We start from the raw sequence: 72,089 nt of genomic DNA, 5'->3' as shown, positions 1-72,089 counted from the left end.
TTGACCTTGTGTGTGTGTATATATATATATATATATATATATATATTTATATATATATATATATACAGTATCTCACAAAAGTGAGTACACCCCTCACATTTTTATAAATATTTTATTATTTATTTTCATGTGAAAACACTAAAGAAATGACACTTTGCTACAATGTAAAGTAGTGAGTGTGCAGCCTGTATAACAGTGTTAATTTGCTGTCCCCTCAAAATAACTCAACACACAGCCATCTCTAAACTGTTGACAACAAAAGTGAGTACACCCCTAAGTGGAAATGTCCAAATTGTGCCCAAAGTGTCAATATTTTGTGTGGCCACCATTATTTTCCAGCACTGCCTTAACCCTCTTGGGCATGGAGTTCACTAGAGATTCACAGGTTGCCACTGGAGTCCTCTTCCACACCTCCATGATGACATTCCGGAGCTGGTGGATGTTAGAGACTTTGCGCTCCCCCACCTTCCGTTTGAGGATGCCCCACAGTTGCTCAATAGGGTTTAGGTCTGGAGACATGCTTGGCCAGTCCATCACCTTTACCCTTTGCTTCTTTAGCAAGGCAGTGGTCGTCTTGGAGGTATGTTTGGGGTCTTTATCATGTTGGGAGGGGATCATGCTCTGCTTCAGTATGTCACAGTACATTTTGGCATTCGTGGTTCCCTCAATGAACTGTAGCTCCCCAGTGCCGGCAGCACCCATGCAGGCCCAGACCATGACACTCCCACCACCATGCTTGACTGTAGGCAAGGCACACTTGTCTTTGTACTCCTCACCTGGTTGCCGCCACACACGTTTGACACCATCTGAACCAAATAAGTCTTGGTCTCATCGGACCACAGGACATGGTTCCAGTAATCCATGTCCTTAGTGTGATTGTCTTCAGCAAACTGTTTGCAGGCTTTCTTGTGCATTATCTTTAGAAGAGGCTTCCTTCTGGGACGACAGTAATGCAGACCAATTTGATGCAGTGTGCAGCGTATGGTCTGAGCACTAACAGGCTGACCCCCCACCCCTTCAACCTCTGCAGTAGACATGTGCAATTTGATTCGGTCCAAATCGAAATTCGGATGAATTTGTCGAATTCAGAGATTCGGAACAATTCGAATTTCCGAATTGCGGTGGTGCAGAATCTACCGAATAAATCTGAATCGATTCAAATTTATTCAGTAGATTCGGATGGCCGTGTATTACACTAGTATTGTACAGTATACTAGTGTAATACACAGCACATCCCACTTAACACTGACCGAAATTCCGAAATTCCGAATCGATTCGAACCGAATCGAACCGAATTTCCCATGAATCCGAAAGAATCTGAATGAATCCGAAACAATTCCGAATTCGAATCGATCCGAACCGAAATTCGAATCGGTCCAAATCGATCCGAACCGAACTGAATTTTTCGAAGCTGCACATATCTACTCTGCAGTAATGCTGGCAGCACTCATACGTCTATTTCCCAAAGACAACCTCTGGATATGACGCTGAGCATGTGCACTTAACTTCTTTGGTCGACCATGGAGAGGCCTGTTCTGAGTGGAACCTGTCCTGTGAAACCACTGTATGGTCTTGCCCACCGTGCTGCAGCTCAGTTTCAGGGTCTTGGCAATCTTCTTATAGCATAGGCCATCTTTATGTAGAGCAACAATTCTTTTTTTCAGATCCTCAGAGTTCTTTGCCATAAGGTGCCATATTGAACTTCCAGTGACCAGTATGAGAGAGTGTGACAGCGATAACACCAAATTTAACACACCTGCTCCCCATTCACAGCTGAGACCTTGTAACACTAATGAGTCACATGACACCGGGGAGGGAAAATGGCTAATTGGGCCCAATTTGGACATTTACACTTAGGGGTGTACTCACTTTTGTTGTCAACGGTTTAGACATTAATGGCTGTGTGTTGAGTTATTTTGAGGGGACAGCAAATTTACACTGTTATACAGACTATACACGCGCTACTTTACATTGTAGCAAAGTGTAATTTCTTCAGTGTTGTCAAATGAAAAGATATAATAAAATATTTACAAAAATGTAAGGGGTGTACGCACTTTTGTGAGATACTGTATAAAAGTATTTTTAAATAGCTATATATATATATATATATATATATATATATATGTATATACTGTGTATGTAATGTGTGTATATATATATATAGATATATATATATATATATATATATATATATAGGTATAGATATATATTTTATTAAAACACCATCAGATATATCTAGGAAAATGTATTTATGAATAAATCGAACATATTCTGTTATATGAAAAAGATTGGAATGTGAAATATTTATATTTTTTTGTTGGGGTAGCGCACATGTAAAAATGCAATGGGGATTACGCAGGGTGTTAGTTTTTTTCCTACTTTTATTGCTCCATTAACTTGTATGAGGGAATAGGTTAACGCAGTCGCAATATGCTAACTTCAGCTTTTTTGCGTGCGTCAGGTTAGTGCTCGTGCATAAACGTTTTATTTTCAACTTGTAAGACGCATACAAAAACCTTACTTCTAGCACAGTTAATGTATGAGCGGGAGCGATAAACTAGCTCTAAAGAAATCATAATAAGCAGGTCTCTTGAAGTAATATCGCACTACTATAGCACATATTAATATTGCACTACTATAGCACATAGTACACATAGTAATATCGCACTACTATAGCACATAGTACACATAGTAATATCTCACTACTATAGCACATAATACATGTAGTAATATCGCACTACTATAGCACATAGTACACATAGTAATATCTCACTACTATAGCACATAATACACATAGTAATATCGCACTACTATAGCCCATAGTACACATAGTAATATTGCACTACTATAGCACATAGTAATATCGCACTACTATAGCACATAGTACACATAGTAATATCGCACTACCATAGCACATAGTACACATAGTAATATCGCACTACTATAGCACATAATACGCATAGTAATATTGCAGTACTATAGCACATAGTACACATAGTAATATCGCACTACTATAGCACATAGTACACATAGTAATATCTCACTACTATAGCACATAATACACATAGTAATATCTAATTACTATAGCAAATAATACACATAGTAATATCTCACTACTATAGCACATAATACACATAGTAATATCACACTACTATAGCACATAGTAATATCGCACTACTATAGCACATAGTACACATAGTAATATCGCACTACTATAGCACGTAGTACACATAGTAATATTGCACTACTATAGCACATAGTAATATCACACTTCTGTAGCACATACTAGTACACGTAGTAATATCGCACTACTATAGTTCATAGAACACATAGTATTATCGCACTACTATAGCACATAGTAATATCGCACTACTATAGCAAATAATACACATAGTAATATCTCACTACTATATCACAAAATACACATAGTAATACTATAGCACATAATAGACATAGTAATATTGCACTACTATAGCACATAGTACACATAGTAATATCGCAGTACTATAGCACATAGTAATATATTGTTTTTCGTGTGTTAAAGGGACAGTAGTTTACTCAAAAAATTTCTCCCCTTTAATTTATTTCCAATGATCCACTTTACCTGCTGGAGTGTATTATTATTATTAGTGTTTAAAAGTATTTTCATTACCCTTATATTAGCATATGAAATAGTTTATTTAGCCTGTGGTATCCCCACCCATCCTGAAAGTTTTTGATCTTGAGGCCAAGCTGTGTTATCACAGCCATTTGAAGAAATTACACTCCCAGTGGGTTATAGAAGAGATAAGGTAATACAATGTTAATGTTCCTTTGTTTTCTCCAAGTATTGGTGATTGTTTTATGGACAGATATAAGATAAAGAAGCATGTATATTTACACATTGTGATAAAGTAATGAGATCTGATTATACCTACAATCTTAACCCATTTTATTAGGTTGTGGCTTCAAGACGCAAATTCAGCTAATTCATTTACATAAATAAGCAAATCTCATACATTTTATGCTCTGCAGCTGGTAAAAAAAGTAATTGGAAACACGGCCTAGATTACGAGTTGTGCGTTAGGGTTAAAAAGCAGCATTAAGAGGTCCTAACGCTGCTTTTTAACGCCCGCTGGTATTACGAGTCTTGCAGGTACAGGTGTACCGCTCACTTTATTGGCCAGACTCGGAAATACCGCAAATCCACTTACGTCAATTGCGTATCCTATATTGTCAATGGGACTTGCATAGCGCTGGTATTACGAGTCTGACCAAAAGTGAGCTGTAAATCCTCTCCTGTCAAGACTGGTACCGCATTTAAAAGTCAGTAGTTAAGAGTTTTACACCGTAGCATAAAACTCTTAACTAAAGTGCTAAAATGTACACTAACACCCATAAACTACCTATTAACCCCTAAACTGAGGCCCCCCCCACATTGCAAACACTAAAATAAATATTTTAACCCCTAATCTGCCGAACTGGATATCGCTGCCACTATAATAAATATATTAATCCCTAAACCGCTGCACTCCCGCATCGCAAACACTATTTAAATATTATTAACCCCTAATCTGCCGGCCCTAACATCGCCGACACCTACCTACATTTATTAACCCCTAATCTGCCGCCCCCAACGTCGCCACCACTATAATAAAGTTATTAACTCCTAAACCTAAGTCTAACCCTAACCCTAACACCCCCTAACTTAAATATAATTTAAATAAATCTAAATAAAATTACTACAATTCACTAAATTATTCCTATTTAAAACTAAATACTTACCTATAAAATAAACCCTAAGCTAGCTAAAATATAACTAATAGTTACATTGTAGCTAGCTTAGGGTTTATTTTTATTTTACAGGCAACTTTGTATTTACTAGGTACAATAATTATTAAATAGTTATTAACTATTTAATAACTACTTAGTTAAAATAAAGACAAATTTACCTGTAAAATAAAACCTAACCTAAGTTACAATTACACCTAACACTACACTACAATTAAATTAATTACCTAAATTAAATACAATTAATTACAAATAATTTTTTTTTATCTAAAGTACGAAAAAAACAAACACTAAATTATAGAAAATAATAAAGAAATTACAAGATTTTTAAACTAATTACACCTAATCTAATCCCTCTAACAAAATAAAAAAGCCCCCCCAAAATAAAAAAGCCCTACCCTACACTAAATTACAAATAGCCCAAAGTAATCAGCTCTTTTACTTGTAAAAAAAATTACAATCCCCCCCCCCCAACATTAAAGCCCACCACCCACACAACCAATCCTACTCTAAAACCCACCCAATCGCCCCTTAAAAAAACCTAACACTAACCCCCCTGAAGATCCCCCTACCGGGCGACGTCTTTAACCAACCAGGCAGAAGTGGTCCTTCAGACGGGCAGAAGTCTTCATCCAACCGGGCAGAAGTGGTCCTCCAGATGGGCAGAAATCTTCATCCAGACGGCATCTTCTATCTTCATCCAGCGCGGAGCGGGTCCATCTTCAAGACATCAGACGTGGAGCATCCTCTTCTGACGATGGCTGGCGACTGAATGAAGGTTCCTTTAAATGACGTCATACAAGATGGCGTCCCTTCAATTCCGATTGGCTGATAGAATTATATCAGCCAATCGGAATTAAGGTAGAAAGAATCCTACTGGCTGATGCAATCAGCCAATAGGATTGAAGTTCAATCTTATTGGCTGATCCAATCAGCCAATATGATTGAGCTGGTATTCTATTGGCTGCTCCAATCAGCCAATAGAATGCCAGTTCAATCCTATTTTAACCTTTTTAACCTTTTAAGGGTTATTTGTAATTTAGTGTAGGATAATCTTGTAATTTCTTTATTATTTTCTGTAATTTAGTGGGTTTTTGTTTTGTACTTTAGATAAAAAATTTTATTTGTAATTAATTGTATTTAATTTAGGTAATTAATTTAATTGCAGTGTTGTGTTAGGTGTAATTGTAACTTAGGTTAGGTTTTATTTTACAGGTAAATTTGTCTTTATTTTAATAGGTAGTTATTAAATAGTTAATAACTATTTAATAACTATTGTACCTAGTTAAAATAAATACAAAGTTGCCTGTAAAATAAAAATAAACCCTAAGCTAGCTACAATGTAACTATTAGTTATATTGTAGCTAGTTTAGGGATTATTTTATAGGTAAGTATTTAGTTTTAAATAGGAATAATTTAGTGAATTTTAGTAATTTTATTTAGATTTATTTAAATGATATTTAAGTTAGGGGGTGTTAGGGTTAGGGTTAGACTTAGGTTTAGGAGTTAATAACTTTATTATAGTGGCGGCGACATTGGGGGCAGCAGATTAGGGGTTAATAAATGTAGGTAGGTTGCGGCGACATTGGTGTCGGCGATGTTGGGGGTGGCAGATTAGGGGTTCATAAGTATAATGTAGGTGCCGGCGGTGTCCAGAGCAGCAGATTAGGGGTTAATAATATAATGCAGGTGTTGGCGATGTCGGGGGCGGCAGATTAGGGGTTAATAAGTGTAATATTAGGGGTGTTTAGACTCGGGGTTCATGTTAGGGTGTTGGGTGTAGACATAAAAAATATTTCCCCATAGGAATCAATGGGGCTGCGGTAGGAGCTTTACGCTGCTTTTTTGCAGGTTAGGTTTTTTTTCAGCCGGCTCTCCCCCATTGATTCCTATGGGGAAATCGTGCACGAGCACGTTTTACCAGCTCACCGCTAACGTAAGCAGCGCTGGTATTGAGGTGAAATGTGGAGCTAAATTTTGCTCTATGCTCACTATTTTGCGGCTAATGCCGGGTTTGTAAAAACCTGTAATACCAGCGCTGTCTGTAAGTGAGTGGTGAGCATAAACTGCTCGTTAGCACCGCACAGCCTCTAACACAAAACTCGTAATCTAGGCGACATTAAGGGAAAAACAATGTTATAGTATACTGTCCCTTTAAGAGGCAAAGCTTTTTTATTGCTTTTCAGTGATCATATGTTTTTATGCATCAAAAAAAGAGTTTTTGTAAAAATGTTTATGTATTGTGAAAAGGGAGTTAATACACTCTGAATATACACATTAATTTTAAATGGGAAACGTCCCGATTTTATTAATTATACTATAACAGTTTAGAAATCTGATAGTTTTGGTCACAATAAATATTGTTTATATTATACATATTTTGTGTGGCAATTTTTCATATATTTTGGTAACATTTTTTACACATTTTTGGGATCTTAAGCTTATTCTAGCGCCCTCCTAATATCTCTATAGCACATAGTACACATAGTAATATTGCACTATTATAGCACATAGTACACATAGTAATATCGCACTACTATAGCACATAGTACACATAGTAATATTGCACTACAATAGCACATAGTACACATAGTAATATCTCACTACTATAGCACATAGTACACATAGTAATATTGCACTACTATAGCACATAGTAACATAGTAATATCGCACTACAATAGCACATAGTACACATAGTAATATTGCACTACTATAGCACATAGTACACATAGTAATATTGTACTACTAGTCTAAATGTAGCCACCAATCAGCAAGCGCTGAACCAAAAACGGGCCGGCTTCCAAGCTTACATTCAATTTTAGATACCAAGAGAATGAAGAAAAAATGATAATAGGAGTAAATTAGAAAATGTCATGCTCTATCTGAATCGTGAAAGTTTAAGTTTGACTAGACTATTCCTTTAATTCTTTGTGGATGAATCACAGAATCTGTGTGGGATTTATGGTTGACAACCTTCCCGTATGTCATGGGTTCTCCTGTAACTTTAGGCATTTTTTCTGCTCTCCCCCAGCTCCCGTTTTTATCCACTTCAATTATAAGTTTCTCCTAGGCCTGGCTATGAAGATGCAAAAAAAAAAAATTACCATTAAAAAAAATAATAATAAAAAAAATTAGTAATATATATATTTTAGGTGGAGTTTTCTTTTATTTTCCAAGGCCTCCTCCCTTCTGAGCATACCAGAGAGCAGGAACTCTGGAGGGTGGTGGTAACCTCAGGGGTGAACTGAGACCAATCAGGGCCCCTGGCAAAAATTGGGAAAGGGCCACCTCTGTCTCACTTGGACCCACATTTATTCACATTTATGCAAATGAACATGGTAGCCTCTCTGCCCCCACCAGGACCCCCAACCTCCAGGGCCAGGGCCCCCAATATCCAGGGCCAGACCCCACACTCCATGGCCCTCACAGCAACAGACCCCTGACTGGACCTCCCACACTCTAGGGCCCCCCAAGCAACAAACCCCACATGCAGACACAAGGCCCCCACTCTGGGGCCAGGGCCCCCACTAAACCCACACTTAACTGCTTAGTTACTGATGGGGCAGCTGTAAACCCCAGCTTAAGTAGCACACCAGGAGCCATTGAGATGCCATTTGTGGGCACCCTACATGCTGGGCCCTCAGTCCAGATCCTATTTGCCCGGCTGATCAGTCCACCCCTGGGTAACCTGCAGGTTGTGATCTGACAGGATAAGAGGACTGAGGCAGAGTGAAGGCGGTATGTTTCAAGTACACTCGCATGACGGTTTTGCAAATAAACTTTACTGGCATTATGGCATTGGGCATTTGCAAACTACTTTATAACATGCATTCTATGCAATCTATCATCAAAACTAATAAATGGCTATAACTTATGCAATCTGCAAAACTAACTACTTAATATGTTTAATAATTTATGTAAACTGCAAAACTTCTTAATGCTATTATAACTTTTTATGCATGCAATCTGCAAAACAACTTTAATTTCTATACATTTTGCAGATTGTCTATAAAGTTATAGCCATTACAAGTAGCAATGGAAGGCAGCTTAAAGGGACAGTTTACCCTAAAATGTTCTCCCCTTTAATTTGTTCCCAATGATCCATTCTATCTGAGGACTAGATTACTAGTGGATTGGTAGTTTGTGCTCCTGCTTGCGTGTTAACCCTGCTAGACTTTGTTATATATGAATATTGCATAAATATGATTTTTCATGTTTTCAGCTTCTTGACTGCAAAGGGCTCCAATGCATTTATATATATGTGTATATATGTATTAATAGGTTGTTATGTGTGTATATATGTCTGTAAATATATATATACACATTTAAATACATAAATACATCTGTACTCACATATAAACATATATATATATATATATATCTACATACATATACATATATATCTACATACATATACATATATATCTACATACATATGCATATATATATATATATATATATATATACATACATATACATATATATCTACATACATATACAGATATATCTACATACATATACATATATATCTACATACATATACATATATATCTACATACATATACATATATATCTACATACATATACATATATATCTACATACATATACATATATATCTACATACATATATATATATATATATATACATACATACATATACATATATATCTACATACATATACATATATATCTACATACATATACATATATATCTACATACATATACATATATATATATACATATACATATATATATATATATACATATACATATATATCTACATACATATACATATATATCTACATACATATACATATATATATCTACATACATATACATATATATATCTACATACATATACATATATATATATATCTACATACATATACATATATATATATATCTACATACATATACATATATATATCTACATACATATACATATATATATATATCTACATACATATACATATATATATATCTACATACATATACATATATATATCTACATACATATACATATATATATCTACATACATATACATATATATATCTACATACATATACATATATATATCTACATACATATACATATATATCTACATACATATACATATATATCTACATACATATACATATATATCTACATACATATACATATATATCTACATACATATACATATATATATCTACATACATATACATATATATATCTACATACATATACATATATATATCTACATACATATACATATATATATCTACATACATATACATATATATATATATATATATATACATACATATACATATATATATATATATATATACATATACATATTTAGAAATATGTATGTATCTCTATGTTAAAGCCCTTGCAGTCCTTTTTTCTATCACTTGAGACCTAGGGGCCGATTTATCAAGCAGTTCTGGTGTCCGCCAGACATCGCTGAATGTTGACAGCATACGCTGTCGGCATTTTACATTGCACAAGCAGGAGGTGTCAATCAACCCGATCCTATGCGATCGGGCAGATTGATGTCCGCAGCCTCAGAGGCGGCAGACGAGTTAAGGAGCTGCGGTCTTAACTCTCTTAGTCTCGCACGGAAACAGAGGTATTTGGCCCCATCCGGGTCATGATAAATCAACCCCTTAATATCTTTGAGCCCTTATAAAAAATTGAATGGATTTTTTTTAAAAATTATTTTTATCAGACAGTGTTATTATGAGTGTAACTTTACTTTTAAATGTAATTTTAATGTGTTTTGTGCAACTTTTTTTGTCTCGCTTAACAGTTAACCAGAGCTCTGAGGTCGTGCTATCCCGACTCACGTTAAATTCAGCTTTCAACTATTAATACTGTGCTACTTCCAATGCGTGGAAAGAGCCGTGATAAATCCCTTTTCTCTTGTAAGATGTATCGAGTCCACAGATTCATCCTTACTTGTGGGATATTCTTCTCCCCTACAGGAAGTGGCAAAGAGAGCACCCACAGAAGAGCTGCCTATATAGCTCCCCCCTTAGCTCCACCCCCCAGTCACACCCAAAGGCTCTTATACTTTTTGCATGATCATGGCTGGAGAATAAAAATTCCAAAGAGCTTTCTTCTACAAGATACGACGAGTCCACGGATTTCATCCTTACTTTTGGGATATTAACCTCCTGCTAACAGGAAGTGGCAAAGAGCACCACAGCAGAGTTGTATATATAGCTCCTCCCTTCCCTCCACCCCCAGTCATTCTCTTTGCCTGTGTTAGTAATAGGAAGAGGTAAAGTGAGGTGTTAGTTTTAGATTCTTTAATCAAGAAGTGTTTTATTTTAAATGGTACCGGAGAGTACTATTTTCCTCAGGGAGATTTGAAATGAAGAAGATTTCTGCCCTGAGGTTGATGATCTTAGCAGATGTAACTAAGATCCATGTTGGTTCCCACAGAGCTTCTGAAGGTAGTGCAAGAGAAATCTTCAGTGTGGAGAACGGTGTCATGCTATAAGCAGCATTGAGGTATGTTTAGTCTTTTTATTCTGAGGAGACTTGTTATATCAGAACTGGCTGACATTTTTTCCCTGCAAGGGAAGGGGTAAGCAGTAGACCTAAGCACTGAGGGTGTTACTGAAAATCCTATGTTTATTCATATTGCTGGGACTTATGGAAGCAATATTAGCACTGTATGGGGCTTGACACTGGGAGAGGCAGCTGGACATTTTAGATGTTATTTACATGAGAAAATCAGTAGGGCTGCAAGTTTTATTTAAAGTTTATAAGGGGACCACATGGCTTGTTTTCTAAACGGCTTCCTATGTGGTTAATCAGACTCTTAGGACGACGTCCATGATGGACGGGGCCTATTTCTCGCACTCAGACGCGCAGTTTACTCCGACTGAGAAGGCAGCAGGCATTAGCTCCGGTGGGGCCTAAACTTGTGTTCTGTTCACCGGATCGTTGTCGAGTCATTTTGCAGTACCCTGGGAGCATAAGATGAGGGGTAAACAAAATAATTTTCGTTCTTTTCAAAATTTTAAAGGACTACCCTCTGCTTCCTCTTCCTCCACAAAGCAGGAAGGGAATTTTGGTCAGTCCAAGTCTGTCTGGAGACCCAACCAGGCTTGGAATAAAGGTAAACAATCCAAGAAGCCTGCTGCTACTACAAAGACAGCATGAAGGGGCGGCCCCTTATCCGGGACTGGATGTAGTAGGGGGCAGACTTTCTTTCTTTTCCCAGGCTTGGGCAAGAGATGCTCAGGATCCCTGGACATTGGAAATCGTGACCCACGTGTATCAGCTGGAATTCAAGGATTTTTTCCCAAGAGGGAGATTTCTTCTTTCACGATTGTCTGTAGACCAGATAAAAAGAGAGGCGTTCTTACGCTGTATAAAAGAGGAAACTTTCAGACCCATTTTAGATTTCAAGTGTCTAAACAAGTTTCTCAGAGTCCCATTGTTCAAGATGGAGACTATCCGAACAATTTTACCGATGATACAAGAGGGTCAATATATGACTACCGTGGATTTGAAGGATGCATTCCTTCATATCCCTATTCACAAGGATCATCATCAGTTCCTAAGGTTTGCCTTCCTAGACAAACATTTTCAGTTCGTGGCTCTTCCCTTCGGGTTGGCCACAACACCCAGGATCTTCACAAAGGTTCTAGGGTCCCTTCTGGCAGTTCTCAGGCCGCGGGGCATAGCAGTGGCGCCTTATCTGGACGATATTTTGATTCAGGCGTCAACTTATCAGCTGACGAAATGTCATACAGAAACAGTGTTGTCCTTTCTGAGAACTCATGGTTGGAAGGTGAACCTAGAAAAGAGTTCACTAGTTCCAAGGACAAGGGTTCCCTTCTTGGGAACTCTGATAGACTCGGTAGACATGAAAATATTTCTGACAATAGACAATAAAAAATAAGAGTGGCGCACTGGGCTGAGTTAAAAATAAGGAATTATAAATAAATAATTTCAAATACAAAAGTACAATACACTATAAAATAAATGCTAGATGCTAGATGGGGTGAGTAAATATAAATAAATAAGGTGGATATTAATATGGATACTAGAGGTTAAAATGTAGCATAATACCATAAAAAGGAAAAGATAAATATATCTAAAGAATTATTTAATATAACAGTGCATAAAAATTAGGTAATCCCTAAAGTATTAAATCAGACAACAATATAAGCAAATACATTCAAATGATAAAAGATGTGGCCACATCTAATAGAACTAATAGAGCTATTATAATCGATCACTAAAATAGTTACTCCTACAACTGATAAATGTAGTAACAATAATTAAAAATAATTCATACAAATAATGATCTATGAAAAAGGCAACTGCACGTTAGTGAAAAAACAATGATAAATACATATCAGCCAGGAACATCCGTATCCTGTAAAATGGTCTGTGAGACTTTGCTAGCAAACAGTTTAGGCAGATATAGATAAAAAGTTGTCGTAAGGAAGCAAACTGTCACTTTGAAAGTATCCTATGTATCTTCAATTAATCCTTAGCCAGATTTTAGAGTCAAATTTCAGAATCAAAAGTTCCTAAAGTGTAACAAGCACTGACCGGTCAGTTTAGAAAATGCCCCAATGTTTATCAAGATCAAGATCAAGGCACGATGTGCTGAAACGCGTAGAATGATTTACAAACTGTGATTTACATATTACCCACTTTATTACCCTCACTCGGATAATTTGAGAATATCATTAGCTTTTTAAATTTGGTACGCTTTTCCAGTGTCCAGATTGCTCGATCCAGTCAGGTGACGAAGACACGTACACGCTAACAGTGAAGACGCTTAAGCCACGCTTGGAAGTGAAATAATACTCAGCATGTAGTGCCCGCAGAGGATTGATTTGCAAGAGCGTCCACACAGCACCGGAGCCGCATACAGCCATCAAGTCTGTCAGGTACGTTCAAGCTTTCTCATTTCAACATTGGGTCATTTTCTAAACTGACCGGTCAGCGCTTGTTACATTTTAGGAACTTTTGATTCTGAAATTTGACTCTAAAATCTGGCTAAGGATTAATTGAAGATGCATAGGATACTTGCAAAGTGACAGTTTGCTTCCTTATATATATGTGGGCCGCAGACGACAACTTTTTATCTATATCTGCCTAAACTGTTTGCTAGCAAAGTCTCACAGACCATTTTACAGGATACGGATGTTCCTGGCTGATATGTATTTATCATTGTTTTTTCACTAACGTGCAGTTGCCTTTTTTATAGATCATTATTTGTATGAATTGTTTTTAATTATTGTTACTACATTTATCAGTTGTAGGAGTAACAGTTTTAGTGATAATAGCTCTATTAGTTCTATTAGATGTGGCCACATCTTTTATCATTTGAATGTATTTGCATATATTGTTGTCTGATTTAATACTTTAGGGATTACCTAATTTTTATGCACTGTTATATTAAATAATTCTTTAGATATATTTATATTTTCCTTTTTATGGTATTATTCTACATTTTAACCTCTAGTGATTAATATCCACCTTATTTATTTATATTTACTCACCCCATCTAGCATCTAGCATTTATTTTATAGTGTATTGTACTTTTGTATTTGAAATTATTTATTTATAATTCCTTATTTTTAACTCAGCCCAGTGCGCCACTCTTATTTTTTATTGTCTATTACTAGTTTTTAACTGTGTTTGAGGGATCACAGTCTATACTAGAGTTGGCTTTGAGTTATTGAGGTAGAAATCCGGATCCACCATCCATTGTTTTAAAATATTTCTGACAGAGGTCAGAAAATCAAAAATTCTAAATACTTGCCGAGCCCTTGAGTCCATTCCTCGGCCATCAGTGGCTCAGTGTATGGAGGTAATTGGATTAATGGTAGCGGCAATGGACATCATTCCATTTGCTCGCTTTCATCTCAGACCACTGCAGCTGTGCATGCTCGGACAGTGGAATGGGGACTATGCAAATTTATCTTCTCAGATAAATCTGGATCAAGAGACCAGAGACTCTCTTCTTTGGTGGTTGTCGCTGGATCATCTGTCCCAGGGGACGTGTTTCTGCAGACCCTCGTGGGTGATAGTGACAACGGATGCCAGTCTACTGGGCTGGGGTGCAGTCTGGAATTCCCTGAAGGATCACGGTGTTTGGACTCAGGGGGAGTCTCTACTTCCAATCAATATTCTGGAACTGAGAGCAATATTCAATGCGCTTCAGGCGTGGCCTCAGTTGACTTTGACCAAATTCATCAGATTCCAGTCGGACAATATCACGACTGTGGCTTATATCAATCATCAGGGGGGAACAAGGAGTTCCTTAGCGATGATAGAAGTATCCAAGATAATCCGATGGGCGGAGGCCCACTCTTGTTATCTATCGGCAATCTACATCCCAGGAGTAGAGTACTGGGAAGTGGATTTTCTAAGTCGTGAGACTTTTCATCCGGGGGAGTGGGAACTCCACCCGGAGGTGTTTGCCTCACTGATTCTCCAATGGGGCAGACCGGAATTGGATCTGATGGCATCTCGACAGAATGCCAAGCTTCCACGATACAGATCCAGGTTGAGGGATCCCAAGGCCGAACTGATAGATGCCTTGGTCGTTCAGCCTAGCTTATGTGTTTCTACCGTTTCCTCTCCTTTCATGCGTGATTGCTCGGATCAAACAGGAGAGAGCTTCGGTAATCCTGATCGCACATGCGTGGCCACGCAGGACTTGGTATGCGGATCTAGTGGACATATCCTCTCGGCCTCCATGGACACTTCCTTTGAGACAGGACCTTCTCATCCAAGGGCCTTTCCAACATCCAAATCTAAATTCTCTGCAGCTGATTGCTTGGAGATTGAACGCTTGATTTTATCTAAGCGGGGATTCTCAGATCCGGTCAGCGATACTTTGATACAGGCACGTAAGCCTGTCACTAGAAAAATCTATCATAAGATATGGCGTAAATATCTTTATTGGTGTGAATCCAAGGGCTACTCATGGAGTAAAGTTAGGATTCCTAGGATTCTGTCTTTTCTCCAAGAAGGATTGGAGAAAGGGTTATCAGCGAGTTCCTTAAAGGGACAGATTTCTGCTTTGTCAATTTTGCTTCACAAACGTTTGGCAGATGTTCCAGATGTTCAGTCTTTTTGTCAGGCTCTAACCAGATATTAAATTATGATCTTGGAAAGTTTTGTTTTTGGTTGCTATTTCTTCTGCTCGTAGAGTTTCTGAGCTTTCAGCTTTACAATGTGATTTGCCTTATCTTATATTTCATTCTGATAAGGTGGTTTTGCATACCAAACCTGGATTTCTTCCTAAGGTTGTTTCAAATAAGAATATTAATCAGGAAATTGTTGTTCCTTCCTTGTGTCCTAATCCTTCTTCTAAGATGGAGTTTTACTTACAGGCGACTAAAGATTTCCGTCAATCACCTTCATTATTCATTGTTTATTCTGGAAAGCGTAGGGGTCAGAAAGCTACGGCTACTTCTCTTTCTTTTTGGCTGAGGAGTATCATCCTTCTGGCATATGAGACTGCTGGACAGTAGCCTCCTGAAAGAATTACGGCTCATTCTATTAGGCCTGTGGCTTCCACATGGGCCTTTAAAAACGATGCTTCTGTTGAACAGATTTGCAAGGCTGCGACTTGGTCGTCTCTTCATACTTTTTCCAAATTTTCCAAATTTGATACTTTTGCTTCTTCTGAGGCTGTTTTTGGGAGAAAGGTTCTTTAAGCAGTGGTGCCTTCCGTTTAGGTCTCTGTCTTGTCCCTCCCGTTTCATCCGTGTCCTGTAGCTTTGGTATTGTATCCCACAAGTAAGGATGAAATCCGTGGACTCATCGTATCTTGTAGAAGAAAAGGAAATAATGCTTACCTGATAAATTGATTTCTTCTACGATACGACAAGTCCACGGCCCTCCCTGTCATTTTTCAGACAGATTATATTTTATTTTTTACAACTTCAGTCACCTCTGCACCTTTAGCTTTTCCTTTCTCTTCCTAAACCTTTGGTCAAATGAATGGGGGTGGAGGGAAGGGAGGAGCTATATATACAGCTCTGCTGTGGTGCTCTTTGCCATTTCCTGTTAGCAGGAGGTTAATATGCCACAAAATAAGGATGAAATCCATGGACTCGTCGTATCGTAGAAGAAATCAATTTATCAGTTAAGCATAAATTGTTGTCATTTTAGAAATAGCTTTGTTATTGCCAAAAACATGCACCATGAAGTACTCTCTGCAAGTTGAAAGTGCGACCAGTGTTAAGCTGTAATTTTACTTTTAAATGGAGAATATGTGGCTCAGTATATACAACCCATAGCCCTTGTTAAATAACGATTGTATGTTAGGTCACAACAGATAGTTGTGCATTAGCATTAAGAAATATTAATCCAAACAATTAACCTATGAAGATAGCTAAAAATAAGAATACATTTATGCTCAAGGAAATTTGTTTATCCCTAATATTGTATTCAAAGCAATATGAAATGTAATTTTTATTATATTTAAACAATAAAAAGCAACAAAATATCTTGTTCCCTGCTCACATTTGAAACATATATTTGCCACTATAACCAATATCAAATATAAAGAACAATTTGTTACTTTTTAGATCCATAGCAACACTGTATCATTCAAAGAGGGCATGAGGAAATTTTGCCTACTTTTTATTTGTTGTCAGATTTCACAATTGTGAATGCCTACAAATATACTATCATTAAAGGGATATGAAACCCAATTTTTGTATTTCATGCGTCAGATACAGTATGCAGTTTTAAGCAACTTTCTAATTTGCACCTATTATCAATCCATTAGAAAGTTGCTTAAAATTGCATGCTGTATCTGACGCATGAAAGAAAAAAAATTGGGTTTCGTATCCCTTAAATGGGAAATGTTATTTTCTAATATGATTTTAAACATTAACTATTGCAGGTTAATTACAGTAATCTGCATGTTCGGTCTGAATATAGTTAACAAAAAGTATAATCCCTAGCTCCACCACCAATGGATACCCCTTTCGGTTTGAGTATAGTATTGATTAATTCTAAGGGGTATATTTATTATGGGTTGAGCGGACATGATTCGCTGTAGCGAATCATGTCTGCTCGACCTCGCTAAATGCCAACAGCATACGCTGTCTGCATTTAACATTGCACAGACAGTTCTGGTGAAATGCTTGTGCAATGCCACCCCCAGTACATTTGTGGCCAATTGGTCCCTAGCAGGGGTGTCAATCATCCTGATCGTATCGGGAAGATTGCAGTCCGCCACCTAAAAGGTGGTGGACAAGTTAAGGTACAGCGGTCTTATGACCGCTGCTTCTTAACTTAAAGGGACAGTCAGGTTTTATTACATTTTCATGATTCAGATACAGCATGTAATTTTAGACAACTTTCCAATTTACTTCCATTAACAAAAATTAGCACAGTCTTTTATATTTCCACTTTTTTGAGTCACCAGCTCCTACTGAGCATGTGCAAGAACTCAGACTATACGTATATGCATTTGTGATTGGCTGATGGTTTATCACATGGTACAGGGGGAGTGGAAATATACATAACTGTGAAATGTGTTAGAAAAGAATCTACTACTCATTTAAAATTCAGAGTAAATGCTATTGTATTGTCTTGTTATATTGCATTTGTTGATTATGCAAATCTGCTGTGTTTACTGGTCCTTTAAGTTTCCGGAAACTTCGGGTGGAGACAGCAGCATCCGCTGCTTGTTAAATCTGGACCATAATGTTCAGTTTTTGGTAACCTAACCTTGTTTCTTTAATCTGGTGATTTATCACTTACTTCTGTAATGTTTCAGATTATGCACTGGACAAGACAACACGGTTTTGCAAAAGATAGGTCAATGTAACATTTATTTGGTCAATCACAGATCAATATCATTGTGCTTCTTCTAAAGAGTGCCAAAGAGGAACAGCTCTAAGACCAAGCTGTTATAACATCCACCAACATCACTGCACACTCATGTCATGTTACAAACACTTGAGCTTGATTTATTTTTATTTATTTAATGCACAGATTGTATTTAAATATGATATTTAAGCAAAGTGTAAGTTACACAAAGCAACACAAAATCATAGGACTCAGTAGGTTAGACAATAATGGTGCTAAATACAGTATGAAAATAGATATGTGCTGCTGATAAAATTAGTATATAAAAAATATAAGTAGAAGATTTGCTGGTTTTATATTCTGTACCACAGTGTCGAACCTAGAATGTCATTGTCCTTGATGAATATGGTTTTTAATACTTAAACAACCCTTACAACAGCTGTCTGGACTTCATTTCATTCTCCTCTTGAGCTCACGAGCCATCTGACAGAGTGCACATGGAGCAAGGAATGTGAGGTACACACAGTCGTTACAGATACTGCCCTGTAATACAAAGAACGATTAATCAACTGCCCAGAAAACAACAGAAAAAAAGATAGGGATAAATGATACAATTAACTATGTACTCAAAAAGATTCTGTTTTAAAGAGCAGCAAATAAACATGTAGGTATTTTTTTGTTTTTTAAAAAAATATGCATTAATTGCTGTTTAAACGGCTGTACCAGTGTCAGATGTGTACTTCCTCATAATTCTGTTGGTTTATGGGTATTAGCAGAAAACTCTTATCAACCAATGAGCATTAACAGGAAGTACATAAACAATAGTGCTTTAGAAAAATGTATCTGCCAATGAGCATTAGTAGGAACTAAACAGTTAAAACAGCTATATTATTTCCTATTTAAAATATATTTATTTATTTTTAAAAAAGTTTTTATTTCACATTTCACAAACAACAAATTTAATGTGTCTAGCTACAGTGTCCCTTTAAGATGGTTTTGAAATAGAGGCTACCCACAGGGAAAGAGAGAGTAAGAATAGAGAGAAGGGAGGGGTGGTGGCAGGAATACTATCGCCTAGATTTAGAGTTCTGCGTTAGCCATCAAAACCAGCGTTAGGGGGTCCTAACGCTGGTTTTTACCGCCCGCTGGTATTTAGAGTCAGTCAGGAAAGGGTCTAACGCTCACTTTCCAGCCGCAACTTTTCCATACCGCAGATCCCCCTACGCCAATTGTGTATCCTATCTTTTCAATGGGATCTTCCTAACGCCGGTATTTGAGTCTTGGCTGAAGTGAGCGTTAGAAATCTACCAACAGGACTCCAGCCGCAGAGAAAAGCCAGGAGTTAAGAGCTTTATGGGCTAACGCCGGTTCATAAAGCTCTTAACTACTGTGCTCTAAAGTACACTAACGCCCATAAACTACCTATGTACCCCTAAACCGAGGTCCCCCCACATCGCCGCCACTCTATTAATTTTTTTTAACCTATGTACCCCTAATCTGCTGTCCCTAACATCGCCGACCCCTACATAATATTTATTAACCCCTAATTTAATTAATTTATTGATAGTGTAGTGTTAGGTTTAATTGCAACTTAGGTTAGGATTTATTTTACAGGTAATTTTGTCATTATTTTAACTAGGTAGCTATTAAATAGTTATTAACTATTTAATAGCTATTGTACCTGGTTAAAATAAATCCAAAGTTGCCTGTAAAATAAATATTAATCCTAAAATAGCTACAATATAATTATTCGTTATATTGTAGCTATATTAGGGTTTATTTTACAGGTAAGTATTTAGCTTTAAATAGGAATAATTTATTTAATAAGATTTATTTTATTTAGTTAGATAAAAATTATATTTAACTTAGGGGGGTGTTAGGGTTAGGGTTAGACTTAGCTTTAGGGGTTAATACATTTATTAGTGTAGCGGTGAGGTCCGGTCGGCAGATTAGGGGTTAATAATTGTAGGTAGGTAGCGGCGACGTTGGGGGGGGGCAGATTAGGGGTTAATAAATATAATATAGGGGTCGGCGGGGGTTAGGGGCAGCAGATTAGGGGTTCATAGGGATAACGTAGGTTGCAGCGGTGTACGGAGCGGCAGATTAGGGGTTAAAATTAATATGCAGGGGTCAGCGATAGCGGGGGCTGCAGATTAGAGGTTAATAAGTGTAAGGTTAGGGGAGTTTAGACTCGGGGTTCATGTTAGGGTGTTAGGTGCAGACATAGGAAGTTCCCCATAGGAAACAATGGGGCTGCGTTAGGAGCTGAACGCTGCTTTTTTGTAGGTGTTAGGTTTTTTTTCAGCTCAAACTGTCCCATTGTTTCCTATGGGGAAATCATGCACGAGCACGTTTTTGATGCTGGCTGCGTCCGTAAGCACCGCTGGTATTGAGAGTTGAAAGGGCAGTAAATTATGCTCTACGCTCCCTTTTTGGAGCCGAACGCAGCCCTTCTGTGAACTCTAAATACCAGCGGTATTTAAAAGGTGCGGGGGAAAAAAGACACGCGTAGCTAACGCACCCCTTTGGCCGCAGAACTCTAAATGTAACCGTATGTTCTTAAAGGATGCATAAGTATGCTAGTTAGACACAGTATTGAAAACGGATCATCTGTGTTACAGTTGATCTTTTTTTGGTCATATACCCTGATATGAAATGTGATACATGGTGTGGATTCAGGATTATGGTCTGGTAATCAGAATTTATATGTGTATGTCATGTTTACAAATTGTGAACTTTTTAAAATATTTTTTTTTTCTTCTTAAAGGGACATGATACCCATATGTTGAAGCACTTGAAAGTGATGCAGCATAGCTGTAAAAAGCTGACTAGGAAATATCACCTGGACATCTCTATGTAAAAAATATATTTAGCTCAAAATCTCACACCCAACTGTAAAGAGACTTTAAGCAGCCAATCAGAATGCTAGTCCCAGGACTTGTAAGGGAGTGTGCATCTGGCATGTGCATTCACAGTCATGTTATTTTCCTATTTAGCTTAAGGAAGATTATTATAAAATCTCACACAATTTCCGTGAAGAGATGTTCAGGTGATATTTTCATGTCAGCTTTTTACAGTTATGCTGCATCACTTTCAAATGTTTTAGCATATGAGTATTATTATGTCACTTTAATATGTTGTCATATTCTCTGGTTGAAAAGTATGAATGTTTTTTAAATTGATGGCTCATACAAAGGTACATGAAATTGAGAGTTTGTTACAAGTTGAAAAATGAGGAAGACAGCATTTCAGTGAAATCACTAAATCAATCTGAAATTAATATTGCAGCTGCAATATAACTCCTGTCAGGATTAGTTCACTTGCATATGCACAAAACCTGAGAGGAGTAAAAAAATTCTTCATGTGCGCTTAACCCGAAGGTAGTTTTTAATACTTTAAATTCTTCACATAGAAAGAAAATGTTCATTTTATTTTTAAAATAAACAAATAAAAAATATTATATATATATACACACACATATGCTGTGTATGTGTGTATACATATACAGTATATATATATATATATATATATATACTGTATATATATATATATACACATCTATATGTGTATACATTCATATAGATATAGAAGTAAAAATATATATATATACTGTATTTAAATTAATCTTTTAATATAATATATATATATACAGTATCTCACAAAAGTGAGTACATCCCTCACATTTTTGTAAATATTTTATTATATCTTTTCATGTGACAACACTGAAGAAATGACACTTTGCTACAATGTAATGTAGTGATACATTCCTCATAGGGGTATCCTTTACGAGTCTAAGAGTTCTTGCAGGTTATAGAAAGTTTATGAGGCCTATCTATCAAAGTGTCAACCGCAAATACGCCGGAATTCTGCATCGTAATTGTTGCGAGATTGATCTGACCTAGTAATCAAAGCCTCAAGACCGGCAAAAGTTGAAATTTGTGACGTAACATACAATCTGCCGGTCTCAATCTGACGCAGATCGATGCTTACGTCATTACAGATGTTCCAAATACACATTTGGCTCTATTTGACACTTTTTCCCATTTATCAAACTTCTAACAGGTACGCTCGCGGCTATTCGGACGCAGTGTACCTGGTTTTCAATCTGCCACCCTTGAGGCTGCAGTTGCCATAGAAATCAATGGGAGTATGAAAGCACCGAAAGCTTATGTTCGATGCTGCAAGAAAGTGAAGCATACCCAATTCATTTCTATGGTAGAAAAATAGTTACATTTACACCTAACACCCTAACATAAACCCAGAGTCTAAACACCCCTAATCTGCCGCCCCCGACATCGCCGCCACCTACATAATGTTATTAACCCCTATTCCGACACTCCCTGCCCCCGCCGCAACATAAATTAAATTATTAACCCCTATTCCGCCGCTCCCCGACCCCGCCAAAACCTAAATAAACTTATTAACCCCTAAACCTCTGACCTCCCACATCACCACCACTAACTAAACCTATTAACCCCTAAACCGTCAGCCCCCCACATCGCCAAAAACTAAATTAAGCTATTACCCCCTAAACCTAACAACCCCGTAACTTTAAATTAAAATTTACAATATCCCAAATATATGCCTTAATATAAATTAAAACTTACCTGTAGAATTTAAATAACTAAATTAAGCTATTACCCCCTAAACCTAACAACCCCGTAACTTTAAATTAAAATTACAACATCCCAAATATATGCCTTAATATAAATTAAAACTTACCTGTAGAATTAAAATAAACTAATTTTAAACTATTAATTAACCTACGCTAACTATTATACTAAAATTAAATTAAACTAGCAATTAAATAAACTAAATAACGTATTAAAAAACCTAACACTAGTAAAATTATTTACACAATTAAACATTATTACAAAGTACTAAATTACAAAAACCAACCCCAAGTTACAAAAAATAACAAACACTAAATTAAACATTATTACAAAGTCCTAAAGTACAAAAAACATAAACAGTTATCGATGACGCTGTTATACAAACAATTTATTATTTCTAGCACACTGTACACGATCGCACACAGTGGAGCCTTTACGATTTATTTCTCTATTGATTAATTTTTAAATTTTTTTGATTTTGCACCTTCTGTTGATTTGTGTATAATTTTTTGTTTAATAAGTTTCTCAAGCACGTGCTCTTGCCTATAATTGAATATAACTGATATCATTTGCGCATCCTGTAACTGCACATGGACAGATATATTGCCAGGTACTGTATGCATGTTCTATTTAAAGTTACACTTGCATATATAATATATTTCTATGCCACACTTTAGCCACTCTTCTTATGAAAACGGCGCTCCTACTTTGCTCTTTGTATATTTAAATTACATCTCTCTCAGCCAAGGAGGTAAGCACTTACAGCTAGCATAATAGCTAGTACTCCCCTCCCCCCATAGATTAAGTATATGTATACTTACTTTTGTGTCACACTGAGATCCCGCTCGCCATGACTAGATATTTGATTATAGTATGTGAACTAAACAATGTAGAATGTACCCTGGTGAATGTATATGCCCCGAATGAGAAACAATGATCCTTCTTCCGACACCTACTCCAACGCATTACACAGATCAAATCACCTGAGACCCTTTAGTAATCAATAAAACACCCTAGAAATTTAAAGCCAGACCCAAAGATAGTAACCTAATCCAAGAGGTTCCAAAACATAATAACACAACATAATTTATTTGACTCCTGGAAGTGTCTCCATCCTAATGACCGGGACTATATGTTTTACTCCACAGCCCACAACTCCTACTCTGGAATAGATAAAAAATAACCTGAGCATATATCGCAGTGTGCCCATAGTCAGATCATGAAATGGTTACAATTAGTCTATCCCTTTCTCATCAGAGCGGAGGTTCTACATTGTGGCGACTAGCAGACTATTTAATAAAAAACCCATTGACAACATAGACTGCCACAGATCTACAGGAATACTTTACAATTAATGATAATGGACAGAGAGCCGGCGACATACTGTGAGCCTCAATGAAAGCTTATATGAGAGGGACTCTATTAAAAAGGGCAGCCCAATTAAGACGGGACGAGGGGGGGGGGGCAACTTTGGCACAACTATTTGGGGAACTGAGGACTTTAGAGAGGAAAAACAAGGACAATCCAGACAGTACCTTAGCTACCTGTATAGGCGAACTACGAACAGAAATAACTGAAAAAGAGACACAGAGAATTCAAGACAATGTACTCAGACTAAAAAAATTATATTATTACCAAGGCTCATAGACTACTAGCAAACAAATTAAGAGTCAGACTCAAATCATCCCGAATCCAAAAACTATAAGTAGCAGATAAGGTAGTATACTCCCCGAAAGAGATTGGAGAGGCATACTATAATACCCTATACAATATTGGAGCTCAAGAGGATACAGAGATGGTAGATCGGCCGGTAATTTCTGGATTTCTGGAACCCCTAATACTCCCCAAACTAGATAGCGATAAAATGACTCACCTATCTGAACCTATTACCACCAAAGAAATCAAAACAGCGATTAAACAGCTAAACCTCAACAAGGCCCCAGGCCCGGATGGGTATACGCCCCTTTTTTACAAAATTTACCAAAGAAAGGAAAAGATCCCCAGCTATGCCCAAGCTACTGCCTCATATCGCTCATAATAGTTAAACTATTTGCCAAAATCCTAGCCTTTAGGCTTAGTAAATTATTGCCGGATATCATCCACAGAGACCAAGTAGGGTTTATTATAAATAGGCAAGGTACAGATAGTACAAGACGATTTCCGAACATATTCACAGAGGCACATAAACTAGGACTCCCACTTGTGACCCTGTTGTTTGATGCTGATAAAGCATTTGACAGGGTATGGTGAGAATATATAAATGTTGTTATGGGAAAAATGGGCATACCTAAAGCATTCCAAACAGCGATTGGATCATTATACTCTAACCCAACGGCCAGAGTAAGAGGTCATGTCTTTTGCTCAGACTCATTCCCGCTTAGCAATGGTACACACCAGGGATGCCCCTTATCCCCCCTCTTGTTCACCATTGCTATTGAGCCCCTGGTGATAGCGATCAGACAGAACCCAGACATTAAGGGTCTGCATATCCATTGGATGGTGAGACTTCCGGCTGGAGGCAGAGCAGTCAAGTAGCTGCAGGTAGTTGCTGCTGCTCTGAGTCTCTGTGAGAGGCACTATTACAACGCCAGCCTATGCTGTTTCCCTTGGCTGGATTGCTGGATCTGGCTTGGGTATTTGGATCACGGATCCTGCATAGGAAGTCTGCCTAAACAGCCTATATGTGCATGGTGGCTGCTGCACGCCATTTCTTCAGACGCTCTGATACCTACCTATCTGGCCATTATCTAGGGTACCTGGCTACCCGGCAGTTCGTGGAACTGTCTGTGCTGGAGCTTACTTAGCAAGTTACTTGCAACAATTGAACATCTCCACCGTGGATCGTTGGCCAACCATAGGTATAATTAAAAACTGCAGTGGTCCACCAATTCATCTGGTTTTTGCTGGACGGAATATCGTGGGGTGTCACTGGCCGTGAACATGGAGCCCAGTCAGTTTGTTGGACGCCGAAGAGACCCGCATTGTGGCAGGCGGCCTCGCAGGGGTGCCGGGTCACACCTGTAACTCTTTGACTGAGCACGCTTTCTCCCTGGCCCTGTACGGTTGGGGTTTGTATGTCCCTTTACGGAGCTTCATGTGGAGTCGGGTGCACATCGGACTGTCTCTGAAGGCTCACAACAGTAAGTAGTGTGTACCCGCCTGTGTTGAAACCCCATTGTACTGAAGTACTTGTCAGGATTGTTGCGGGTTGACAACCGACCTTGCAAGTTTGTCCCGCAGGATATTAAATTGAATTCTTTCAAGAGTCACCGCAAGCTTACTTGGGAGGAATTGCACGTTTGTGGACTCAGATGTTATGTGACAAGAGGTAGTGAGCCAAGTGGGTCGGGAGCGAAGTTATCTACTAACAGGGTACTTGGTGAATTATCTGTACTTTGAAGCCCTGGTTACTACTATGCCCTGTGGGGTTTATTAAATATCTGCATATAACCCCTTGTGGGCTAGGCGAAGACGGCACTAAAGTTAAATTGTGTTCTGAAGAGAATAAGTGCAGATTAAGTATTTGAATTACATATACGCCTAGTTTGTGTATAAACTTTGCTCTGTGGGACCGACTATTTACTTGACATGGGAGCAGGCTGGAATTTATGCTTGCTGGTCTCTTGATTTCTTCTCATGGGAGCTTGAACAGCAGCTGGGTTATAAAGCATTATCTATAAAATATAACTGTGCACTGATATACATAGGACTTACATAAGGCGTTTTACATTTGGGCTGTTTAAATGACCATGTAATATGGCTATGATGGTTCCATGAGAAGGCTTGGATTATAAGTTTTGTGGTTACCTATTTAATCACATAACATCAGGAGTAATATCTTTTGTATCTTCATATATACCAACATTTCTGGGACTCTTGCCAACTGCTAAGATACAAAGTTTGCCCGTGCTCTGGCTTTGGGACTCATGTTTCAATAATGTTGCAATAATTTTGTTTAAAGTTTATATCATTGTGTCGGTCTTTATGACTGCCTCATGTGAAGGTTTATATTTCAGGCTTCTAACTTCAGTGTGGGTGTGTGGCTAATTGCAAGTATAGAATCTAAGTATAGAATCTAAGTATTCCACTATATATTGAATTGCAAAAAAAGAGAAAGGAAGGGGAAAGAGGAGAAAGAAAAAAAAAGAAGAAAAAAAGGGCATATAAGGTACTGCTCTGAGACCGATAACACTAAGCCTGATATATATTTTTTAGTGTTTAAATATTAACTATAAGTGCATCATCAGGTATATTTAACTATTATACACTGTGAATTTATATTGAGTGGTGCTGTTTATCTTTTCTACTACAAGTTTTGTAGTTAACCTATGTACATACACAGCTGAGGTGTATTGGTATTTGCTGGTGTATAATAGCTACAGTCCTAAGGACAGCATAGTTGAGGGCACATATTGTCTGTGGTTAGTAGATTTTAAGTGTAAGTATTAGCTAGAGGGAAAGTTTGCACAAAAGTTTTTTAAACTTCAAGAAACATTTTTGATATAGTGTGTTTTTTTTTTTATACAGTTTATAATCAAAACCACTTAGTGGTAGATGATTTCATCTCTCTGATTCCACTTCTCTGTGGCAGAGTTGAATGAGGTTTGCACAAACACCAGAAATTTATATATTAGAACACTAACAAAACTCATGAAGAGTATGTATTAAAGGCCTCACTGTGGTCAAAGATTTTTTGTGATAATCACGTACAAATATTAGGAATAGTTTACTGTGGTTAAGATGCACAAATATTAGGAATACAAATAGTAGAGGAAGTACAGTGTTGCAGTTTGGATTTTCTGGTTTTCTGAATAGAATTTGCCCAATAGCAATTTTGCACAAACATTAGAAATATAAGCATCATAGTTGTCCCAACACTAGAAGCATAAGCATTCTGATATAGTTTTGGTTCTCTGCGCATATGATAGGGATGTAGCAAAGACTATGCAGAGTATATATTGCAGTTCACATTTGAATTAAAAGACGTTAAATTAGACCTTGAGACTTGCAGAGCCCTGGTTTATTTTAGGGTCGTTGTCTAGCACTCCTCCTTGTTTCTCTCTGTACCATTAATAGGTCCCGGGGATCTTTTTGGTCCATGGACAGATACATGCTCAATAAGAGCTCACCATACAATATGCCTCCTAAGCCAAAAGACAAAACGGGGGTAGCAGGAATCTGGATTCCAGTATCGATACATCCCAAGAAAAAGGTATTACTAATCCCATGTGTAATAATATGGTAGAATTTGCAGCAGAGGTTGCTAAAATTCTGACCCCTCAATTTGATTTGATTAAACTTGAGATCAGGAAAGAGATATCTAACCTTACGGTAGGGGTCAGGCAGTTTTCCACAAGACTAGATGAAATTGAAAATAGAGTCTCTGACCTGGAAGACAGATATAATGTACAGGATCCGATAATAGATGCACATAGTAAAATGATCGCAAATTTACAAGCTAAGATTGAAGATCTTGAGGATCGCTCAAGACGTAATAATCTGAAAGTGATTGGCCTTCCCGAATCGCCAGAATTCCAAGATTTGATGGCCTTTGTCTCAGTTACTTTACCACAAGCATTGCAAATTCCAGTTCCTGCTACCCCCTTCCAGATAGAGAGGGTGCATAGGATAGGGTATCGTAGAGACAATAGTGAGGGCAACAGACCAAGGCCGGTGATATTTAAATTTATTAACTTTCAGGACAAATTATTGTACCTTAAACACTATAGGAAATGTAATCCCTTTGCACTAGGCAGGTTACTAATCTTTCAAGATTTTTCATCTGAAACCTTATCCAAAAGAAGAGACATGTCTTCTATGGCAGGCTACAGAAGGAAAACTATAATATCAAACTGATCTATCCCGCAAAATTAGTTGTGATGAGAGAGGGAATCTCTCACATACTAAATAATGTTATGGAAGCCGAGACATTTTGTAGAGAAGCTGGAGTACCTTAGGAAAATGTTGGTTGATAAATGGTACAATGGCTGATATTAGACTGCAGAAATAGGAGATATTTTAGCTTTATGTTTATTAATGGTCTTTGTCTTTCCTCTTTTTTTTCTTTCTCTCTTTTCTTCCCCTTCTCCTCCTTTCTTCTTTTCCCCTCGCCCGCCCACCCGCCTCCACCTTGCTCTCCTTGCCTTGGGTTCGGAGTTGACTATCTCACTCGCATTTAAAGGGATTCAATGGAATCTAAGTTGAATTGTGTTTCTTGGAATGTGGGCGGGATAACCTCCCCAATCAAAAGGAAATCTATATTAAAATACCTGGGGAAATTTAATCCTGACATAGTCTTACTTCAAGAACTTCACTTAAAACCACCAGAGATTCCTAAACTTAAAACTAAATGGGTTGGGGAGGTTGTCGCTTCCCTTACGACTCTAGGAAAAGAGGAGTTGCTATACTCTTGAATAAAAACTTGGAGTATCAGATACTAAATACCAAGATAGACTCAGAGGGTCGTTTTTTAATTCTGGAAATATGTGTAAATAAGGTCAAATATATATTTTGTAACATTTATGGGCCTATTTCAAGTCGATCAAGAGTTTTGGACGTCTTTAACAGTTAAATTACATAGATACATAGGTCAAAATCTAATTATTGCTATTTAATTTATTAGCAAACTCCACCTTGGATAGCTTTAAAAGGAAGAAATCTATAAATGCCAGGGATAGGAAAGTGCGGATTCTACAAAAATTCTGCTCATATCTAGGTCTCATTGATATATGGCGAGTTCAGAATCCGGATGGTCGTGCGTATACATGTATGTCTCAAGTACATCAAACATTGTCCAGAATTGATGATTTTTTAATTTCAGAATCATTACTTAAATGGAGGTGGGAGGCTAAAATCGAGGATATTATAATTTCGGATCATGCGGCCATATCATTGATTTGCAACTCTGACATAAGAAGTTCGGGTAATAATAATTATATTTACTTCCCCAAGCACCTGAGCAACAATATTACCTTTCAGGGTTGGTTGTGCCAAAAGTGGGCAGATTTTTCCAAAGATAATGTAAACTATCTTGGGAAAATTGAAGTGTATTGGGAGGCGGCCAAAGCTGTATTACATGGGGAGATTAAAAATTACATGTCACACTGGAAGAAAAAATTTTGTCATATTGGTAGACAACTTGCCAATCAGGTCAAAAATGCTTATTGCACCTATATAGACAACCCGATAAAACGTCAATGGGATTTATATGTGAGAGCGAAGGCACTTTGAGATATTCACATTAAACAGAATAGCGCTAAAGAAGATCTTAGATTAAAAGCATTATATGGTGGTTACACTGGAAGATCTGCAACATTTTTAGCTAGGATTGCTAAAACTACTGCTAGGCAGGCTATCCCGGCGATCAAACAGGGTCATAACAGATACACTAATTATTCAGATATCGAGAAAGTGTTCTATAATTTTTTTCAAGAGCTATATAAAGCAGAATCCTATAATATTTTAGAAAAAATTGAATTTTGGAATAAGATCAAGGTGCCGAAACTATCACTAGAAGCTTTGACTACTATTAATGCCTCTATCTCAGAGGATGAAATTTTATGTGCCATTAAGAAGGCCAAGTTAAATAAAGCTCCTGGACCAGACGTGCTGCCTATAGAATTCTATAGAATCCTACAAACTCAAACCTTACCCATTTTGAATGAACTATTCAATTTTTATTTTTTAGAAAATACTACTTGTTCACCATATTTTGCTGCAGCGAACATTTCTTTAATCTTGAAGAAGGATAAAGACCCTGAACTACCAAGCTCATATAGGCCTATCTCAGTTCTCAACACTGATTACAAGCTGTTAGCTGCTATTCTAGCTAATCGATTGAAGCCACATATCTGGGACTTAATCCATGGAAACCAATCTGGATTTATGCCAGGGCGGAACCCTGTAAGGAATATGAGGAAGTCGTAGTACTTATAGAATCTCTCTGGAACAAACATAGGACTGCGGGATCTCACGTGATGCAGGATAAAGCTATACTAACGGTCGATGCTGAGAAAGATTTTGACCGGATTGGTTGGGACCATCTGTTTTTTTCTTTAGGTCAATTCGGGCTTTCTGGACATTTTAGTAACTATATTAGATTAATTTATAGCTCTCCCACATTGGCAATCATTATTAATAACATGATCTCGCAAAGTTTCACCTTACAGAGAGGGACTAGACAGGGTTGTCCACTCTCCCCTTTGCTTTTTAATATCTGTTTAGAACCTTTAGCTATACTACTCCGTCAGGAGTTAGAAGGTATTTCATTGGCGGGTGACAAATTGGTCCTCCTGTTATATGCTGACGACCTATTACTATTTTTGTCTAACTTTAGGAAGACACTTCCAATACTGCAGAACATCATCCAGCAGTTTGGAGCAATTTCAGGTTATAAGGTCAACATTCTGAAATCGGAATTGCTATGGCTGCATAGGAATCCGGCACTTAGAATTATCCATCCTTTCTCGGAGGTATCCCAAATTACATATTTTGGTCTTAGACTTTCCAAAAACCCATATGAGTGGTACAAGGTTGAATCACATACCATGTTTGGAACATTGTTTGAGGAAGCTAGAGGAGTGGACTTCCCTGCCTATTTCATTATCATCCTGTGTGGTTATGATTAAAACGATAATTTTTCCTAAACTTTTATATATTTTTCAAAATTATTATGCTTAAGAAGGATGTTCTCAAGTATAAAAAGTCATGCTCTAGATTCCTATGTAAGAATGCTAAACCACAAATTGCCTCCCATTGACTTATGAATTCAAAATTGGCTGCTGGATTAGTGCTACCTAATATCCAAGCATATAATCTAGTCACCTCGGCTAGATTTGCTATAGATTGGATAACCGAAAAAGATCAAATCTCTACATTCAGATGGGAGTCCCAATTAGTGGCACCTTTCCAATTAAAGGCGCTACTTCATTGTCCTTTGACTGCACTTCCTTCAAACGTATTCTATTTATCTATGTTTAAAAATGTTATAGTAGCTTGGCAAAAATTGTGTGTTGAACTGGATTGCACTCCGTACATATCTCATTATTTACCTATATGTGGCAATCCTAATTTTAGTCCCGGATTGTCAAATAAGATTTTCAAAGCTTGGGAGATAAAAGGGCTTAAATTAATAAGTCAAATTGTGGGAACAGATGGTTATCCAATAATGTTCACAGAATTACTCAGTAAGTTTGATCTTGCACCACGTGAATTCTATGCGTACCTTCAAGTACGTCATTTTCTGTTAGAAGTACTCCAAAATTATGGCACAAATTGGTCACTGGGTGAATTGCAGAATAGGATATCTAGTTATTCAACTGGACTTTATTCAATCTCCCCAATATACTTATTGTTAATCCAGAAATCATCTACGTTGCAAATTAATGATATGGTAGCAAGATGGCATAAGAGGTTTTCGAATATAAATGATCAGATTATTATTAAGTTATCTCACTCCAGGAATTTTGTCCAAGTGGTACAAAACTAAGGTGTTCTGCTCTAGATGTAGGGCTGCAGAAGCGGATTTATTCCACTGCTTTTGGCAAAGCCCCAAAATTTTGCAGTTTTGGCAAAAAATTAATTATTGGATGAATGCAGTTCTACATCTGGATCATCAATTGGAACCTTTAGAGATTTTTTTCTTGGTTAAGTTTCTAGGTGTTTCTAAAAATTACAATCTTATAAATACAGGTAGATTCAATGTTGTCTTACAGCGCTGAAAGCGTGGACCTATAGCTCCTGTCTGTAGTGGGTCCCCAGATACCCACTTGTAGAAAGATGTGTCAAATAGTGGTTAGAAAGGAGCACCAAATAGTGGCGAGGTCTGATGCGATATAGGTGTAAAAATATAGTATTTCGTCTGAAAAAAATGTGGTATTTCGTCTGAAAAAATGTATAGCACTATGGCTCAGCTACAATTATGGTGGTTGTGCTGTATAGATGTATAGGTTTTAAAATCTAGATTTGAAATCTAAGAGTGGCACAGTTGGTACATAAAAGTATTTAATACATATTAAACATTTAAAACAAGGGTATCGTTTAAAATATACTTTAGCAGAACGGCAGGAAATAATGTATAAAAACACATAAACATATAAACATCTATAGAAACACGCGTGTTTGGCTTATTAGCTGTATGTATAATGTCTCATGGAGATCGTCTCATATGTAATTGTAATAGCATAGATCAGAAAATAATAATAATAAAAAACAAATAATGTCCAATAATCCCTTCTCAAAGTTAAGAGATATATAAAAAAGGTTTTCCCATGTGTATCCAAAAAATGAATAAACTGTCCAATTTAAGTGTTGTCCAAAACCGTGATATAAATGAGTAGTGCAAGTCCAGCAAATTCAAAAGTTCTATTAAAAAAGGTCTTCAAAAAACATTTAAAAAAAACATTTAGTGGAGGTAGATAATCTGAAAGTTCAAAAAATGGTGACCAAAAATGAATCCGTGAATTCAATCCAAAATAATGATAAGGGTAAGTCCATACAAAATGTAAAATATCCAAAAGGTAAAAAACCAAAAAATAATTACTTAGGTTGTGCACAAACTAGTGAGAGTGATCCCTAAAAGGGGTCTTTTGTGGAGGGGTTATACTTCCATGTAAAGAAAAATTATTTGTTGTATGAGAAGCAGAAAAAATATAATGAATGAATATAAAAATAAGAATAAAATAAAAATAGGCAAAATACAAAAATGGAAATAAAAATAATCCTAGGAAATCTTCAAAACCTGAAAATAAAGGATAATAACAATCGTGTGATACTGTATTATAATTCAATAATCAAGGAATAAATAGCTCACCATAGCTCTGTCAACGCGTTTCGGCCCACAAGAGAGGCCTTTATCAAGGCCTTTACCTTGATTATTGAATTATAATACAGTATCACACTATTGTTATTATCCTTTATTTTCAGGTTTTGAAGATTTCCTAGGATTATTTTTATTTCCATTTTTGTATTTTGCCTATTTTTATTTTTATTCTTATTTTTATATTCATTCATTATATTTTTTCTGCTTCTCATACAACAAATAATTTTTCTTTACATGGAAGTATAACCCCTCCACCAAAGACCCCTTTTAGGGATCACTCTCACTAGTTTGTGCACAACCTAAGTAATTATTTTTTGGTTTTTTACCTTTTGGATATTTTACATTTTGTATGGACTTACCCTTATCATTATTTTGGATTGAATTCACGGATTCATTTTTGGTCACCATTTTTTGAACTTTCAGATTATCTACCTCCACTAAATGTTTTTTTGAAATGTTTTTTGAAGACCTTTTTTAATAGAACTTTTGAATTTGCTGGACTTGCACTACTCATTTATATCACGGTTTTGGACAACACTTAAATTGGACAGTTTATTCATTTTTTGGATACACATGGGAAAACCTTTTTTATATATCTCTTAACTTTGAGAAGGGATTATTGGACATTATTTGTTTTTTATTATTATTATTTTCTGATCTATGCTATTACAATTACATATGAGACGATCTCCATGAGACATTATACATACAGCTAATAAGCCAAACACGCGTGTTTCTATAGATGTTTATATGTTTATGTGTTTTTATACATTATTTCCTGCCGTTCTGCTAAAGTATATTTTAAACGATACCCTTGTTTTAAATGTTTAATATGTATTAAATACTTTTATGTACCAACTGTGCCACTCTTAGATTTCAAATCTAGATTTTAAAACCTATACATCTATACAGCACAACCACCATAATTGTAGCTGAGCCATAGTGCTATACATTTTTTCAGACGAAATACCACATTTTTTTCAGACGAAATACTATATTTTTACACCTATATCGCATCAGACCTCGCCACTATTTGGCGCTCCTTTCTAACCACTATTTGACAAATCTTATAAATACAATTATATTAATTGGGTGTAATCTCATTCTAAAACAGTGGAAGTCATGTTCAGCACCTAAAATTTCACACTTCAAAAATGCGTTAACCGTACAATACACGATAGAGCAATTCAATCTGCCATATCCATACGAAGAACATTTGGCCCCGTTTTTTAGGAAATGGGAGAGATTCATTTTGTTATTACCAATATCTTGTCAAAAGAAACTGATCAAACCTTTTTGTAACTCAGTATTTGTTCAAGTAAACATATATGCCGGTCGTTTCCCTGAATATTGGCTGGAAGGGTGAGGGGAGGGCGGGGTTGAGGCGCAGGGGTACCCTCTTTCCTTTTTTTTTTTTTTTCTTCTTCTTCTTCTCTTTGTGTTGTTTTGTTTCATTTTGATTTGTTTTGTTTTGTTTGGTTTGGTGTTGTTTGGTTTTGTTTGTACGCAGTTGATTTGAATTATCGCTTTGCATATGCAGATGTGTTGGTGTATTATAAAACCTATTAGATTATATATAGATAGATAATATACGCAGGTTGATTATTAACATCGATGATAGATTGTAGAGGAGTGTTCTGTAAATGTGATATTTTTCTTCTGTTACTCAGGCATGTGTAAATGAGTTGAATTTATGTCATTGTTTAATAAGTGACAATCTGTGTCTAATACATGTTTTTATTCTTTGTTATAAATAAAGATTTAAAAAAAAAAAAAAAAAAAAAAAAGGGTCTGCATATCCATGGTACATAACAAAAATGTAGTCTCTTTGCTGATAACTTGACGGTATTCCTCACAGACCCAAACACCTTTCTGCCCCCTCTCTTAGACCTATTCAGGTTTTTTGGTACTCTTTCGTTTTACAAGTTTAATGTAGAGAAGACAGTGGCTTACCCCCTGAATCTCCCTGAAGCTCAAATTAAATCCCTTCGGAATCAATACTCATTTAAATGGAACAGGGAAGGAATCAAACATTTGGGAGTTCAACTCTTGCATGATCCGAAAAAAATAATTGAGCGAAATCATAATCACATATTACAAACCTTAAAACATGACCTTGCACTCCCCAGATATAAAGAGATATCATGGATGGGGAGAATCTCTGCTTTTTCAGATAATGTTGCTTCCGAAGCTTACCTATCTATTTAGATGCCTACCCTAAAGAGTACCGAAGGTACTAATTGATAAATAACAATCCCTCCTGAACACCTATGTCTGGGTTAAAATTCACCCTCATATCTCCCGCACTATCCTTCAGTCACCAATTGATAGAGGATGCCTAGGGCTACCCAACTTGAAGTACTATTATGAGGCAGCCATGTTGACACACATATCCAATTGGTGAGGTTCTGGTGAACGACCCAGATGGTGTGAGATAGAACAGGTATCATTAACATATAATATTTACCTCTCGGACCTCATTTGGGTCCCTCAGCACTGTTTGTCAACACTTCCTCTTACCAATGTAGTGATAAAAGAATGCTTAAATTTATGGTATAAACTTAGACACTCTCCACAGGTTGCTCCTCACTCCTTCCCAATCGAGGGAATCAGAGGCCTAGTCTTAGGACTGCAAGAGTCAAACATAATGGATCCAGTTGGCTTACGCATTCTGAAATGAAATCAAAATTTACTATTCCTCCTAAACTAGACTTTGAGACTATAGGTTTCTGATCTCTGATACGTAGTTGGGGATATGATACTACAGCGCCTATGGACTTAACTATATGGGAAAATAGATGGAAGGCAGGACTGCAAGGACAGAGATCTCTGACAGTACACTATCTATCAATGCCTCTTAGACTGTTCAACACTACGTAGAACCCATAATATCTTAGCATGAGAAAGAGACCTCGAACATGATATAGATCCTAACCAATGGTCCATAGCTATCAGAGTAACTAAGTCTGCTATACACTGCATCACACTGTTTGAACTCTACTACAAACTACTGACTAGATGGCATTGGGTCCCTAGTAGACTAAATAGGGTTTCCAACACTAATTCATTCCTGTGCTGGAGAGGCTGTGGGAACAAGGGAGATGATATCCATATATGGTGGGATTGCCCACGTATACAACACCTTTTGGAGGGAGATACATTGTGTATGTGCACGGATTGGACTCCCATCATTACGTAGCCCAGCAATGTGTTTACTACATCTAGAACTCCCCAAAATTACCAAGGCGAAACAGCATCTATACATACATATCATGATGGCAGCCAAATTGTCATTAGCGAGGCACAGGTAGTCCCCACGATACATAAAGTATCTGAAATAGTTGCATATATTAGGAAAATGGAGGAAGCAGTATCTATAAACAGAGGAACATTAAACCTCTATTCAAATATTTGGGGACCTTGGAATTCCATCTTCACTCACCCAAAAAACCCACGTTAAGATCCCTCGCCCAGACAGCACCTACTTTGAGAGTTGTTTATAATTTTTTTCTTTCTTTCTACACTTTCATCCCCCCTCCCACCCCCTTCCAAAATATATATACCAATATTGTCGATGCAAATGTTTCTGTTGTGAAATGTTTTTTTCTTTCTTATTATTGTTACTGATAACACTACACTAATTTAAATGTGTAGCTTCAGCTTAAAGAGAATCTCAGGTAATAACAACTTTATCCCACAACGGGATTATGGACTCTCTTTTCTTTATTCTTCAACAATTCATACTCAGTTACTGAAACTGACTATGAATTGTATGAAATATGCTTCTATAAGGAAAATCAGGCATATATCTAAACAGGCTTTCCCAGCTAGACAACTGCATCTTATAAAAACCTGTTTACTATGTAATGTGGAAAATGTAACCTAACTTGTCTAGCTTTACAGTTTTTGTCGATTGTAATATGTAATATAGTGCCTCAAATAAAAAAAATAGTGTAGAGAGAATAGAGGATTAGAGTGTTAGAAGAGTAGAGGAGATTGCATGGAGAAAATGAGGAGGAGAATGCTGGGCGAGTAAGGGGGTGCTGAAAGTTTCAGTGGAATAGAGTGTGGAAACATAAGAGCAATAGAGTGTAGGGAAAGTAGTAAAGTAACAGGGTTCTGGAGGAGTGAGAGGAGGAGAGTGCATGGGCAGATAGGGCAAGATGAGGAGGGCACTGTGAAAGTAAGAGGAGGAAAGTACAGGGGGCGAATTAGATGAAGAGGGTACTAGGTGGGTGTAAGTGAAATAGAGTGTAGGAAGATAAAGAGCATTAGTGATTGGAGAGTAAGTGGAGGAGAGTGAATAGGCTTTAAGAAGAGGAGGCTACTTGAGTAAGAGGAAGAGAGTGCAAGGGCAGTAATATGAGGAAAGTGCTGGGGGAGTAAGAGGAGGAGAGTGTAGGAAGAGTAAGAGGAGGAGAGTGGCACACAACAAAGCTAGAGGCAGAAATTATATGGGGATTTAGTAGTGTAGTAAGGAAGACAAATAAAAATTACTGGAATGTGGTAACGTTCTCTTATCCCTGTTCTTAAAGCAAGTGTTGATCCAAACAGCACTGGTAGGCAGCAGCATTCCCCATAAGCTGAGGCAACTTTACAAGCCAAAATAGGTGGGCAAAATGCTCCTAACAGACCTGAAAAGAGATAAGAAAATTCAGTTGACTATGTAGACAAAAAATGCAGTTAGTGTTTCCACATGTATTAATGTACATAGAGGTCACTGGCCAAGATACTAAAACTTCTCAAAGATTTTCAAGAAATTATTTTTGGGCAAGTTTCCAGAGAGGCAATCTTCTGCTCTTTCCCAGAACCTTCACCTGGGCGCTAACTACGGTTTCCATATAGCTACATATCAAGGGTGGTAGCTGGTATTGGTGGGGGGATATTATTTTCTACTAGTTAGACCTGTTTTTTTTATTTAAAATGTTTAACTTTCTTGTTCACCCTTACAAATGTTTAACTTGTAATGCAATATTTAGGAATCTAGAAATTGTTGGAACAAAATCTCTTAAAGGACCACTCAATGCAGTAGAATTGCATAATTACCAAGTGCATAATAAAAAGACAATGATTTAACACTTAAAAATTCAAATAAGCAGTAGATTTTTTTTCTGACAAATTTATTTTTTCTCCCATTTTCCGCCCTCTGCATCATGCGTCAGACCAGCCAATCACAAACTAGTATATGTATACCCTGTAGGCTTGTGCACATGCTCAGTAGGATCTTGTTCCCCAGAAAGTGTGTATATATAAAGACTGCAAAATGTGATAATGGAAGTAAAGTGTCTTAAAGCTGCATGCTCGATCTGATTCATAAAAGTTTATTTTGACTTGAGAGTCCCTTTAAGGGATATGAAACCCAAAAAAGTTTATTTTGTGATTCAGGCAGTGCATACAATTTAAAAAAAAAAGTTTTCAATTTACTTCTAATTACCAAGTTTGCGTTGTTCATATGCTATTGTTTGTTGAAGAGATACCACGGTAGGAGTCTACAACACTAAGTGGCAGGAAATAGCGCGGTCATCTAGTGCTCTTGCTAATGTATAACATTCTTACATATAGTGCTCCAGACACGTGCACACTCCTGAGCTAAAGTCAACAAAGAATACCAAAAGAACAAAGACAATTTGATAATCGAAGTGTAAAATTGCATGCTCTATCTGAATCATGAAAGAAAAAAATAATTTGTGTCTCATGTATAATTTCACTTGTTGCAGAGTCTTCGTAAGTATTATTTTAGTGTTACAAAGTTGACTTCCCGACCCCAATGAAAACCGTTATCACAATAAACTCAAACAGGGGATTACTGCTTGGCAAAACTAAATATATACCATGTTGGTTCTACTTAAAGGGATACAAAAACTGCTTGATCAGGTTTATAAAAAATATTTGGGTGAAAAAATGTACTTTAATGTCGCTGGAATTAGGATTGTTGGCCTTTAAGTCAGCACATCTGTTTTATTTCTGGTCAAGAAATGTAACTGAATCTGAAGCAAAGTAATTATGATAAGTTAACCATAAAACTCTTAAAGGGACACTGTACCCAAAAATTTTCTTTCGTGATTCCGATTGAGCTTGAAACTTTAAGCAACTTTCTAATTTACTCCTATTATCAAATTTTCTTCATTCTCTTGGTATCTTTATTTGAAATGCAAGAATGTAAGTTTAGATGCCGGCCCATTTTTGGTGAACAACCTGGGTTGTCCTTGCTGATTGGTGGATAAATTCATCCACCAATAAAAAAGTGCTGTCCAGAGTACTGAAACCAAAAAAAAGCTTAGATGCCTTCTTTTTCAAATAATGATAGCAAGAGAACGAAGAAAAATTGATACTAGGAGTAAATTAGAAAGTTGCTTAAAATTGCATGCTCTATCTGAATCATGAAAGAAAAAATTTGGGTTCAGTGTCCCTTTAAGTTCTTTTGTAAGGGGGACTATATTAAATGTGGCATAGGTCTGTCTATTATTATGCAATCTGGGCATATATTTGGTAAAATGGTTAAAGATGAGTTCTCTGACAAAAAATAAGGGAGGGCATTTAACTGGTGTGGATTATTTGTGGGTTCATAACTGGCAAATAAGTGAAAGGGGAATGAACTGGTCTGTCTACTGTAATAATCTATTATAAACAATTGGGCTCTATGTAAAGGGGTAGTTAGGTGGTTTGGATCTGGTCTGAAGTCTGCTCTGTGGAATCATAATAAGTATACTCACACTCCATAAAAACATTTCTGGCTCATTTTGTGTGTGTGTGTGTGTGTGTGTGGGGGGGGGGGTTGACTTCAGATTCTGAACACATTTCTGTTACATTTTTTTATATTTTTGTGCACAGAGAAAAAATGTTTTTGTTCTTTATCAAGCATCATATTTTTAATTTAACCTGGGGCATCACTAATACTAGATTCACCTTTGCTTTAATTGTTATATTTTTATAACGTTAGATAGGGAGACCTGATATCTATTCAGAGAACTGATCATACCTTATTTCTCACCTCCCTTTAATGGGACACTAAACCCAAATTTTCTTTCATGATTCAGATAGAGCATGCATTTTTAAGCAACTTTCTAACTGACTCCTAATTATCAATTTTTCTTTGTTCTCTTGCTATCTTTATTTGAAAAAGAAGTCATCTATGCTTTTTTTGGGTTCAGTACTCTGGAGAGCAATTTTTTATTGGTGGATGAATTTATCCACCAATCAGCAAGGACAACCCAGGTTGTTCACCAAAAATGGGCCGGCATCTAAACTTACATTCTTGCATTTTAAATAAAGATACCAACGGCTAGATTTGGAGTTTTGTCGGTAACGACCCGAAAAACTAACGCCGGCTTTTTTCTGGCCGCACCATAAAAATAACTCTGGTATTGAGAGTCCACAAAAAGGCTGCGTTAGGCTCCAAAAAAGGAGCGTAGAGGATTTTTAACGCAGCTTCAACTCTCGATACCAGAGTTGCTTACGCAAGCGGCCAGCCTCAAAAACGTGCTCGTGCACGATTCCCCCATAGGAAACAATGGAGCTGTTTGAGCTGAAAAAAAACCTAACACCTGCAAAAAAGCCGCGTTCAGCTCCTAACGCAGCCCCATTGTTTGCTATGCGGAAACACTTCCTACGTCTGCACCTAACACTTTAACATGTACCCCGAGTCTAAACACCCCTAACCTTACACTTATTAACCCCTAATCTGCCGCCCCCGCTATCGCTGACCCCTGCATATTATTATTAACCCCTAATCTGCCGACCGGACCTGAGCGCTACTATAATAAAGTTATTAACCCCTAATCCGCCTCACTAACCCTATAATAAATAGTATTAACCCCTAATCTGCCCTCCCTAACATCGCCGACACCTAACTTCAATTATTAACCCCTAATTTGCCGACTGGAGCTCACCGCTATTCTAATAAATGTATTAACCCCTAAAGCTAAGTCTAACCCTAACACTAACACCCCCCTAAGTTAAATATAATTTTAATCTAACGAAATTAATTAACTCTTATTAAATAAATTATTCCTATTTAAAGCTAAATACTTACCTGTAAAATAAATCCTAATATAGCTACAATATAAATTATAATTATATTATAGCTATTTTAGGATTAATATTTATTTTACAGGTAACTTTGTATTTATTTTAACCAGGTACAATAGCTATTAAATAGTTAAGAACTATTTAATAGCTAAAATAGTTAAAATAATTACAAATTTACCTGTAAAAGAAATCCTAACCTAAGTTACAATTAAACCTAACACTACACTATCAATAAATTAATTAAATAAACTACCTACAATTACCCTAACACTACACTATCAATAAATTAATTAAATACAATTCCTACAAATAAATACAATTAAATAAACTAGCTAAAGTACAAAAAATAAAAAAGAACTAAGTTACAAAAAATAAAAAAATATTTACAAACATAAGAAAAATATTACAACAATGTTAAACTAATTACACCTACTCTAAGCCCCCTAATAAAATAACAAAGCCCCCCAAAATAAAAAAATGCCCTACCCTATTTTAAATTACTAAAGTTCAAAGCTCTTTTACCTTACCAGCCCTGAACAGGGCCCTTTGCGGGGCATGCCCCAAGAAGTTCAGCTCTTTTGCCTGTAAAAAAAAACATACAATACCCAAGCCCCCCAACATTACAACCCACCACCCACATACCCCTAATCTAACCCAAACCCCCCTTAAATAAACCTAACACTAAGCCCCTGAAGATCTTCCTACCTTGTCTTCACCTCACCGGGTTCAACGATCTGTCCAGAAGAGCTCCTCCGATGTCCTGATCCAAGCCCAAGCGGGGGGCTGAAGAGGTCCATGATCCGGCTGAAGTCTTCATCCAAGCGGGGCAGAAGAGGTCTTCCATCCGATTGAAGTCTTCATCCAAGCGGGATCTTCTATGGTCATCCATCCGGAGCGGAGCGGCAGGATCCTGAAGACCTCCGACGCGGAACATCCATCCTGGCCGACGACTGAACGACGAATGACGGTTCCTTTAAATGACGTCATCCAAGATGGCGTCCCTCGAATTCCGATTGGCTGATAGGATTCTATCAGCCAATCGGAATTAAGGTAGGAATATTCTGATTGGCTGATGGAATCAGCCAATCAGAATCAAGTTCAATCCGATTGGCTGATCCAATCAGCCAGTCAGATTGAGCTCGCATTCTATTGGCTGTTCCGATCAGCCAATCGGAATTCGAGGGACGCCATCTTGGATGACGTCATTTAAAGGAACCGTCATTCGTCGTTCAGTCGTCGGCCAGGATGGATGTTCCGCGTCGGAGGTCTTCAGGATCCTGCCGCTCCGCTCCGGATGGATGACCATAGAAGATCCCGCTTGGATGAAGACTTCAATTGGATGGAAGACCTCTTCTGCCCCGCTTGGATGAAGACTTCAGCCGGATCATGGACCTCTTCAGCCCCCCGCTTGGGCTTGGATCAGGACATCGGAGGAGCTCTTCTGGACAGATCGTTGAACCCGGTGAGGTGAAGACAAGGTAGGAAGATCTTCAGGGGCTTAGGGTTTGGGTTAGATTAGGGGTATGTGGGTGGTGGGTTGTAATGTTGGGGGGCTTGGGTATTGTATGTTTTTTTTTACAGGCAAAAGAGCTGAACTTCTTGGGGCATGCCCCGCAAAGGGCCCTGTTCAGGGCTGGTAAGGTAAAAGAGCTTTGAACTTTAGTTATTTAGAATAGGGTAGGGCATTTTTTTATTTTGGGGGGCTTTGTTATTTTATTAGGGGGCTTAGAGTAGGTGTAATTAGTTTAAAATTGTTGTAATATTTTTCTTATGCTTGTAAATATTTTTTTTATTTTTTGTAACTTAGTTCTTTTTTATTTTTTGTACTTTAGCTAGTTTATTTAATTGTATTTATTTGTAGGAATTGTATTTAATTAATTTATTGATAGTGTAGTGTTAGGTTAATTGTAGGTAATTGTAGGTAGTTTATTTAATTAATTTATTGATAGTGTAGTGTTAGGTTTAATTGTAACTTAGGTTAGGATTTCTTTTACAGGTAAATTTGTAATTATTTTAACTATTTTAGCTATTAAATAGTTCTTAACTATTTAATAGCTATTGTACCTGGTTAAAATAAATACAAAGTTACCTGTAAAATAAATATTAATCCTAAAATAGCTATAATATAATTATAATTTATACTGTAGCTATATTAGGATTTATTTTACAGGTAAGTATTTAGCTTTAAATAGGAATAATTTATTTAATAAGAGTTAATTAATTTCGTTAGATTAAAATTATATTTAATTTAGGGGGGTGTTAGTGTTAGGGTTAGACTTAGCTTTAGGGGTTAATAAATTTATTAGAATAGCGGTGAGCTCCAGTCGGTAGATTAGGGGTTAATGTTTGAAGTTAGGTGTTGGCGATGTTAGGGAGGGCAGATTAGGGGTTAATACTATTTATTATAGGGTTAGTGAGGCGGATTAGGGGTTAATAACTTTATTATAGTAGTGGTGCGGTCCGCTCGGCAGATTAGGGGTTAATAAGTGTAGGCAGGTGGAGGCGACGTTGAGGGGGGCAGATTAGGGGTTAATAAATATAATATAGGGGTCGGCGGTGTTAGGGGCAGCAGATTAGGGGTACATAAGGATAACGTAGGTGGCGGCGCTTTGCGGTCGGCAGATTAGGGGTTAATAAGTGTAGGTAGCTGGCGGCGACGTTGAGGGGGGCGGATTAAGGGTTAATAAATATAATATAGGGGTCGGCGGTGTTAGGGGCAGCAGATTAGGGGTACATAAGGATAACGTAGGTGGCAGCGCTTTGCGGTCGGCAGATTAGAGGTTAATAAGTGTAGGTAGCTGGCGGCGACGTTGTGGGGGGCAGATTAGGGGTTAATAAATATAATATAGGGGTCGGCGGTGTTAGGGGCAGCAGATTAGGGGTACATAAGTATAACGTAGGTGGCGGTCGGCAGATTAGGGGTTAATAAAAATTAATCGAGTTGCGGCGATGTGGGGGGACCTCGGTTTAGGGGTACATAGGTAGTTTATGGGTGTTAGTGTACTTTAGAGTACAGTAGTTAAGAGCTTTATAAACCGGCGTTAGCCCAGAAAGCTCTTAACTACTAACTTTTTTCCTGCGGCTGGAGTTTTGTCGTTAGATGTCTAACGCTCACTTCAGACACGACTCTAAATACCGGAGTTAGAAAAATCCCATTGAAAAGATAGGATACGCAATTGACGTAAGGGGATCTGCGGTATGGAAAAGTCGAGGCTGAAAAGTGAGCGTTAGACCCTATTTTGAGTGACTCCAAATACCGGCGGTAGCCTAAAACCAGCGTTAGGAGCCTCTAACGCTGGTTTTCACGGCTAACGCCAAACTCCAAATCTAGGCCCAAGAGAATGAAGAAAATTTGATAATAGGAGTAAATTAGAAAGTTGCTTAAAATTTCATGCTCAATCTGAATCATGAAAGAAAAATTTTGGGTACAGTGTCCCTTTAACTTGTCTTTGACTGTTAATTACTACAAACATTTTAAATTTGTAGCAAATTTGTAGCAGTTTTTCTTTCCTTATGGTTCTGTGAAAAGGTTTTGCTAGAACTACAGCAAAACTTATGATTGATTTGTCTTTAGCAGAAAGATTACACCTGGTTACTTCTGGTGCCCTTTGGAAAAATCAAATATATCTGTAAGATAAGGGAGATATTTAGCTCAAAAGTCAAATTATAGCATTGTTTCCTAATAATAATAATGGGCTTATTGTGCTTGTATTACCCCTAAAAATAAAACTATAGAATTTAAGTAGAGTTTTCTGACTATTAATTCCAGGATCAAAGGTACAAATAATTTAAAAAAATGTGAGTGGAAAATACTAAACCTCACAAAGCCTATACAGGATAAGGTAGCAAAATGGTTTATTTGACTACAAATTATCATAAAAATTATATGTATTAAATAAAGCAATTTCTCACTCAGATGTACTCATACTAGTACATTTCTGGTAATAACAGTGGGCCTGTAATAGTTGGCCTCTACGTACTTGTGTTTCAAATTTCTTCTCACAACACTATAAAATATATATAAAAAAGAACTATAAAGTATTTGCTGTTTGAATATTTTTAATACGAAGCATTTAAAGGAAAAAAGAGCACCTCTAGTCTTGCAAATTTGAAATGCTATAAACACAATCATTTCTTGTTTGATGCTTTTATTTTTCAATGGCCAAATTCCCCCACCATTTGTCTTATCTGGAGGAGTCAATGCGGACTTGTTACCGAACTTGTTACTGGAGAAAACCTGGATTGCCACTGCCATATTTGCTAAAAAAAACTTGCTATGTTTTGTATGTCGAAGGTTGCAAAATCTGCAGTGTGCACTTCCAGTTCTCACAATTGGAAAACTCCCATTTTTCAAAGGAAATTCAAGGAAAATATGTCAAAATAAATTATGCAAAGTTTTTCTTACAAAATAAAGTATTTTGTGGCCCTTTAATCACAAAAGTATAATATGTAGGGCTAGATTACAAGTGGAGTACTAAGAGCTTTCATGTGAACACTGACACCACCAGAAGTAACGTTTTTTGCACAAGCAGGTTAGTGCTCATATTACAAGTTAAAATATTTTTTTTTGCACATGTCTAGTGCCACTTACAGGTGCCCTTGTCATCACAGCAGTCCATAAGTTCAGTACTCCACTGGCTGACAATATGCCCCTGCAACACCTGAGGTTGTGTAACAACTGGAGAAGCCATTTTGTGATCTGAAAATAAAGAGGACAAAGCAAATACATCAGGATGAACCATAGACATTCAGCAGGACTTCCACACATTAGAAGTCTTGTAGATTACAGGGTAGGACCTTTGTTTTATGAACAATGTTCACAACCATTTTTATTGTAAATGTCACTTTATTTAAAGGGATATACATAGTAGATAAGGTTGAATGAAGACAGAAGTACATTGTGTTCAACCTATAAAGATACTACCCGATTTACAATAAAGAAGCTGCCAATTAAACTTACATTAATACAATTAGAAGCTGACCCATTTAGCACAAGCAATCATATCCCTGAATAATGTTTTTATCCAGAAATGTACCTGAGCCATTTTAAAATTTATCTTAGGTATTGACAGTCACTACCTTGTGTGAGTTCCACAATTTAATTGCAGGAGATGATTTTTTATTTTTTTTATCTTAATGTCTTGCCTCCTGCTCCCCTCTCTATATCATGCAGCAGGAATGGTAAAAAAAAAATAATTTAAAATTAATATTGATTCTGGCCACTTTGAAATGGCTTCCAAGATCCGCCCACTGATGACATCACAATCTGGGTTGCATCTAGGCACTCTGCTGAAAAGCATTGACAGTCTGTTGAATCCAGCTAGTGAGGTTTTTGTGATTGGACGCTATATGCAGCCCAGATCATGATATCATCAGTGGGCAAAGCTTGGCAGCCATTTCAAAGTGGCCTGAAACAATATTAATTCAATAAAATAACCTTTTTACCGTTCCTGCTGCATGATATAGAAAGGGGGCGCTGGAGGAGATTTGCAGTTTAATCTAAGGTAAGACTTTAAGATGTCTAAGGTGTAGACATTCCATTTAAATAAGGTAAGGTACCCTGCATTTTTTTAACTTTCAAAATGTAGAATCTTACATTTAATACAATAAACATTAAAATAAAGGTTAAAAAATAAAAATGCGGTAATATGTTAGAGTATTGTATTATTGCACTATTGCTTGCATATAACAATGTGTTTAACCCCTGCAAAGGCCTTAAACACATAGTTAAGTTAGCTTCAGAGCAGCAATGCACTACTGGGAGCTAGCTGTAAACATGTGGTGAGCCAATGACAAAAGATAAATGTATGTAGCCCCCAATCACCAGCATGCTCCCAATAGTGAAGGATATGTACATATTCTTCTTGAACAAAGGATACCAAGAGAACAAAGTGAATTTGATAAAAGAAGTAAATTTAAAAGTGTCTTTAAATGACATGCTCTTTCGGAATCGTACAAGTTTAATTTTGACTTTCCGATCCCTTTAAATAAGTACTTATCATTTCACAATCTTCTGTAGTGTGATAGTTTGGACATTTTTAATTGACCGCCCCCTACCAAATTTTTTTTGAAACATTGTTGCAGTGCACATCATCTCACAAAGGTATTACAGAAGATGTAGAAGATGCACATAGGTGACACCAGCAAAGAGTTGCCAATCCATTCCTCTAAAATATCAATATTGTTGTGTCTGAATTGGACGGGTATCAGAACTTTTGGTTTTCAAAAACAATTAATAGTTACAAAAGTAACAGTGATTCATGGACATGGAAGCCAAAATGAAACTTTCATGATTCCACAAAATTATTGTATAGCCAATTAGCACAACTAGGGTAAATATCCCCACTTGCTTTTCTCCAGAAGAATTCTGTATACATTGTTACCAATGCACCAGCGAATTCTGGGTAATATATGCAAATGAGATACAACAGCTCATGCTTTTTGCTCATTAGTTCACATCAGCAGAAGATAGGTTTGATTTGCTTAAACAAAAAGATGATTAAAACCAATGGGATAATGAAAGCAATATAATAAAAACGTATCAACTTTGGTGTGAATTTTTACAGCAGACAGAAAACTGGAACCCTTGATTAGCCATGTGTTTTTGACTGAATAGGTTTTAATGTTAGTTTCATAGGTATTCAAACAGACAATGGCAACAGGACGGTGCAGGACTGAACAGCAAAGATCTGAGAGATAGACTTGATGAAAGTGGAGAGTGGCAAAAAGATCCTGACTAACGGTCTTTATTGTATTTGGTCTTAAAGGGACAGTCTACACCAAAATTTTTCTTATTTAAAAAGATAGATAATCCCTTTATTACCCATTCCCCATTTTTGCATAACCAACACAGTTATATTAATATACTTTTTACCTCTGTGATTACCTTGTATCTAAGTCTTTGCAGACAGCCTCCTTATCTAAGTGCCTTTGACAGACATGCAGTGTAGTCAATCAGTGAAGACTCCTAAATAACTTCACGGGAGTGAGCCACAATGTTATCTATATGACACATGTGAACTAGCACAGTCTAACTGTGAAAAACTTTCAAAATGCTCTGAGCTAGGAGGCGGTTTTCAACGGTTTAGAAATCAGTTTGAGCCTAGCTAGGTTTAGCTTTTCAAAAATACCACCAAGGGAACCAAGCAAATTTGATGATAAAAGTAAATTGAAAAGTTGTTTAACATTGCATGCTCTATCTGAATCATGAAAGTTTAGTTTTGACTTTACTGTCCCTTTAAGTGGTTCATTAAAAAAACTGGAGCCAGTTTTCAGAACGTTAAGTCTATTTAAAATTATATTTTCATTGTTGTCCTAATTGGGTATTTATTATCTATTCATCTCTCTATGCCTCTATCTATCTATCTATCTATCTATCTATCTATCTATCTATCTATCTATCTATCTATCGTACAGTATATCTATCTATCTATTATATATCTATCTCTATCTATCTCTATCTATCCATCATCTATCTATCTATATATCTATCTATTTATTTTATGTTTCCTTTAAAAATATTATTATTTCCCTATTGTAGCTGCAGAGAGAAGCTGACACTTACTTTTTGCAGTCTCAGGATGCAATGTGTATGGTCACTATGGACAGGAGATATTTATGCGAGAACTTTGAAACGTAACTGCTATTGTTTAATATAGGTATAACAATAAGTCATTTACTTTAAAGTGAATATTCTAGTACATAATGTTGGAAAACATACCCCTGTTACTTATCTCTATTTGTCTAAAGGGTAGGGCCCAACCACTCCTCACCCCTTACAGAGTTTGTACCTGCTTAATAAAGGCTTGCCCTGCCCTCTTTGGTATCATCTTTTCATCGATACTTTGTTGCCTTGGTTAGTTTCCTGCAGTTTATTGACAAACACTTGTTGCTAACTTACTTGTAAATCAATCACAGACAAAACCTTTACAAATGACACAGGGAAATCATTATAAGTGTAACAGTCACAACTATTTCTTTATTTCTTCTTAAACAACCTCCCATTTTCTCCTTTTTCTCCCCAAACCACTGAAAACATATATTTTTTTTCCTGTCACAACAATGTAAGTGGCCGCATTATTATCTGTCTTTTAATTTGTGAATTAAGTCTGTTGAATGAAAAGATTTGTGACAGCGAGTAGACTGTGGTTGGATGATTTAACTACTTAACTGCTGAGCCATTTCTGACCCTGTGCTGAGCTATTTTTGAGTTTTTATATGCTGGTCATATTTAATCCCCACTGTAGGCCATTCTAAAAGGGCCATGATACCCAAATGTTGAAACACTTGAAAGTGATGCAGTATAGCTGTAAAAAGCTCACTAGAAAATATCACTTGAACATCTCTATGTACAAAAAGAAAGATATTTTACCTCAAAATGTCCTAAGTATTCACACCCCATTGTAAAGGACTTTAAGCAGCATGTCAGTATGCCTGTCCTGGGACAGACAAGGGACTGAGCTTCATGCACACTCATCTTATTTCCCTATTCAGTTTAAGGAAGTTTACTATGAAATCTCATGAAAGTTAAGTGAAATCTCATGAGATCACAGTAAAAGAGTTCATGACCTCAGCACTGTTGATGCTGATTGGCTGCTGTTCATTTATTCCCTTTTTTTACCTGCAGCTGGACAGCATCTGAAGTATAACTTTTTACACAGCAGTTACTCTGCTGAGCTGAGGAAATTGTGAGGGAAAATATATTCCTTTTTTACATAGAGATGTTCAGGTGATATTTTCCTGTGAGCTTTTTACAGTTATACTGCATCAGTTTCAAGTGATTTAGCATAATAGTATTATGTCCCTTTAAGTGAGTAAATATTCCATGACATGTGAGAACCATGCAACAAAATGTGTTAAAAAAAGAATATTTTTTATTAAAATATTAAAAAATTTGCAAGCAATGCCTTTGGTATAGTTATGTAACTGTGATCTGCACATAGCGGCTCCTAATACCACAGTGACCACCTGGCTATTAAAACTTATATGAGGCTTTATTTTAAAAAGGGATTTCTGGATATTAAAATAAGGGACATGGGGTCTCTAGTCCTTTTTGATGGCCTGTTATAATGTGATATGTAGAGTTTAAACACAGTTTGAAAGAGGGTCCCTAGGACTTAAAGAGACAGAAAACCCCAACATTTTCTTTCATAATACAAAAAGAACGTACCATTTTAAACAACTTTCCAATTTACTGCTATTTTTCAATTTGCTTCATTCTCTTGTTATCCTTTGCTGAAGGAACCTCATTGCACTACTTGCAGCTAGCTGAACACATCTAGGTAGCCAATCACAAGAGACAAATGTATGCAGGCACCAATTAGCAGCTTGCTCCCACTAGTGTAGGATATGTGCGTATTCTTTTTCAACAAGGGATACCAAGAGAATGAAGCAAATTTTAACATAGCAGTGAATTTAAAAGTGTCTTAAAATTAAATGCTCTATCTAAATCATGCAAGTTTAATTTTGACTTTCCTATCCATTTAAGGGAGCTGAGATTGAGTGGTTTAAATACGTACCCTTTATCCAGCCCCCTTAAATCATGTGCAGCTACTCATATCTGATGGCATCACCGGCATCGCTGGATTATTATAGTCTTTAATATGTCTATTTTAAATTGTAAATATATTTTTAATTATTTTTTTGTGCAAATCAAATAATTATGTTTTGTTAAAAGCATTTATTTTTTCCTCAAGAGGCTATTTTTTTTTTTTTTTAGAATCAAAGTTTTGGATCTTTTCCAGATAAGCCCCGCCACTAATGCAAACAGTGCACGCGCCAAAAGTTAAGCCCCGCCACTTTTGCCAGCTCCAATGTAATGCACGCACGCACGCAACAGTGACGTATTACAATTTGCAATAAAACAATGAACTTTCTTACGCTTTCGACTGTCGTTCATGACAAGGAGACGGCAATACTTTTTTTGCAAACACACGGAGTGATCCATCAGCAACGTTTATGCAACAATGGGCACCAAATGACACTTTCCACTGTTTCTGACAGGTGGAGGTGTAATGCACGACAGTGTCGTCATTACACCTCTTAGAAAGGGAACTTGGCTGGAGCGGTCTAGGATGGAGTTCAGGACAGTAATTCTATTTATTTATTGCTGGTCTAAAAATCTGACAAGTATGAAATTCTGCTCTGAGGAATTATCTATTGGCCACACGACCGCTATTGACTGGAAGAACTTTCTTCACGAAATTTGTGCCTGGCATCTTTTGCAGAATCCAACTATTGTCGGCGGGCCAGGTCTACACGTCGAGATCGATGAAACGCTAATATCTCGAGTAAAAACAACGCAGGGCGAGTCCTTCCCCAGCAGTGGATTTTCGGAGGGATCTGCAGGGAGAGTAAAGAAGTGTTCATGCATGCAGTTCCAGGTCGAACTGCGGACACTCTGCTGCACACAATACAGGCCTGCATAGCTCTCGGTTCAATCATCATTTCCGATATGTGGCCATCATACAAAGAAATTGAAACGATTATTTCAATGAATTATACTCATCAAACGGTTAATCATACCGAAAACTTTGTGGATCCAACGACTGGAGCTCACACACAAACCATCAAATCTTCCTGGCACGTCTACAAGATGCAGAATAAGTGCCAATGCGGCACACACAGATCTTTAGTGGACAGCTACTTGTGTGAGTTCGTTTGGAGGCAAAGGTACCGAAATACGGACCTTTTCATGCGAATTATCAATGACCTGTCCCAATTTCACCCTCTTAAATAAAAAATAAAGACCTGTCCAAATTTCACCCTCTTAAATAAAAAATAAAGACCTGTCCCAATTTCCCCCTCTTAAATAAAAAACAAGTTTCAATGCACCCAATTCATTAAAATAAAAGTACAAAGTTTCAATGCACCGATAAAAAATAAAAGTACAAAGTTTCAATACAGCGTCTTCAATAAAAAATAAAACTACATAAACTACAAGTTTCATCACCCTCTTCAATACAAAATAACATAACAAGTTACAGTTTATTACAAGTTTAATTTAATTTCACAAGTACAAGTTTAATTTCACACTGTTCCTGTTCAATAAACAATAAATGTACAAGTTTCATATCTTATTTTTTTAAATGTTTTTGTTGCGGCGGGGCTTAACTTTTTGGCGGGGCTTATCTGGAAAAGATCCAAAGTTTTTTATTGAGGAGCACCAGATATACAAGGGTAACATACAATAAACATTATACACAGAATTAAAACACATCACCTCTGAGGCTTTGTCTAGCCATTAACCTCTAGCATAACATGAAGTAATCACATTCTGGCATTACCTCTTTTTCGTTTTGTTTCCTATGTTATAACGCAGAAAGAAGAAAAAAAGCCGTTCACATTTTAAATATCCATAACAACTTGTACATCCTATAGTATGGTAGATTAAATATAACATAAAGATGTATTTGGAATCTATATAGATAAAAAGGGATATAAGAAAACTTATAACAATATATTAACAATTGCGGATAAACACCGCTTATTTGTTCACTTAATAAGTTATATTGGAGCTATCGAGTTTCCCAGGTTGTTATCATGATGGCTGATCTTTATAAGTATACTTAAGTGGGAACCTGATAAAAGTCCCTGAGCTTTTGTGTAGAGAATGAATAAGATTACATTCTGGAGCAGTTATTCTCAAAGAGGGGTATTAGGATGTATGCACTATGAGATATAAGACAAATGGTAGCATACATGGTATAAGATGAGATATAGAGGGCTTCTAGATGAGCTCCTCTCCTGGGGAGATGCCACCTACAGGCGATGAGGGAAAAGGGAGTAGGGGTATGACCCGCAGGCAACAAGTACCGGCGGGAAAGGAAGGAGAGGAGCCTAACAAGAATAAATGATGTGCTCTAGTAATGAGGTGGAGCTGTGTCTGAAACCACATACCTACAATATCATGGTTTGTAGGGTATGGCCACTATATACATGCTAAGACTTCTAGCGGGTACAGGCTATGTGATACCCTAACAGGAAACAGGACATCAAAGGTTATCCCAGCTATAAGTCTACGTTTTAGTAAAGTGCAACTAGTTCAGAATATATAGCATGACATTAACAGTTGTTATTAGTAAACAATAAATTGAGTCTACCTCTGTGTCTGGTGATGACCTACCCATAACAGTTATAAGGAAATTTCTCTTCATATATGGGGGGGGGAGAGGGAGTCAACATGATAGATATCCCTTAGTAACCATGTAAACATATCAATAGATGCTAAATGTACATCCTCTCCCCTCCTTAATAAATAGGTGCTGGGTAGTAGGAGGATATGTCACAGTATATAAATACCATATTAACTTATATAACTATATAACTTGATGTAAAATTAAAAGCAATCCATAGCATGCGTCTGAGAACATAACTTTTAGAAAACAGAATGTTGTGAATGACGCTATCATATCCAGTTAAGCGGTATACCATAGAGGGATTATATATCTTCTATACCACAATGAATAAGCATATAACATTACAACAGGATAAACCTTACCGATGTCTATATCACCAGCTAACTGCCATGGGAGTATTGTAATAACTAAAGCTGCCTAAAAGGAGTTCAGACCAACAGGCTTGACAGACTGGAGCTCACCTTAGGGATACTCAGGCCCTAATTAAAGATGCTATTACAACTTTTGGAGATAGTTGATGCTAAGCAGCAGTGTGATATCCCCGACATTCAAACTCAAACATAAGCTATAAGTTACCATAGGGAAATCCCTATCTACATAAAGACCTTAGATTAATTATACCTGTAATTCCTACTAATCGGCCAGGGATATAGGGGAGCTGATATATCTGAAATCTATACTAATAGAGGGAGAGCAAGCTTGCTAAAGATATTATTTGTACTCCACTATTTCCTATCAATGAGCAGGGATTGTAGGAAAAGATAAACCTCCCCTTTGCACTAGCATAAACAAATATAATTATAATATCCTTCTCTGTTACCCTCCCCTTGTGTGGCATGGCTAACACCAACTTATATATTAGGCTGCAAAAGATTTCTCGTAACAATAGCCCCAGCAGGAAATACAGTGCCATAACCAGGAGTATAAGGGAAAGGCTATATATAGCATATTAAGACATGGCAGAAAATATAAACCTCACCTCAGCAATCCCAGAGCACACATTTAACCATGACGGTATTGTAAGGAATAGAGATCATATATAAACATAGAACAACGACATTCCTAACCATAGTCTAACATTGAGATTACACCCTGTTTGCCTGATATGTAGAAAACCATAGCTTCATAAAGAAAGAGCTCTTGCAACAACATTTGGAGAGAAGTTAGTCCCCTTGTATCTGGTCCGTAGTCCATCATTAAAAGGTTCATATTAAACTTAATCAGAGTCTTTGAAGGATATCAACATCACCAGAATGCAAAAACTCATTTATCCTATCCCAGTTCTTATTGTTGCGGTATATGCACATTGGGAAACCCAAGGTAGAAGGTCAGACTTAACCCACATGTGTAGCAGTGGAACAACCATTTGTGTACAGTATACGCTATTGACCACGGTAGATTCAAATAGCCCAACCTGGGTATTAGGCTGCTGCTCATCTTCCCATACCTCGTCTGCTTCTTCTTTCACCAGCGGTTCTGCAATATTATTCACAAGTGGTAACTCAGCTAACACCACTGTTTCCTCTATGAGGGCTACATCGTGATCACTTTTTTTCTCCTGTATGGGCTGAGTATTCCGTGCATCCGCCGGCCGGCTACTACACTGGGGCCCAACAGTGCCTCCCCGACCCGCGTGGATATCCTTAGATATGTCAACACCCCCATACAGGGTATCAATGCAAGCTGCGTGATGTTGGTCCAGTCTGTTAGATATCTCCCTCAGAAGACGTGCGGCAAGCTCCATTTGTGATGGGGTCTGATGTGTGTACTTGCACTCTGATCTCGATCTCCTTCTCTCTCAGGAGCAATGGCGACAGCTCTCCATGTGACTGCCCTTACTCTGTGTATGTCGTAGCCTCCAAATCCAATATTGAGCTAACCTGGATCTATCACTGTATGTCGCTCCCCTATAGATCCACAGTCTGTAGGTCCGCAAAGCTCCAAGAGCACATGGGATTCAATGCTAAACAGCGGTGCGCAGCTATCACCACCTTAGGTCTGTCTCCCAAGTCTAGTAAGATCTAGCATTTAACAAGTTGGTTACGGCTCATAGTAGGCTAGTTTCTTACTGATTATGAGTTAGTAAGCATTCCTGCCACTTTTGTGGGGCAAACTTCCTCCATTGCAAGCATATAATAGCTATGAAGTAAAATTATAAATAGAAGCTCTGCAAGCACGCGTCCATTCTCCTAGCCAGCTGGCTCCGCCCCCCAAGAGGCTATTTTTAATAAACTTTATTTAACTCTACAGACTCACAGTTTTTGTTTTTTCAAATTCCATCAAAAACAAAATAAAGATGTTTATCATAATATAGAGCAAAACATTATTTAAGATTTTAGTTAACATATATTTCCCATTAAAAATAATTTAAAAATACTGTCCATTATAATAAATAGGGCCCCAGCTACAAAAGAGCAGACACACAAAGTTCCCAAATTCCCTGTGCAATGATTTTCTGTGGAGGCTATTTATACTATTATAGTATTTCAGACCAATGTTTGTGCTGCTGTTTTTCCAACAAAAATCATTCTGTGCTCAGCAGTGTGTCCTCCCACCAAAGTCTGCGTTTTGCAAGTACCCAGTCTGCTTATATTTTTATTGAATTCCTCTTGCCATCCCCCGGATGCCCATAATGACAGGTGCTGGACTAGAAGAGCTTAAAGGGACATACAATCTAACGGCTAGATTACGAGTTTTGCGGTAACAGGGGTGCGGTGCTAACTTGCAAGTTATTCTCACCAAACGCTTCCCAGCAGCGCTGGTATTACGAGTTTTTACAAACCCGGCGTTAAAAGACAAAAAGTGAGCGTAGAGCAAAATTTTGCTCCACACTTCACTTCAATACCAGCGCTGCTTAAGTGAGCGGTGAGCTGGTGTAAAGTGCTCGTGCACTATTTCCCCTTAGGAATCAACGGGGAGAGCCGGCTGAGAAAAAGTCTAACACCTGCAAGAAAAGCAGCGTATAACTCAGTAAAGCAGCCCCATTGATTCCTATAGGGAAATAAAATTAACGTTTACACCTAACACCCTAACATGAACCCCGAGTCTAAACACCCCTAATCTTACAATTATTAACCCCTAATCTGCCGCCCCCGACATTGCCGACACCTACATTATACTTATTAACCCCTAATCTGCCGCTCTGGACATCGTCGGCAACTACCTACACTTATTAACCCCTAATCTACCGCCCCCAACGTCGCCCCACTATTCTAAATTTATTAACCCCTAAACCTAAGTCTAACCGTAACCCTAACACCCCCTAACTTAAATATAATTTAAATAAATCTAAATAAAATTCCTATCATTAACTAAATAATTCCTATTTAAAACTAAATACTTACCTGTAAAATAAACCCTAAGCTAGCTACAATATAACTAATAGTTACATTGTAGCTAGCTTAGGTTTTATTTTTATTTTACAAGCAAGTTTGTATTTATTTTACCTAGGTAGAATAGTTACTAAATAGTTATTCACTATTTACTAACTACCTAGCTAAAATAAATACAAATTTACCTGTAAAATAAAACATAACCTAAGTTACAATAACACCTAACACTACACTACAATTAAATCAATTCCCTAAATTAAATACAATTAAATAAATTAAATTAAATTAGCTAAATCACAAAAAAACAACACTAAATTACAGAAAATAAAAAACAAATTACAAGATATTTAAACTAATTACACCTAATCTAAGAGCCCTATCAAAATAAAAAAAGCCCCCCCAAAATAAAAAAAAAAACCCTAGCCTAAACTAAACTATCAATAGCCCTTAAAAGGGCCTTTTGCGGGGCATTACCCCAAAGTAATCAACTCTTTTACCTTTTAAAAAAAAATGCAAACACCCCCCCAACAGTAAAACCCACCACCCACACACCCAACCCCCCAAATAAAATTCTATCTAAAAAAAACTAAGCTCCCCATTGCCCTGAAAAGGGTATTTGGATGGGTATTGTCCTTAAAAGGGCAGTTAGCTCTTTTGCTGCCCAAACCCTAATCCAAAAAATAAAACCCCCCCAATACACCCTTAAAAAAACCTAACACTAACCCCCTGAAGATCGACTTACTGTTCTGAAGACCGGACATTCATCCTCAAGGAAGCGGCAGAAGTCTTCATCTAACCGGGCCGAAGTCCTCAACGAAGCCAGGAGAAGTCTTCATCCAAGCCGGGAGAAGTGGTCCTCCAGACGGGCAGAAGTCTTCACCCAGACGGCATCTTCTATCTTCATCCATCCGACAGGGAGCGGCTCCATCTTCAAGACATCCAACGCGGAGCATCCTCTTCATCCAGAGTCTTCTTACTGAATGACGGTTCCTTTAAGTGACGTCATCCAAGATGGCGTCCCTTAGATTCTGATTGGCTGATAGAATTCTGTCAGCCAATCAGAATTAAGGTAGAAAAAATCCTATTGGCTGATGCAATCAGCCAATAGTACTGAAGTTCAATCCTATTGGCTGATCCGATCAGCCAATAGGATTGAGCTCGCTTTCTATTGGCTGATTGGAACAGCCAATAGAATGCCAGCTCAATCCTATTGGCTGATTGCATCAGCCAATAGGATTTTTTCTACCTTAATTCCGATTGGCTGAATTCTATCAGCCAATCGGAATCTAAGGGACGCTATCTTGGATGAAGTCACTTAAAGGAACCGTCATTCAGTAAGAAGACTCCGGATGAAGAGAATGCTCCGTGTCGGATGTCTTGAAGATGGAGCCGCTCCGCGTCGGATGGATGAAGATAGAAGATGCCGTCTGGGTGAAGACTTCTCCTGGCTTCCTTGAAGACTTCGGCCTGGTTAGATGAAGACTTCTGCCGCTTCCTTGAGGATGGATGTCCGGTCTTCAGAAGAGTAAGTCAATCTTCAGGGGGTTAGTGTTAGTTTTTTTTAAGGGTGTATTTGGTGGGTTTTATTTTTTAGATTAGGGTTTGGGCCGCAAAAGAGCTAACAGCCCTTTTAAGGGCAATGCCCATCCAAATGCCCTTTTCAGTGCAATGGGGAGCTTAGGTTTTTTTAGATAGTATTTTATTTGGGGGGTTGGTTGTGGGGGTGGTGGGTTTTACTGTTGGGGGGGTGTTTGCATTTTTTTTTACAGGTAAAAGAGCTGATTACTTTGGGGCAATGCCCCGCAAAAAGCCCTTTTAAGGGCTATTGAAAGTTTAGTTTAGGCTAGGGTTTTTTATTTTTGGGGGGCGTTTTTTTATTTTGATAGGGCTCTTAGATTAGGTGTAATTAGTTTAAATATCTTGTAATTTGTTTTTTACTTTCTGTAATTTAGTGTTGTTTTTTTGTGATTTAGCTAATTTAATTTATTTAATTGTTTTTAATTTAGTTAATTTATTTAATTGTAGGGTAGTGTTAGGTGTTAGTGTAACTTAGGTTGGGTTTTATTTTACAGGTAAATTTGTATTTATTTTAGCTAGGTAGTTAGTAAATAGTTAATAACTATTTAGTAACTATTCTACCTAGTTAAAATAAATACAAACTTGCCTGTAAAATAAAAATAAATCCTAAGCTAGCTACAATGTAACTATTAGTTATATTGTAGCTAGCTTAGGGTTTATTTTACAGGTAAGTATTTAGTTTTAAATAGGAATTATTTAGTTAATGATAGGAATTTTATTTAGATTTATTTAAATTATATTTAAGTTATGGGGTGTGGGAGTTAGGGTTAGGGGTTAATAAATTTAGAATAGTGGCGGCGACGTTGGGGGCGGTAGATCAGGGGTTAATAAGTGTAGGTAGGTGGCGACGATGTCGGGGGCGGCAGATTAGGGGTTAATAAAAATAATGTAGGTGTTGGCGATGTTGGGGGCAGCAGATTAGGGGTTATTAAGTATAATGTAGGTGGCGGTGATGTCCGGAGCGGCAGATTAGGTGGTTAATAAATGTAGGTAGGTTGCAGCGCTGTTAGGGGCGGCAGATTAGGGGTTAATAATATTTAACTAGACAGACAGGCAGGCTTAATATGTTTATTCCAGTGGCGGCGATGTCCGGAGTGGAAAATTAGGGGTTAAACATTTTATTAAATAAAACTCATAACTACTGACTTTAAAATGCGTTAGGAATCTTGACAGGATGGGGTGTACCACTCACTTTTTGGCCTCCCAGGACAGACTCGTAATACTGGCGCTATGAAAGTCCCATAGAAAAAAGACTTTACAAAGTTTACATAAGTCGCTTTGTGGTAAGGCCAAAAAAGTGTGCGGTGACCCTAAACCTGCAAGACTCGTAGCACCTGTTAACGCTGCTTTTTAGCTTACCGCAAAACTCGTAATCTAGCCGTAAATTTTTTATTTTATATCATAGATAGAACATACCATTTTAAATAACTTTCCAATTAACTACTACTATAAATTTTTCCCAGAGAACTATAAGCGGATATATAACAGCTTGCCTCACTTTTTGACATGTTGCAAATGTATATTTAACGGTGATATATATGTGGAATATATTTGCTTTCTTACAATAAAATAATATTGATACAATATTCAGTGTGAGAAGAAGTTTATTTGCTGGTATTTAGCACTGTTTTTTTTCTTTTGTAATTTTTAAATACATATTTTACTTACAAAAGTCCTGTATCTACTGTGCCCCTAGGCAGCCCCTTCTTGCAGCTTAAGAACCTGTTTAAGAATTATGCCTCTTAAGACCACTAAAACGTCTAAATATCTTTGTACAATCCACCAATGCCCCTAACCTGCTCCTAGTTCAGAGACGTTGAGGTGAAGTGTGCATGTGCACCCATGGTTTTTATATACATTTTTATACAATAGGCCCATGTTTTTTATACTTTTCTATACAATAGGCCCATGGTTTTTATACAACATTATTATTTATTATTATTATCAGGTATTTGTAGAGCGCCAACAGATTCTGCAGAGCTATAAACATAGGCGATATACAAGATAACATTTACAGGGATCAAATGGGTAGAGGGCCCTGACAAAAGTTGCACTTTTGTATACGGCTCTTATGAAGGTGAACTACAAACAGCTGGGCTCATAGGATTATATGCTATGGGGTTCAAGGGGATAGCAGTGGAGATAGGAAGGTTAGTGTAGGTTGTATGCATCCCTGAATAGTAGAGTCTTTAGGGAGTGCTTGAAGCTTTCAAAACTAGTAGAGAGTCTTGTGGAGTGAGGCAGAGAGTTCCATAAGATGGGAGCCAGTCTGGAGAAGTCTTGTAAACAGGAATGTGAGGAGGTAACAAGAGTGGAGGAGAGTAGGAGATCATGAGTGGAGCGAAGGGGACGGGAGAGAGATTATCTGGAGACAAGGTCTGAGATATAGGGGGAAGCAGTGCAGTTGAGGGCTTTGTATGTCAGAGTGAGAATTTTGTGTTTAATCCTGGAGGTAAGAGGAAGCCAATGAAGGGATTGGCAAAGAGGTGCAGCAGCTGAAGAGTGATGTGTAAGGAAAATAAGCCTGGCAGAGGCATTCATTATGGATTATAAAGGAGCTAGGTGGCAGCTCGGGAGACCAGAGAGGATGGAGTTGCAGTAGTCAAGGTGGGAAAGGATGAGAGAGTGGATTAAAATCTTAGTTGTGTCTTGTGTAAGGAATTGTCTAATTTTAGAGATGTTTTTAAGGTGAAAGCGGCAGGCTTTAGCCAAGGACTGAATGTGAGGAGTGAAATAAAGATCTGAGTCAAGTGTGACCCCAAGACATCAGGCATGGGAGATAGGAGTAATGATTGAGTTATCAACAGTTATAGAGAATTGGGGGTGGATATTTTGGAAGAAGGGGGGAAAATAAGGAGCCCAGTTTTGGAGAGATTTAGCTTGAGGTAGTGAGAGGACATCCAAGATGAGATATGAGAGAGACAGTTAGTGACACGGGTTAGCAAGAAAGGAGATAGGTCTGGTGCAGAGAGGTAGATTTGGGTGTCATCGACATACAAATAATATTGAAACCCATGGGATTTTATTAAGGAACCTAATGATGATGTGTAGATTGAGAAGAGAAGGGGGACTGAGGACAGAGCCTTGTGGTACTCCAACAGAAAGTGGTAAAAAAAAGTAGGGAAATAGGGCGGTAGTTGGATGGTGAGGTTGGATCGAGAGAAGGTTTTTTGAGGATATTGGTGAGCAGTGCATGTTTAAGAGATGAGAGAAATATATCAGTGCTGAGGGAGAGGTTGAAGATGTGTGTGAGTATAGGGGTAAGGGTCGAATAGAGGGGGGGAGTAGCTGTGAGGGGATGGGGTCAAGGGGACAGGTATTGAGGTGAGAGGACAGTATAAGGGCAGAAACTTCTTCCTCTGTAACAGAGGCAAAAGAGCTACATTTATGGCTAGTTGGGTTTTGAATCATTGTGAGCTTTTGAGGGGGTGGGAGACTGGAAGTATGTTGAGAACTGATTTAATTTCTGATGGAGTTGATTTTTTTGTTGAAGTAGCTGGCAAAATCTTGAGCTGAGAGAAAAGTTGTAGTAGGAGGTGGGGGTGGGCGGAGAAGAGTATTGAACATGGAGGACAGACTTTTTGGGTTTGAAGAAAGAGTAGAGATAATAGTAGAGAAGTAATGTTGCTTATATAGAATAAGGGCAGAATAGTAAGAGTTCAAGATGAACTTATAGTGAAGAAAGTCAGCTGAACTCCGAGATTTTCTCCAGTGTCGCTCAGCAGTACAGGAACATCTGCATAGTTACCGTGTCAGAGGAGTATGCCAGGGTCAGGATGAGCGTATGATTTCTGAGCTATGGTATGGGGGGCCAGATTGTCAAGGACCGATGTAAGGGTGGAGTTATAGTGGCAGATAGATTCATCAGGCAGGAAAAGGAGGGGATGGAAGAGAGGAGAGGTTTGAGAGAGCTAGCGAGCTGTTGCTGATCTAATGACTTGATTCTTCTGTGAAGTCTGGTGTGAGGGGTAGAAGCAGGGAGAGTTGTAAGGAGGGAAGTCATGTTACAAGTGAGGAGATGATGGCAAGAAAGAGGAAAAGGGGAGTTTGTAAAGTTTGAGATGCAAACTCAAACTAGTGCATCGATAGCTGAAAATCAGATCAAGGGAGTGACCATTTTTGTGAGTGGGAGAGTCAGTCCATTGTGACAGGTCGAAAGTGGAAGTGAGTAGTGATGTCGCAAACTTAAAATTTTCCGTTCGCGAATAGCGAACGCAAACTTCCGCAAATGTTCACGAACGGGCGAACCGGGCGAACCGCCATTGACTTCAATAGGCAGGCGAATTTTAAAACCCACAGGGACTCTTTCTGGCCACAATAGTGATGGAAAAGTTTTTTCAAGGGTACTAACACCTGGACTGTGGCATGCCAGAGGGGGATCCATGGCAAAACTCCCACGTAAAATTACATAGTTGATACAGAGTCTGGTTTTAATCCATAAAGGGCATAAATCACCTAACATTCCTAAATTGTTTGGAATAACGTGCTTTAAAACATCAGGTATGATGTTGTATCGATCAGGTAGTGTAAGGGTTACGCCCGCTTCACAGTGACAGACCAAACTCCCCGTTTAACGCACCGCAAACAACCGCAAACAGTCCATTTGCACAACCGCAAACTCCCCATTTGTACAAGGTTGGATCCCAAGCTAGCCATGTCCCGTTCCTTGTCCTCACTGATGTCATTGAAGGTCTCTTCCTCCACCCAGCCACGTACAACACCAAGGGTCCCCGAAAGGTGACAACAAGCCCCCTGGGACGCCTGCTGTGTTTGGTCTTCCACCTCCTCAAAGCCACCTTCCTCCTCTGACTCCTCTTTTTCAGACTCCTCTCTCTGCGTTGCCTCTCTCTGCATTATTATAAGGTGTGTTAAGTAGTACTATTCTTATCAGTTTAATCCCTGTTCCGTCCCCTATCAGGATTTTAGGAACCGGGAGATGGAAAAAGATGCTTGGTCGGTCCTCCTACTTCAAATTTGGGGCACTGCGTGTGCAATCTAATGTGCCACCAGACAGGAGTGGTGTGTTAAGTAGTACTATTCCTATCAGTTTAATCCCTGTTACGTGCCTTTTTTTTGGTTTGGTTTTTGAAGCCACAGTGCAGCACCAGAGGCCAGAAAAATTTGGCATGTACACATGCCTGAAAAATTAGGTATTGTTTTAGCCGCTGCTGTAGCAGTGGCCAGAAAAATTGATGTTTGTTTCCCAGGCAGAAAGTGCCCTAAAACATTGCGGCTTGAACCCTAGTTGGTGGCGGATAAGTCACGCAAGTCATCCGGCATTCGAAGATAAAATACAGCAGCGTGTGGACCATTTTTAGCCCAAGGCAGCTCATCTCATCAAGCCTTTTTTACTCAAATGTATCGCCCAATGTCAGTCCCTTCGGGATCCATCCCTCATTCATCTTAATAAAGGTGAGGTAATCTAGACTTTTTTGACCTAGGCGACTTCTCTTCTCAGTGACAATACCTCCTGCTGCACTGAAGGTCCTTTCTGACAGGACACTTGAAGCGGGGCAGGCCAGAAGTTCTATAGCAAATTGGGATAGCTCAGGCCACAGGTCAAGTCTGCACACCCAGTAGTCAAGGGGTTCATCGCTCCTCAGAGTGTCGAGATCTGCAGTTAAGGCGAGGTAGTCTGCTACCTGTCAGTCGAGTCGTTCTCTGAGGGTGGACCCCGAAGGGCTGTGGCGCTGCATAGGACTTAAAAAGCTCCGCATGTCCTCCATCAACAACACGTCTGTAAAGCGTCCTGTCCTTGCCGGCGTGGTCGTGGGAGTTGGAGGATTACTTTCACCTCTTCCACTGTTAGATTCCCGTTGTGCTGTGACATCACTCTTATACTCTGTGTAAAGCATACTTTTTAATTTATTTTGGAACTGCTGCATCCTTTCCGACTTGTGGTAATTCGGTAACATTTCAGGCACTTTATGCTTATACCGGGGGTCTAGTAGCGTGGACACCCAGTACAGGTAGTTCTCCTTCAGCTTTTTTATACGAGGGTCCCTCAACAGGCACAACAGCATGAAATACCCCATTTGCACAAGGTTGGATGCCGAGCTACTCATGTCCCGTTCCTCGCCCTCAGTGATCTCACTGAAGGTATCTTCTTCCCCCCAGCCACGTACAACACCACGGGTACCAGATAGGTGACAACGAGCACCCTGGGATGCCTGTTGTGGTTGGTCTTCCTCCTCCTCCTCCTCAAAGCCACATTCCTCCTCTGACTCCTCTTCCTCACAATCCTCTTCCTGCGTTGCCGCTGATCCAGCAAGCGATGCTGATAAGGCTGTTTCTGGTGGTGATGGTGACCACAACTCTTCCTCTTCACGCTCATCTACGGCCTGATCCAACACTCTTCACAGGGCACGCTCCAGGAAGAAAACAAATGGTATGATGTCTCTGATGGTGCCTTCGGTGCGACTAACTAGGTTTGTCACCTCCTCAAAAGGACGCATTAGCCTACAGGCATTGCGCATGAGCGTCCAGTAACGTGGCATTAAAATTCCCAGCTCCGCAGAGGCTGTCCTAGCACCCCGGTCATACAAATACTCGTTAACAGCGTTTTCTTGTTGGAGCAGGCGGTCGAACATTAGGAGTGTTGAATTCCAACGTGTCGGGCTGTCACAAATCAAGCGCCTCACTGTGTAAGGGTTAACATTGTACAGGGTCCTCCCTCTTGTAAGGTCCTGCCTATTTATACAAGCTACTCCCAGCTACCTTTGCTGGTTGATTGAGTAAACCTCTACCTCTATCTGTTGCACTAGCCTTATGCCGGTTAACTCCGGTAAACTTACCTTTCGAATTTCTGATTAAAGTATACACCGCAACTTCGCAACTTCGCAAAGCTTTCATTGTCCACAGAAGGATTACTAGGACCCGGCGTGAGCGCTCCGAAGATATCAGCCATCCTCACAGATCCACAGCAGTGACACGTCATCAGCTACGGCCCGCTGATCCTCAACGTGTCTCTCAGTATCACAGACTTCCAGCACAAGCCGCGAACCTGCCGCTTGCTTCAGATACAGCCTGCTGTCCTGGGATAAGGTTTGATTTCAGATATTTCTCTCCATAACTACAAGTTTGTACTTGCGCAACCTTATATCTTGCAATTGATTAAGATTATTTGTTCTTATGAATTTCTTCTCTTTAATTAAGTATCACATTATTCATAGCCACTTGTGCATATGTTATGATACCCAATTTGCATAGCAAATATTCACTTGAGGCTAATATTAAAGTTCACCAGGGTGACCTCATTCTATACTTGGTTCACCCAGGTGAGACAAAACACATATTTACCTACTAGATTAGTGAAGTAAAAGATATCCTCTCTGATAAATAGAGGAAGTTGTTCAGTAATTACTAAAACACTTTCGGCTAGATTTAGAGTTTTGTCGGTAAGGACCCGGGTAGCTAACGCTGGCTTTTTTCTGGCCGCACCATAAAAATAACTCTTGGTATTGAGAGTCCACATAAAGGCTGCGTTAGGCTCCAAAAAAGGAGCGTAGAGCATATTTAACGCAGCTTCAACTCTCGATACCAGAGTTGCTTACGGACGCGGCCAGCCTCAAAAACGTGCTCATGCACGATTCCCCCATAGGAAACAATGGGGCTGTTTGAGCTGAAAAAAAAACCTAACACCTGCAAAAAAGCCGCATTCAGCTCCTAACGCAGCCCCATTGTTTGCTATGGGGAAACACTTCCTACGTCTGCACCTAACACCCTAACATGTACCCCGAGTCTAAACACCCCTAGCCTTACACTTATTAACCCCTAATCTGCCGCCCCCGCTATCGCTGACCCCTGCATATTATTTTTAACCCCTAATCTGCCGCTCCGTAAACCGCCGCTACTTACATTATCCCTATGTACCCCTAATCTGCTGCCCCTAACACTGCCGACCCCTATATTATATTTATTAACCCCTAATCTGCCCCCCACAATGTCGCCTCCACCTGCCTACACTTATTAACCCCTAATCTGCCGAGCGGACCGCACCACTATCATAATAAAGTTATTAACCCCTAATCCGCCTCACTAACCCTATAATAAATAGTATTAACCCCTAATCTGCCCTCCCTAACATCGCCGACACCTAACTTCAATTATTAACCCCTAATCTGCCTACCGGAGCTCACCGCTATTCTAATAAATGTATTAACCCCTAAAGCTAAGTCTAACCCTAACACTAACACCCCCCTAACTTAAATATAATTTAAATCTAACAAAATTAATTAACTCTTATTAAATAAATTATTCCTATTTAAAGCTAAAAACTTACCTGTAAAATAAATCCTAATATAGCTACAATATAAATTATAATTATATTATAGCTATTTTAGGATTAATATTTATTTTACAGGTAACCTTGTATTTATTTTAACCAGGTACAATAGCTATTAAATAGTTAAGAACTATTTAATAGCTAAAATAGTTAAAATAATTACAAAATTACCTGTAAAATAAATCCTAACCTAAGTTACAATTAAACCTAGCACTATACTATCATTAAATTAATTAAATAAAATACCTACAATTACCTACAATTAAACCTAACACTACACTATCAATACATTATTTAAATACAATACCTACAAATAACTACAATGAAATAAACTAACTAAAGTACAAAAAATAAAAAAGAACTAAGTTACAAAAAATAAAAAAATATTTACAAACATTAGAAAAATATTACAACAATTTTAAACTAATTACACCTACTCTAAGCCCCCTAATAAAATAACAAAGACCCCCAAAATAAAAAATGCCCTACCCTATTCTAAATTACTAAAGTTCAAAGCTCTTTTACCTTACCAGCCCTGAACAGGGCCCTTTGCGGGGCATGCCCCAAGAAGTTCAGCTCTTTTGCCTGTAAAAAAACACATACAATACCCCCCCCCAACATTACAACCCACCACCCACATACCCCTAATCTAACCCAAACCCCCCTTAAATAAATCTAACACTAAACCCCTGAAGATCATCCTACCTTGTCTTCACCTCACCGGGTATCACCGATCGGTCCTGGCTCCAAAATCTTCATCCAACCCAAGCGGGGGCTGGCGATCCATCATCCGGTGGCTGAAGAGGTCCAGAAGAGGCTCCAAAGTCTTCATCCTATCCGGGAAGAAGAGTAGATCCGGACCGGCAACCATCATCTTCCAAGCGGCATCTTCTATCTTCATCCGATGAGGACCGGCTCCATCCTGAAGACCTCCACCGCGGACCCATCTTCATCCGGCGACGTCCAACTGAAGAATGACGGTTCCTTTAAGGGACGTCATCCAAGATGGCGTCCCTCGAATTCCGATTGGCTGATAGGATTCTATCAGCCAATCGGAATTAAGGTAGGAATATTCTGATTGGCTGATGGAATCAGCCAATCAGAATCAAGTTCAATCCGATTGGCTGATCCAATCAGCCAATCAGATTGAGCTTGCATTCTATTGGCTGATCGGAACAGCCAATAGAATGCGAGCTCAATCTGATTGGCTGATTGGATCAGCCAATCGGATTGAACTTGATTCTGATTGGCTGATTCCATCAGCCAATCAGAATATTCCTACCTTAATTCCGATTGGCTGATAGAATCCTTTCAGCCAATCGGAATTTGAGGGACGCCATCTTGGATGACGTCCCTTAAAGGAACCATCATTCTTCAGTTGGACGTCGCCGGATGAAGATGGGTCCGCGGTGGAGGTCTTCAGGATGGAGCCGGTCCTCATCGGATGAAGATAGAAGATGCCGCTTGGAAGATGATGGTTGCCGGTCCGGATCTACTCTTCTTCCCGGATAGGATGAAGACTTTGGAGCCTCTTCTGGACCTCTTCAGCCACCGGATGATGGATCGCCAGCCCCTGCTTGGGTTGGATGAAGATTTTGGAGCCAGGACCGATCGGTGATACCCGGTGAGGTGAAGACAAGGTAGGATGATCTTCAGGGGCTTAGTGTTAGGTTTATTTAAGGGGGGTTTGGTTTAGATTAGGGGTATGTGGGCGGTGGGTTGTAATGTTGGGGGGGGGTATTGTATGGTTTTTTTACAGGCAAAAGAGCTGAACTTCTTGGGGCATGCCCCGCAAAGGGCCCTGTTCAGGGCTGGTAAGGTAAAAGAGCTTTGAACTTTAGTAATTTAGAATAGGGTAGGGCATTTTTTATTTTGGGGGTCTTTGTTATTTTATTAGGGGGCTTAGAGTAGGTGTAATTAGTTTAAAATTGTTGTAATATTTTTCTAATGTTTGTAAATATTTTTTTATTTTTTGTAACTTAGTTCTTTTTTATTTTTTGTACTTTAGTTAGTTTATTTCATTGTAGTTATTTGTAGGTATTGTATTTAATTAATGTATTGATAGTGTAGTGTTAGGTTTAATTGTAGGTAATTGTAGGTATTTTATTTAATTAATTTAATGATAGTATAGTGTTAGGTTTAATTGTAACTTAGGTTAGGATTTATTTTACAGGTAATTTTGTAATTATTTTAACTATTTTAGCTATTAAATAGTTCTTAACTATTTAATAGCTATTGTACCTGGTTAAAATAAATACAAAGTTACCTGTAAAATAAATATTAATCCTAAAATAGCTATAATATAATTATAATTTATATTGTAGCTATATTAGGATTTATTTTACAGGTAAGTATTTAGCTTTAAATAGGAATAATTTATTTAATAAGAGTTAATTAATTTCGTTAGATTTAAATTATATTTAAGTTAGGGGGGTGTTAGTGTTAGGGTTAGACTTAGCTTTAGGGGTTAATACATTTATTAGAATAGCGGTGAGCTCCGGTCAGCAGATTAGGGGTTAATAATTGAAGTTAGGTGTCGGCGATGTTAGGGAGGGCAGATTAGGGGTTAATACTATTTATTATAGGGTTAGTGAGGCGGATTAGGGGTTAATAACTTTATTATAGTAGCGGTGCGGTCCGCTCGGCAGATTAGGGGTTAATAAGTGTAGGCAGGTGGAGGTGACGTTGTGGGGGGCAGATTAGGGGTTAATAAAAATAATATAGGGGTCGGCGGTGTTAGGGGCAGCAGATTAGGGGTACATAAGGATAACTTAAGTAGCGGCGCTTTGCGGTCGACAGATTAGGGGTTAATTATTGTAGGTAGCTGGCTGCGACGTTGTGGGGGGCAGGTTAGGGGTTAATAAATATAATATAGGGGTCGGTGGTGTTAGGGGCAGCAGATTAGGGGTACATAAGGATAACGTAGGTGGCGGTCGGCAGATTATGGGTTAAAAAAAATTAAATCGAGTGGCGGCGATGTGGGGGGGCCTCGGTTTAGGGGTACATAGGTAGTTTATGGGTGTTAGTGTACTTTATAGTACAGCAGTTAAGAGCTTTATGAACCGGCGTTAGCCCAGAAAGCTCTTAACTACTGACTTTTTTCTGCGGCTGGAGTTTTGTCGTTAGAATTCTAACGCTCACTTCAGACACGACTCTAAATACCGGAGTTAGAAAGATCCCATTGAAAAGATAGGATACGCAATTGACGTAAGGGGATCTGCGGTATGGAAAAGTCGCGACTGAAAAGTGAGCTTTAGACCCTTTTTTGAGTGACTCCAAATACCGGAGGTAGCCTAAAACCAGCGTTAGGAGCCTCTAACGCTGGTTTTCACGGCTACCGCCAAACTCCAAATCTAGGCCTTAGTGATCCTTACAGAATCAACCAGCCAAGAAAAATGTATTAGGAACTAGAGTTTGATACTTTGTTTGTTCCTTCAGAAATTCCTTATTCAAGGGATCATGGATCAAGAAACAATCTGTAATAAGATACAAACATTGTCTGACAGGATGGATACCTTATCCAACTCCTTCCATGAACTACAGGTTGAAAATCAGGCTTTGAAAGCCTGTTTAAGGGAAGTACTCGCCCCTAAACCTATTGCAGTAGAAAGTCACTCTGAGCCATTAGTATCCCCTCCTGAGAAATTCTCTGGAGATCGCACTCAATTCAGAGAATTTAAAAACTCATGTATGCTAATGTTTGAAATGAAGCCCAGGACTTATCCTTCAGAGAGATCAGAGTTCTCACGGTGATTTCTTACCTCAGGGGGGAGCCTAGGGCCTGGGCTGACACCTTCTATGAGAGAGAGGATTCTATTTTGGGATCACTTACTGCCTTTTTTACCCAAATGTCAGCTTTATATGATGACCCCTACAGGCAGGTTTCAGCAGAAAATGCCTTACGGTCTCTGAAGCAGAAAAAGAATCAAGTAGAAACCTATATCACGCAATTCAAAATATTCGCCAGGGATTCAGAATGGAATGAAGTCTCACTCAAGACACAGTTCAGATTAGGCCTTTCTGAAGAAATTAAGGACGAATTGTCACGTATAGGGATCCCAGCCTCTTTACAGGATTTCTTCGCTCTCACAATTAGTATAGACAGACGCCTCAGAGAAAGGCGATCTGAACGGGCAAGCTACTCCAAAAGCTACCTGCCAACAATTTATCACACAAGAGACACTCCCCAACCAATGAATATAGGTATCCTCAAAGGACCCTTGATTCCTCAAGAAAAGTCCAGGAGGAAACAATTAAGTTTATGCATGTACTGTGCATGTCCCACCCATGATGTTAAGGACTGTCCTGTCCTTTTAAAGAATAATAAGGGTAAGACATTTAAACCTTCAGTTAACCTCCTCACTAAATCTTGTAATACCACTTATATTACTATCCCTCTTATTTTACAGTGGGATCACCACAGGATTTCCACTGAAGCTATTGTGGATACTGGTGCATGTAAAAATTTTGTTGATTTTGATTTTGTGAAGAAAAATAAAATTCCTGTTGTGAATAAGCATAATCCGGTCTCTGTTAAGGTTATTGATGGCACTTAACTCTCATCTGGTCCAGTTACTCATCAAACTGTTCCTCTTCAGGTAACTTTTAACCCACAGGTATTTGATTCTCTCTCATTTGATGTGATATCCTCACCTATGTTCAACATAATACTTGGTATAGATTGGTTATGCACACATAAACCTCACATAAACTGGGCTGACTGCA

The 72,089-nt window shown here is 38.0% G+C and overlaps 1 protein-coding gene across 1 annotated transcript; it reads right to left on the bottom strand.

Annotated features, from left to right (window-relative positions):
- Nucleotides 1-18,729: 18,729 nt before the first annotated feature.
- On the bottom strand, nucleotides 18,730-46,724 carry LOC128638121 (cornifelin homolog B-like). Its single transcript, XM_053689985.1, has 3 exons — nucleotides 46,625-46,724; nucleotides 38,503-38,639; nucleotides 18,730-19,116 (listed from the first exon to the last, which is right to left on the bottom strand). Exons 1-3 carry the CDS (start codon nucleotides 46,722-46,724, stop codon nucleotides 19,024-19,026), a joined length of 330 nt encoding a protein of 109 aa, XP_053545960.1. The 3' UTR covers nucleotides 18,730-19,023.
- Nucleotides 46,725-72,089: the final 25,365 nt, after the last annotated feature.

The sequence above is a fragment of the Bombina bombina genome, chromosome 8 (genome assembly GCF_027579735.1).
Source record: "Bombina bombina isolate aBomBom1 chromosome 8, aBomBom1.pri, whole genome shotgun sequence".
Classification (NCBI taxonomy): domain Eukaryota; kingdom Metazoa; phylum Chordata; class Amphibia; order Anura; family Bombinatoridae; genus Bombina; species Bombina bombina.
Note: the sequence above shows the minus strand (reverse complement) of the source record. Positions and strands in the feature narration are given on the sequence as shown.

Excerpts from the sequence above, each read along its gene's own strand:
- LOC128638121 (XM_053689985.1), bottom strand. The coding sequence starts at position 46,724 with ATGGCTTCTCCAGTTGTTACACAACCTCAGGTGTTGCAGGGGCATATT. Across the intron at positions 38,640-46,624 it reads CTGTGATGACAAGGGCACCT|GTCTGTTAGGAGCATTTTGC; the intron begins GTAAGTGGCACT and ends ATCTCTTTTCAG. Across the intron at positions 19,117-38,502 it reads GAGAACGTTACCACATTCCA|GGCAGTATCTGTAACGACTG; the intron begins GTAATTTTTATT and ends TTTGTATTACAG.